At 37.8% G+C, this 70,220-nt stretch overlaps 6 protein-coding genes, 2 long non-coding RNA genes and 1 pseudogene across 9 annotated transcripts; 5 read left to right on the top strand and 4 right to left on the bottom strand.

The window, feature by feature from the left end:
* Nucleotides 1-3,617: 3,617 nt before the first annotated feature.
* LOC149380952 (ABC transporter B family member 19 pseudogene) lies at nucleotides 3,618-4,483 on the bottom strand (annotated as a pseudogene). The gene is made up of 2 exons (XR_016293820.1): nucleotides 4,084-4,483; nucleotides 3,618-3,978 (listed from the first exon to the last, which is right to left on the bottom strand). The product of XR_016293820.1 is annotated as an ABC transporter B family member 19 pseudogene (transcript).
* Nucleotides 4,484-14,101: 9,618 nt separating this feature from the next.
* Nucleotides 14,102-18,318, top strand: LOC149380951 (protein RAE1). Its single transcript, XM_089602061.1, has 12 exons — nucleotides 14,102-14,295; nucleotides 14,474-14,546; nucleotides 14,849-14,935; nucleotides 15,140-15,217; nucleotides 15,306-15,499; nucleotides 16,006-16,147; nucleotides 16,408-16,488; nucleotides 16,571-16,699; nucleotides 16,926-17,003; nucleotides 17,510-17,581; nucleotides 17,849-17,929; nucleotides 18,032-18,318. The coding sequence occupies exons 2-12, from the start codon at nucleotides 14,490-14,492 to the stop codon at nucleotides 18,083-18,085; spliced, it is 1,053 nt and encodes a 350-aa protein (XP_089458187.1). The 5' UTR covers nucleotides 14,102-14,295; nucleotides 14,474-14,489; the 3' UTR covers nucleotides 18,086-18,318.
* A 12,893-nt stretch (nucleotides 18,319-31,211) lies between these two features.
* LOC149380950 (protein RAE1-like) lies at nucleotides 31,212-34,672 on the top strand. Its single transcript, XM_089602060.1, has 11 exons — nucleotides 31,212-31,317; nucleotides 31,733-31,819; nucleotides 31,996-32,073; nucleotides 32,168-32,361; nucleotides 32,625-32,766; nucleotides 32,963-33,043; nucleotides 33,116-33,244; nucleotides 33,462-33,539; nucleotides 33,975-34,046; nucleotides 34,223-34,303; nucleotides 34,413-34,672. The coding sequence occupies exons 1-11, from the start codon at nucleotides 31,237-31,239 to the stop codon at nucleotides 34,464-34,466; spliced, it is 1,077 nt and encodes a 358-aa protein (XP_089458186.1). The 5' UTR covers nucleotides 31,212-31,236; the 3' UTR covers nucleotides 34,467-34,672.
* Nucleotides 34,673-36,855: 2,183 nt separating this feature from the next.
* On the top strand, nucleotides 36,856-37,530 carry LOC149380949 (uncharacterized). The gene is made up of 3 exons (XR_016293956.1): nucleotides 36,856-36,950; nucleotides 37,024-37,095; nucleotides 37,289-37,530. It is a non-coding gene; the product is annotated as an uncharacterized LOC149380949 (long non-coding RNA).
* Nucleotides 37,531-39,144: 1,614 nt separating this feature from the next.
* On the top strand, nucleotides 39,145-39,849 carry LOC149380948 (uncharacterized). The gene is made up of 3 exons (XR_016293955.1): nucleotides 39,145-39,225; nucleotides 39,391-39,528; nucleotides 39,768-39,849. It is a non-coding gene; the product is annotated as an uncharacterized LOC149380948 (long non-coding RNA).
* A 1,777-nt stretch (nucleotides 39,850-41,626) lies between these two features.
* Nucleotides 41,627-42,788, bottom strand: LOC149380947 (uncharacterized). Its single transcript, XM_089601252.1, has 2 exons — nucleotides 42,279-42,788; nucleotides 41,627-42,103 (listed from the first exon to the last, which is right to left on the bottom strand). Exons 1-2 carry the CDS (start codon nucleotides 42,786-42,788, stop codon nucleotides 41,627-41,629), a joined length of 987 nt encoding a protein of 328 aa, XP_089457378.1.
* Nucleotides 42,789-45,244: 2,456 nt separating this feature from the next.
* CPNIFS (chloroplastic NIFS-like cysteine desulfurase) lies at nucleotides 45,245-49,162 on the top strand. Its single transcript, XM_089602058.1, has 10 exons — nucleotides 45,245-45,521; nucleotides 45,937-46,070; nucleotides 46,278-46,437; nucleotides 47,011-47,197; nucleotides 47,406-47,551; nucleotides 47,626-47,698; nucleotides 47,790-47,853; nucleotides 47,942-48,041; nucleotides 48,444-48,602; nucleotides 48,709-49,162. The coding sequence occupies exons 1-10, from the start codon at nucleotides 45,342-45,344 to the stop codon at nucleotides 48,877-48,879; spliced, it is 1,374 nt and encodes a 457-aa protein (XP_089458184.1). The 5' UTR covers nucleotides 45,245-45,341; the 3' UTR covers nucleotides 48,880-49,162.
* Nucleotides 49,163-51,235: 2,073 nt separating this feature from the next.
* LOC149380945 (uncharacterized) lies at nucleotides 51,236-53,302 on the bottom strand. The gene has a single exon (XM_089602057.1). The coding sequence runs from the start codon at nucleotides 53,080-53,082 to the stop codon at nucleotides 51,310-51,312; it is 1,773 nt and encodes a 590-aa protein (XP_089458183.1). The 5' UTR covers nucleotides 53,083-53,302; the 3' UTR covers nucleotides 51,236-51,309.
* A 1,910-nt stretch (nucleotides 53,303-55,212) lies between these two features.
* LOC149380944 (uncharacterized) lies at nucleotides 55,213-62,532 on the bottom strand. The gene is made up of 2 exons (XM_089601251.1): nucleotides 60,514-62,532; nucleotides 55,213-57,150 (listed from the first exon to the last, which is right to left on the bottom strand). Exons 1-2 carry the CDS (start codon nucleotides 62,249-62,251, stop codon nucleotides 55,382-55,384), a joined length of 3,507 nt encoding a protein of 1,168 aa, XP_089457377.1. The 5' UTR covers nucleotides 62,252-62,532; the 3' UTR covers nucleotides 55,213-55,381.
* Nucleotides 62,533-70,220: the final 7,688 nt, after the last annotated feature.

Below are 70,220 nucleotides of genomic sequence, written 5' to 3'. Positions count from 1 at the left end.
TTAGGTATGTATTTATTTACTAGTATGAAATACCAAATGTTGTTATTTAGTCTTGGCTATTTTTGTTATGAAAAAACTGTTGTTTTCTATGATGTTGGAAACATCAGCCTACAACATGAGATGTCTGGTTTACACATCAATATTGTGACGTGGATTTCTGCAGACAGGTTTTTTGTCTGATATGCTTCCGCGCTTTTTTCGATCGTCCAATATGAGTGTTCTGCATTGGTCTCAATGGAGGTGATGTTTCTTAATTTCTTGTCCCGATTTGACAAGTTTGAGAATGGGTTTTTTTGTGGCTCTTCCTTTTTATGGCATGGACCTTTTCTTTTTTAGAGTTTTTTATTATTTTTTTATTTCTCAAGTTGAAGGACCTTTTTATTCTTTCCTTGTTTTTTTGATGATTTTTTTATTTCTCAGGCCGAAAGACCATTTTCTTTCATTGTTGATGATTGCATTGAGCCCAAGATTGATCTTATCCTAGCTTTGTAAGTTTTCTATTTGACTTTTGTATGTTTGTGGTACTTTTTCGGCTGGTGTAGTATATTTTTAAAGGGTTTTATAGTTAATTAGCCACATACAAATTTTAGTTTTAATAAATACTCAATATTTTGTTAACTTTGCAAAACAACTATAAACAAATATCATAAATATAACAAAAATTAACTTCGGCATGTTAGATTCCGTGGCTATATTTCAAAAATACTCTAAACGTTGGCTAAATAGCAATGTTAACGTTTCAAGTGGCCTAGTCTGTTATATTTTTATGTCCTTGTTGTTTTTTAGTAATTTTTTATTTCTTAAGCCAAATGACCATTTTCTTTCATTGTTGATGATTGCATTGAGCCCAAGATTGATTTCCTAGGTTTGTAAGTTTTCTATTTGATTTCTGTGTGTTTTGTGGTACTTTTTCGGCTAGTGGAGTATATTTTTAAATGGTTTTGTAGTTAATTAGCCACGTACAAATTTTAGTTTTAAAAAATACTCAATATTTTGTTAATTTTGAAAAAACAACTATTAACAAATATCGGAAATATAACAAAAATTAACTTCGGCATGTTAGATTTCATGGCTATATTTGAAAAATACTTTTAACGTTGATTAAATAGCAATGTTAACGTTTCTAGTGTCCTAGTTCGTTATATTTTTCTTTTTTTGTTGTTTTTTTATGATTTTTTATTTCTCAAGCCGAAAGACCATTTTCTTTCATTGTCGGTGGTTGCATTGAGCCCAAGGTTGATCTTTTCCTAGCTTTGTAAGTTTTCTATTTGATTTCTGTAAGTTTGTAGTACTTTTTTCGGCTAGGCTAGTGTAGTATATTTTTAAAGGGTTTTGTAGTTAATTAGCCACGTACAAATTTTAATTTTAATAAATACTCAATATTTTGTTAATTTTACAAAACAACTATTAACAAATACGGAAATATAACAAAAATTAACTTTTGCATGTTAGATTCAGTGGCTATATTTAAAAAATACCATAAACGTTGGCTAAATAGCAATATTAACGTTTTAAGGGGTCTAGTCCGTCATATTTTTCTTTTTTAAAAAATCTTTATTTTTTTTATTGTATGAGGGGGGATGCACGCAGAAGAGTCGAGTGAAAGTTTGTTCACAGTTTTTGCCTCGGATTTCATAGCTTCGCCATTACTTTCCGATGAACCAGTCTAATACCGTTGACGTACTTGACGGACATACCTGAACAAAACGGAACATACTGAACTTTCCAGCTAAATCTTTGTAAGTCTTCTCGAACCGAAAACAACTCATTTTGTTCAGTGACTTCAGTCCTCTGAATGTTGTACGACATGTCTAAGCGACACATTTAGAGTAAAAGCTTGAAAACCGTTTCAGAAACCCCAGTTTGGGGATTTGCGAGGTTCTTATGCTCCGACATTCCAACCACGATCCATATATTCAAACGGGCCGATTCACATAGGAGCTATCCTCGTCGATAAGCTCAGAAGGGCATCGGAGCTCAAAAACCCATCGACGGCTCGCCAGATATTTGGACTTTACGAGACATTGTCTGCAATCTCTGCAACGAGGCTGCGAAACTCCTCGATCGTATGTCTCTTAGAATTATACTTGTTTCTAATTTGGCTAAGGGTACATGATGGTTCAACCCAATTTGATTTTGTCACAATCTTATGCTTTTCCAATTTGTTTGTCACCTGGATTCAATCGTGACTCACGATCAGTTGCGGCTTTTCTCTTTGTTTTTATAAAGGATTAATATATGTGATCTAAAAGTTATTCTTATGTTTTCAGCAGCGATTCCGGGAAGTGGAAGCTAGGGGCTGATCTCGGGCTTAGTCTTCGGCAGGGCTAGGATATCCGTGACCCACCTTTTCTTCGCCGACGATAGCTTCATCTTCTTTAAGGCCAAGAGAGAGGATGGGGTTGAGATACGGAGATGCCTTGAGACCTACGAGCGGGCCTCGGGTCAAGTCATAAATTATGATAAGTTGGAGATTTGGTTTGGCAAGAACGTTAAGTTGGAGGTTGGAGAGGCTTTGGCTGGTCTCCTCGGCGTCAAATCCACGGAAGGCCACGAGAGATACCTAGGGCGCCAATTTTTTGCTGGGGAGTACCGAAGAGAAGAGGAAAACTCATTGGGGAAGTTGGGATAAATTTTGCTCCCGCAAAGAAGAAGGAGGAATGGGGTTCCGCAACCTAGAGAGCTTCAACCAAGCTTTGCTAGCTAAGGGAGTGTGGCGAGTGTTGAGATTTCCCACCTCCTTAGCGGCCCGGGTGCTCGAGGCGAGTTATTTCCCTAACTCGGATATCCTATCCACCACGAATATGAATTACGCTTCAAGCACTTGGAGAGGACTTATGTGGGGCCGGGCTCTCGTTATCAAAGGCTCGAGATGGAGGATTGGCTCGGGGGCCTCGGTGAATGCAAGGTATGGGCGTTGGATTCCAAGGACCACCGGCTTCTCGGTTCGAGACCCGGCACTCCTCCCGGTAGGAACGACGGTGGCGGCGCTGAAAGTTCCGGGGGGAAGTTGGAATATCCCGCGCCTCCGAGAGGTCCTTTGTGATGAGGACGTTGAGGAAGTCCTCAAAATTCCTTGTGTTTCCTCCTCGGTACCCGACGAGCTTTGTTGACACTACACAAAGGATGGCGAATATACCGTTAGGAGCGGCTATCGGGTGGCTCGGAAGGCTATGGGAAGAATTTGTTCGTCGGATCCTTGCGAGACGGAGAAATGGTGGGACGAGCTTTGGAAGCTTAAGCTCCCCCCGAAGATGCGGGTTTTCTTATGGAGGGCGGGGAAGGGCTGGCTTCCAACCGCGGGGAATTTGGTGAACCGAGGGATGGACGTGGACGACCCCTGGTGCTCAAGGTGTATGGCTGATCGGGAAACTGTCTTCCACGCGGTGTGGGGTTGCAAGGTAAGCTCGAAGATTTGGAAGCTTACCGGGTGGGGAGAATTGATCAAAGCAGCCTATTACGGAGATACCACCGCTTTCCTCATCCACATGAAAGCAGCCCTCTCGACTTTGGACTTTGAGATCTTCGACCGTAGCGTGGGCCTGCTGGAATGCCAGAAACGGCGAGCTGCACTCCGGAGGACGAGGGGCACAAGTCCATATGGGTCACTTGCTGGACTTGGGTCACTCCATCAAAGCAAAACAATAATGAAGCTCTTTTACGCAAATTATTAAGACTTGTTGTGTTGTTGTGTTAATAATTATGTTCTTTTTTTTTATCTTTTTTTTTCTGTTACCTGTGCAAAGTTGGCGAGGAAGAGAAGTGGGAAAGTTCCCAAGATGAGGAGAGACACTCTCCACTCGACGATGAAAGCGACGATGAATGACGTGAGGAGTGACGTCAAGTTCTGAAGTATGACCGAGATCAGCTCCGCGATCGCCGACTTCACATCCGCCGCGTCCGTCGCGAGCCTCGCCGCCACGAGACTCGAGTTGTGATCTTCTTCGTGGAACCACCCGACTTCGTTCCTCAGTATCGCTAATCAAGAACATAATAAAAAACGTAAAATTAAGACCACTGATGTTTATCAGTTCTCGTTCAAGAAAAACTGTTAGTTTCGAATGGCTATTTTGTATAATTTACCTGCTAACATCATTCTTCGGACTCGTGTGGTGAGATTCTCGCCCATGATGCTGAAGAAGTAATGTTGGATGAGATAAGCGACGACGGCGTAGAGGCCGGCCCCGATGTAGATGAAGACATACTCTTTCGTCTTCCTCTCCATCTCGGCCGGGTTCTTGTAGTAGAAGACTTCGATCATGTTGCTCATCACGATGGCGAAAGTGGGGCCGATGAACCCGGAGAGGACGGACCCCACGGCTCCCATGATGAACCCGGAAGGACGGATCATATTGCCCGCTGGCCTCGCCCACGTAATTTCTGTCTCCCGGGAGAGGGGTATCTGTGGAGCGGGAGTAATTTCGCCTCGCTTTTGTTGAACGTACACCTGGGTGGAGTCTGTTCCCCCAGAACTGATGGACATTTGCTTGGCCGAAGTGTCGTAATCTATTCTCCTGGACTTCCCAGGTTTATTTCAAAAAAAGAAAAAAAAGGAATGAAAATCTTGCCAAAGCCAGCAAAGAAAAACATCCCCAATAGTGAAGTAGGGATCACATCACTCAATCTTTCATACATCACAGTCCATTTAAGATACAGGCTCATAGATAAGAGACATCAAATAACCTTTTCGCATGAAAATCTGACATGTGGGCTTTGTATTTCAGAATTTATAATCTCGTTACCATTTACATGATTAAAGATTATTTACTGGGAATACATGTTATTAAACCAAATACAGTGTTATTGTTTTTTTTAGTAAACTAAACATTATTAACTAAGATTTGTATGCTGATACGTATATATTATCAAATTACGTCTTTTTATCGTAATTTTTATTTCCGGTTTAGCAGTCATTAAATAGTTTACCTATCAAGATTAGATGCCCCTACGTTACACATACCTGCCTCACGGTCCTTGAATTCGCCATGTAATTTTCTTCTCGGCTTTCTTTCTGCAACAGATTTACGTGATTGATATCGACGACGCTTACTTCTTCGAGTACGTCTATAATTTCTGCTGCGAAGCGGCAGACCGTGATGGAAAAATAATTGTCGTTTTGGGACTCGACGGTGACTATTTGAGGTACTTCTCTAGAGAAGACCAGTCAAGTTCATCAAACTGTGTGTAAACTTATGCGTGGTTCAACGATCAATTCAATTGCAGGAGGAGCTTCGGGTCGATGCTGGACATAAATCCTCTTGCGGATTTGGTGGAGCTGAATTCGAGGTGTGAGATTTGTGGGAAAAGTGCGTTCTTTACGCTGAGGAAATCGGACTGAGCTCATAGCCGGACCAAAGTTTATGCCCATGTGTCACCACAAGAGTTGTCTTCAAGTTCATTCAACTTCTTACGCTTGATTTCTGACTCAAGTTGTGGAATGTAGAGTGATAGACAAGTTATCCTTTTTATTGATAATTATTGCTTTGTATTATCAAATGCGACAAATTTTATCTCGGATTTCATAGCTTCGCCTTCCGAATCGCAAACCAATTTCAGGTTTTAAACAGACAAAGACCGACTCACATGTACACCATTGACAGACTTCAAAGGCATGCCTGAAAGAAACGAAACATATTGAACTTTCCAACCAAAGGACACCTTTGTGAAACAACTTGGAATTTGCTAGACAATCTCATCTTCATTCAGATAGAAAGCTAGCTCTTATGCTTACTCCCAGGTATGAACGTAGTCCCACATGTCGCCTAAACATTATGAAGTTATTCCCGTAACGATCTGATATGGCTTAGCATATGATTTGAATAAGGCCTCATGGCTCTTGAGTTTGCCATGTAATTTCCAGTCGGCTTTTCTTTCTGCAACAGATTTACGTGATCGCACCGACGAAGCTCAATTATTCGAGGAACTCTACGATTTCTGTCCAGGGGTCCATCTCGATCAATCGGAGCTCGATCGAGGGTCTTTGTGGGTCAACAGGGTCTTGGTCGTGTGTCATTCACGGGGCAAACATTACAGCTTCAACAAGGAAGGCTTTAGTTTTGTTGCACTTTGTAAATCATGTCACACCTACTTTGGATTGTATCAGGGCAAATAACACAAACTTTATTAATAAGTATCAATTGGAGATGAGACTTATTGAATTCCCATGTCTTACTTATAATCAAGCAAAGTTCTATATCAGTGAACTTTTATCAGAAGTTACATTATTCTTGTTGAACAAGCTGATACGTGCCATTTAGGATTTTTCCTTGGAGTACAAGGTATCTCATATAGGACAAATTATCATTGAATATGGCTATATCTCCAAGGTAACGAACCTTGGTTTTCCAAAAGAAACTTTTTATCTATTTAATCCCCGTCTTTTTTTTTTTTTTTTTTTTTTGTTCTTTTTAGTCTGACCATCAAGTACTCCACATAGGATCTACAATTTTCCGTCATCAATCTTTTTCTGTTTCAATTGGACAGCTCTCTGAAACCACACATCGTGGTGGCTCATTCGATTCATGTTTGTTGACACCTTTTTTTATTTAAGAAACGTACAATTCCCTACAATTCCCTGCGTTTAGGTAATGGGATTACAATGTTGTTTGTTGTTAATCACTTGCACAAGCTAAAACAGTTGCAAGTTTCCAATAAGACAAGAACAGAACATATAAAGCAAACAAGCAAGCCTTGCAGGAATAGGCAACATAATGCCGGGTTTTAGCCATAAGCTGTAACTGTTCAATATGTGCTACGTACGTAACATCTTCAAAACCTTGATCCAATCAGCAGCAGCTTCAGAAACCATCATGGTCTCGACATCGTTTCCACGCATTTTGAGTCTGAACAATGCTTGAGACCAAAGCAGCGTATTCATATATCGACTTTCTCTCTCTAGAACTGATATTCCCCCAGTGTTCTTTATGGGTCAATTGGGTCACAATCACAAGCCTTTCACGGGTCAATCTCTTTTGTGGGTCTTACGTGGCTCAATTGGGTCTCATATCTTAGCCTTTTGCAAGGTCAATCGGGTCTCTGGGTCAATTGAACCACAATTTTGGGTCTTTCGCTGGACAATCGAGTCACAATCGTGCGACTTTCGCGGGACAATCTGGTCATAATCGTGTGACTTTCGCAGGTCAAGGTCAGAATTGCGGGTCTTTCACTGCTCGTGAGTCTTAGAATATATCGCTGGTCATGGGTCGTATATCGACATTCTCTCTTTGGAACTGATATCCCCGAGTGTTCTTCATGGGACATTCTCGGTGTCACAATAAAACTCCGCGATCTTGTGTCAATCTCGGTGTGGGTCTTACGAGGGTCAAGCGGGTCTTACCGAGTTTTGCGTTAGCCTTTTTCACTGCTTCTTCTAACAGATTCCACCACGGGTTTGAACTATCGGCTGCCGTGAGGATTGGCTTCCCAGACTTATCAAGCACAGAGCCCTTCTGTTTGAACTGCCCAAATTAAACACAGTCAGAGCAGCTTCAGAGAAGATAAACCATTATCAAACGAAAACCTCTGCATTCAGGACTGACTATGAAGACTGTAACAGCTTCTCAAATCAGGTATTAAGTTGACCATTACTACTATTACACTGAGCTTCTAACACCTGGTTCAATGAGAGGAGGTCGAGTGAGGATTTGAACAATTTTTAGCTACTTCAGAAAATGAAGAATATACTAAATACCCCGGAATGACAATCAGTTACCAGGAATTACCCTTTGTTTTGTGCTCTGTTTTAAGGTAAGATGAACCTGATGCATAAGCCGACAAGCATATTTATAAGTCTCAAGTACATTATTAGAGTAATCATAAATGAGTTTCATAATTCAATAGTATCAGAAAACTGACTCCGTCTTTATTGTGTAGAAAAAAGAAACACAAGAATGAGAAATAATCACCAGCCTTTCTTGTGTCAATCTCGGTTCCGATCTTGTGGGTCTTACGAGGGTCAAGCGGGTCTCGATCTTGGTCATGGGTCTATCACGGGTCAATCGGGTCTCCCAGGTCACTTGAATCACAATTTTGGGTCTTTCGCTGGACAATCAGTCACAATCGTGGGACTTTCGCGGAACAATCAGTCACAATCGTGGGACTTTCACGGGACAATACGTCACAATCGCGGGACTTTCGCGGGACAAACGGGTCTCGATCTTGGTCATGGGTCTATCGCGGGTCAATCGGGTCTCCCAGGTCACTTGAATCACAACTGTGGGTCTTTCGCTGGACAATCAGTCACAATCGTGGGACTTTCGCGGGACAATCAGTCACAATCGTGGGACTTTCACGGGACAATCAGTCACAATCGTGGGACTTTCGCGGGACAATCAGTCACAATCGTGGGACTTTCGCGGGACAATCGTCACAATCGTGGGACTTTCGTGGGTCAGGGTCACAATCATGGGTCTTTAAATAATTCCCCGTCGGTTTTCGTCGAACTCTATATACAGATCTAGAAAACATGAGAATGAAAAGCAAAAAAAAAAATACAAAAACGAAGAAAGATGAAGTAGGAAATCGGGGATGAGTTAATCGATTCGCATAGACCCTAGCAATACTGGTTGGTCTAGGATGATGAACTGAGAACGTAGAACGTATTTATAGCCCCGAAAATTGTGGTTTTGAGAAGAAGAAAAAAACGACGAGCACAAAACAAAGATCTAAAAAAACATGAGAACAAAGACGAATGAAAAAAAAACAGCAACGATGAACACAAGATAAAGATCTGAAAAAAGCATCCGACGAAGAGGAAAAAATCCAAAAACGGAGAAAGACTAAGTAAGAAATTGGGGAAGAGGTTAATCGATTCGCATAAACCCTAGCGATACGGATGGTTAGGATGACAGACTCGAGTGCGTAATTTAAAGCCCCGAGCATTGTGGTCAAGAAAAGGGAAAAAAAAATGTGGATAACGACGAACACAAAACACAGATCTAAAAAAAACATGAGAACGAAAAGCAAAAAGAACAGCAACAGAGGACGAAGAACAGAAAGTAAAGATCTAAAAACGCATGAAACGAAAAGGAAAAAGGAAACAGCAACGAAGAACCGATCTAAAAAAGCATATGAGACGAAAAGGAAAAAGAAACAGCAACGAAGAACGACGAAGGTTGAAAATGGGGAAGAGACGACGAAGTTTGAAAATGGGGAGAAGATCGATTCGTAATGGATTTTTTTAAAATGGACTTGAGTACGAATATATATGTCGCAAGGATTGAAATAGATGCGGTCGTACTGCACTTCGAATTTTGGGTATCTCGTCGTCCCGTATGATGCTATTCCGCGGAAAGTTCGGTGTATCTCGTACCGCGTGGTAAACCGCATTTCATTGGGTATACCACAAAAAAGGTATTCCGCGGGATATTTGAACAATAAATAAATTTTAAAAAAAATACTTTTCAATTTTCATGTATACAAAGAAAATTTTAACATAGAATTTTTATACATAGACATATTTCTTAAATATAAATTTAAAATCTTAGATTATCGAACACATAAAACACAATTCAGTCACGAAATTACTAGTAAATAAAAGTGTTTCCATTTACACTATGTACTATTATAATACAAATCCAAAACTAAATTAATTACATAAAATAAAACATACATTTGCCTTTTTTTATTTTCTTAATAATTGATAAAAAAAAAAATTAAATGACAATTGTAGGAAAAAAAATATGCTAGATAAATATATATATATATATATATATGTTTTTAAAGTTTAATTGTATGAGGAAAAACATATAGTTTTTTGTACATAATGTAATTTTTTTTACTCATATTATTATATTTAGATAGTATGTGACTATGTGTTTGACAAAAAAAAAAAAACAAGTATATTCTATTTACAGGGTTCAAAAACGTGTATTAGAAATAGCAACACATATATGTCTACAAGGAATTGTGTGGCAGTCATCACATTGCAACCCATGTAACAGAATGTATTGTTTTTTTTTACTCAGTGTTTGACAAGTCAAAGAAAAAAAAAAGCAAGTAACTTGTATTAGAATTTAGAAATAGCAACGCATATGTGTGCAAGGTGGCAGTCTATCACATTGCAAAAGAATCCCACATCAGAAGTAAAATGTACATTTTAATAATGAAACAGCTATAAATAGCTTGAGTGTGTTGGGCATTCTTACTTCACAAATTTGGCTACATTTATTGTCATTTGGGCCTGTGACGGTGCGAATCGAATGGTTGATTGATCTGCTCACGATGTGATTTTCTAACGACGAAAAATCACCGAGGGATTTGCTTTTTTCCCCTTTTTTTGGAAAATAGAATTTAAAAGGAAAACGTAATATTAAATAACCAAATAAGCTATATGTAAACCTATCCTGATTAAAAATAAATAAACAAAACCAATCAAACATTCTTATTCCGAGCAAAAAAAAAATGTAACATCAACCGCTTACGGAGTCTTATCCATGAGCGGAAGCCGGACCTATTTTTTCTCTCTATCACAAAATTACGAGGGCTTATTGTCGAGGCAGAGGGTCTGAGTGACGGACTGTGTATGTTGTGGAAGAGTGAGGTTAGAGTTAATATTCAAAGTTTCAATAAAAAAAAACATATCGACATGGGTGTGGTGGGTCAGTTTGGCAAAAAGTGGAGATTTATTGGGTTTTATGGAGAACCGAACGAGAGTAAACGAGGGGTTGCGTGGGAGTTATTCAGGCGACTGAGTCTGTTGTCGGACGAACTGTGGCTATGTGCAAGTGACTACAATGAAGTATCTTCGAGTTTGAGTACTCGAGCGCCCGGCAGAGGAGTGTGTCCAATATGCAACAATTCGGGGCTGTGTTTGAAGAATGCGGTCTGATCGACTTGGACTTCCAAGGGAGTGTCATGACATGGGAGAACAAGTGTGACCAGGGAGCAAACGTACAATCGGCTGGACAGAGCATGTGCCACAAGGAAGTGGAAAGATCTTTTCCTGAATACGTCGGTGGAAGTACTTGAATTTTGGGGGTCGGATCATCGAGCCATTCAGATTACCACTTGGCCTAATACGGAGTGGAGGAGCGTTGCAGATGGTGTTCGGTGATAGGCTTTCGAGCCTAGCTGGTTGGTTAGTACGGAATGCAAGGAGGTTTCTTAATTTTCTTTCTAAATTGAGTATACATCATAGCTGATAATAATTGTTAATAATTTTCAGGCTTTTGAATTTATTGATTTTAGAGTATGTGCAATAACATGTGAGTTTCAAATTTTTTTTTTCTAAATTACATATAGTTAATAATTGTAGATGTTGATAATTCAACTACCTAAAAGGTCTCAATTTATACTTCTATTATATTATGTGCGCCTGAAATTTTAAGACATAAAGATCAAATCGCAAAATGATGATAGAATAATATATTGATATATAAGAAACGAAAGAACTTTACGATTATAATATAAGAAGATTGCATTAATTGAGAAGAGTACAAAATATCATAATATTGAATGTGTGTGTATGTTAAAAGCGAGGAAAAAGGTCCACCTCTTTATCTTTACATTAGACTATTTGTAATTAGAAAGGCCAAAATATGAGCTCTTGGAAGAAGAAACGTTATTTATGTGTAATTATATTAAAATTAAAAGTCTAATTTAATAACTATCACATATGGGCTTCATTAAACTCTTACCCGAAAAGCCTAAAAATTCATTAAAAACACTTTGACATGAAAAGTTTAGAAACTCATTAAAAATATTCTAATTTAATCCATTATATATAACTACAAAAATAACTTATAAATAGCTATGACATTCAAACTCAAAGTGGACTTGCTTCAACAATGACTTTGACAAATATGAGTTGGCTCTCCTTCTTGCTCCAAATTGTTCACATTCTTCTCTTCTTTGATTCCCTTTTTCCATTGCCCTCGTATTTGGTTCTCGCTTGCATTGCTTTCGGTTATAACTTTGTATTTCTTTCATTCATGTTGGATTAAACTGTGAAACTCTTCATTAAAGTCTTGAACCCTCAATTAGGAATTGACTCTATGAATCAACTTTAATTCCTCGCACCTGGATCGTATCACAAAGAGGCAGGATTAGCTCCCGAGCTCTGCCAGTAGGCCAGGTGAGCTCCCGGGCTCGATCATGAGGTAAGATGAGATGGCGCTAGATACTTGAGGAGGTCTTGGAGCCTCTAGGATTTGGCTACGCAACTGGAGACTTTGACGCCGAGACTTGCGTCGTTGAGCCTATGTCTTAATTTTGTGGGCCAATGAGCTATTTTGGGCCCGTATGGATTAGAGTGTCATTTTTTAAATGAGAAAATCACGGTATAACACTCATCGGCTCATCCTTGCTCATCAAAAATTGTCGAAGATAGTCATGATCAATATTTAAAATTTGGGGGTATTTCGGGGATATTGCGTGGAAATTTCGTTATTTTTGGGATTCCGACACAAAAATGACATTTTGTCGTTTCGCCACTTTATTTCGTCGACATTCCTCAAAATTTCGACCGTGCCCACATTATTTCCACGCCTTTTGTGCAAAATCAACAATATTTCCATCATTTCTTAAGAATGTCGCCGAAATTCCTGTGTTATTCACACTGTTTTGTGCCGACAGTTTGAGTTCGTGATGAAATCGAATCGTTTTGATTTTTTTGGAAAAATCTTGCTGAATGGAAGATGTGTATTTATGTTGTGTGGTTCACATATGTTTTTCTCAATTTTTTTTAATAGAATCCAAATTTATTTGATATTTGAAACTTAGATTTTAAAGTTAGAATTTATTATTTTTTTTTTATATAACCCGAATTTAATTCATGTTTGAGATTTAGATTTTAAAGTTAGAATTTCTTGTTGTTTTGATAGAATCCGAATTTATTTACTACTGTGATTTCAAAGCATGAACCGGGGGTTAATATCAACCCCACCGCCGCTCAACCTATTATTGAGTCTTTTTTATCTATGTTGAACTTAATATGTGTTTTGAATTTTTTTTTTGAACCTATTAAGTGTTTTGGACCTTTTCTTTATGTTTTTTTTTTATTATTATTTTATGATGTGTGAAATTATTACGTGTGTTAGAGACTTGAATTTGGAGTTTAAACTTATTATGTGTGTGTTTGAAACTAATTATTTGTTATATTAAGAATTATGTAACATTATTTCCGTCGGCATTTCCGTGTTTTATCGAAATTTTCGTCGGCACCGCAATTTCTGTCGGCATTTTTTAAGCAAACTTTCATATTTTTTCCGTCGTAATTTCCATCGGCCACCACAATTTTCGTTTTTTGAGGTCATCGATACGAAATCGATCGTCGGCATTTCAATCCTCGGTCATGACGAGGACGGAGAACTGAGAGAGAATGAGTATAATAAAAGAAAATTAACAAATTTTATAATAACAAGTTAAAACACATAAATTTATCTTTGTAAATCAATTAGTTTATAAGGACTATTATGTCTTTAGTTTTTTATTTAGGGAAAATAACACATTTATACCATGTGTTTTAGTGAAATGTCGAGTTTAACCCTCAGTTTTCAAAAATGTCGAGTTCATACCCTCTGTTTAACTAAAATGACGAAATTAATCCCTGAAATGAATAACAGCGTCACAAATCTCAATTTCATTGATATTAACTCTTATATAAGAAAAACCGAATCAAATCTAAATCAGTACCCTAATTTCCAAATTCTCAATTTTGAAATAAAAATAGCCTTAAATTGAAATTAAATAATAAAATTCATACCGCCTAAGAAATGACTTCATTCCGTGTTCGAATTGTAACTCTAAATCTTGGATTCTCTGTTCGAATATGCGATTTTGATGACTATCAACTATCGATGTTTACCCCTTGCCTCTTTTTGTGTTCTTCACGATTAAGAGACTGTTGTTTATTTTTTAGTTTTTAAATAAATTACAGAGGGTATAATCAACGTCAATGAAAAATCAATAAAAAGAATATTTGTGACACTGTTGTCTATTTCAGGGTATAATTTCGTCATTTTAGTTAACAGATGGTATAATTTTGTCATTTTAGTTAAACAGAGGGTATGAACTCGATATTTTTAAAAACCGAGGGTTAAACTCGACATTTCACTAAAACACACACAGGTATATAAATGTGTTATTTTCCCTTTTATTTATTGCGAAATAGCGTTTTGATTTCCTTAAACTGCGTGAAAAGAACGCCGAGAAACCTCCCTAGTCTCCGACAAGGCCACTATAAATACAAAACCCCTGAAACCAAAAGCCTGAACTCATCTCCGTTAACAGAATCCATTCTTGAGCGAGAGTCTCCACTTCCGCTACTCCGCTTCCATCTAAATTCTCTGCTACAAGGTCCAATTTCTTTCGGACTTCTTCTGTGGTTTTTTTTTTTCTTCCGTTTTACAGTTATTAGCATAATTATTTTTTATTTTCTCTCTCGTGACTGGTTCGAACAAATTCATCTTCTTGCTTCTTATGCACCATATTTGATTAATTTCGCTGTTTATTTCTGTGTCTTTTTGTTGCATAGAGCTTGGTACGCAAGGATGGCGACATTTGGAGCCAGTTCAGTTGGGAATCCTAATCCCAATAATTCATACGAGGTAGTTTAATTTGTTATACAATTTTAGCGATTTTAATGTGTGGGTGAACTGGGATATTATTTGTTGCCTCTTAATTACATTATTTGATTTCTAGGGCTTGTTAGACTGAGAATGAAGCTGAAGTTGGAGATTTTTCATGGTCTTGTACCTCTTTTAGTTTTATGATTTACTGTTGAACATGAATCGGTTCATGTTGTGGCAAATAGAGCTTAGAATAAATTAATGGCTTTCGGAGAGTTTATAGTAGCCTTTCAAGTCCAAACCGGAATATTGTTATTTTTCATTTTCTTCTTCTGGTTTAGGTGGGTCAACCTCCGAGTGATTCTATTTCAAGCCTTGCTTTTAGTCCAAAGGCAAATCACCTGGTCGCTACATCCTGGGATAATCAGGTTTGTTCTTATCTTATCTTATGTTATTCCGTGTTCTTCAGCACAATGGTGGTACTTATATGGATTACTTTAACTGTATCTGGTCCCAAAAAGTATTAAAAACATAAGGATATATTATGTTTTTCAAACTGAGTTTGGTGTATTCATGTTATTATTGTTGGAAGCCTTATTTTGTTCCACTTTGTATGACTCGTGCTGTTGTAGGTGAGATGTTGGGAGATTATGCGAAACGGTAGTGTCTTGGGAAGCACGCCCAAGGCTTCAATAACTCATGATCAGCCGGTAAAAGAAATAATTTCCATCACACGTTTTCTTCTTTTGTGTGGTTCTGGGATTTGAACGGTTTCGTTTTTGTTTTGCTTTGTTTCAGGTTTTGTGCTCGGCGTGGAAGGATGACGGAACAACTGTATTTTCTGGAGGGTGTGACAAGCAGGCAAAGATGTGGCCTTTGCTGTCTGGTGGTCAGGCAGTAACCGTTGCAATGCATGACGCTCCCATCAAAGAGCTTGCTTGGATTCCCGAGATGAATCTCTTGGCCACTGGAAGTTATGATAAGACTCTGAGGTACATATTTGATTTCCAATCGAAGATGTCATTTGTCATATATCTTTAGTTTTCAGTAGCAGAACTAAACTTCCCATGTTAAACTCATCGTATGCAGTGGTTCTTATTTGGGCATACTGTTCAAACCACAGCATGTTTTTTTTTTTTTTTTTGTGGAGAAACTATTACACCTTTTACTCTGAGGCAGGCAGTGAATTCGGTTTTGTACATTTAGTATAGGAAAATGACTGATGGCGATATTATTTTTTAATGGTGATCATAACTGATTTTGACTAAAAACAGAATCAAACCCCTGATAGGTTTAAGGTAACTTAGTGCCGACGATTCTCACCTGACAATATTGTAGTAATTGTTGAGAGACAAATATTCAGGCTTAGAACTTATAAGCATTGTCATTAGGTTCAACTTATGTGCATGTTCCCATTTCTGTCATCCCTTTCTGTTTCCGTGGGACTGTGGTTATAAAATTGTTTAAATCTAAGTGGATGATTCTTTTTGCTTCACAGGTATTGGGATACACGACAATCAAATCCAGTACACACCCAGCAGCTCCCGGATCGATGCTATTCACTATCAGTGAGATATCCGCTGATGGTTGTTGCAACTGCGGATAGGAATTTGGTAGTCTTTAACTTGCAGAACCCACAGGTATGCCTTCTCATTCATTTAATCATTGGACTTTCTAACTCAATTTTTCTTTCTAGTATCTGCGGGATACCAATTAAATGATGAGTAATCAATTATTGTTACTAAGCTTTTTCCCCGAATAAGTACAAATGTTGCCATACCATTTTTTCTATGGAAATAATTGATTAAGGATGATTATTTCACGATTACTTGGATTAATGTATAAAACATTGGTGTTATGTATGAAGTGGTTACAAAATTATTTTTGTTCATATTTTCAGGCTGAGTTTAAACGAATTACATCACCCTTGAAGTATCAGACAAGATGTGTTGCTGCCTTCCCAGATCAGCAGGGATTTTTGGTAAACATTGTTCCTTTACTATTTGTTTTTTCTTTTCCATTTTTAAGAACAAGCCTTCAAATGAAACTCTACTTTCGTTTAGGTTGGCTCCATTGAAGGAAGAGTGGGTGTGCATCACTTGGATGATGCGCAACAGAGTAAAAACTTTACATTCAAATGCCACAGAGATGGGAATGATATATTCTCTGTCAACTCTTTGAACTTTCATCCGGTATGATTCTTTCTTGGCATGATTTCAAGTTCTAAACTTTATTAAGACAAGTCATCATAGCCCTGTTCAAGTTTTACATAAAGTATAAAAGAAAATATAATGTTACAAGTTATACGTGAATTCGGAGATTATCTAATAATCTCTGCGGAAATATAGTTTGCATTGGTATATCTCATGCTTCACTGACGTGATTGTTTTCTTACGATGATTGGTTTCTTTATTCCAGGTGCATCACACCTTTGCAACTGCTGGCTCTGATGGTGCCTTTAATTTCTGGGACAAAGACAGCAAACAGAGACTCAAGGTATATCTTGATATCCTCTTTTGCCTAGTGTTGAAAGTTCTATTCTGTTCTGGTTCTCTTGGCCCTCAGGTTTTCTAAAATCAGTTCTGAAGGTTTATCGACTAATCAACCAAACATGATAGTTCTGTCTATAACTTTACTTCCATTTTATCTCTTCCCGCGAATCAGATTCCTTAGTGGATTTATTAACATTATTTCCGTTTTACGTTTTTCCTTGAACTTTTGTGCTGCGTATCAATTGGATGTAATGTAATCTACATTCTTTTATCATGGGTCTCACACCTTATACATATAGGGACGCGCGTGTGGGTATATGTATTGTATTGTTCCGTACTGTATTCTCCATGCCGAGAGCCTATTATCCGTTTTTCCCGGGTTTTGATTCTATCAAGACCCATTTATTCATTCATTTGCAAAATGTCCATTTAATGTGAAGCTAACTGTACCGGTGGGTTCGAGTTTATGAGAACTATATCTAACAACTATGATGTCTTTATTTTCTTCAGGCAATGTCAAGATGCAACCAACCCATTCCATGCAGTGCGTTCAACAACGATGGATCCATATACGCTTACGCGGTATGTCACTCCTTTTACTATATCTTTCAATATTTTCTGTGGCTTTGGGGAAGAAAAACTGTATCCTTTTTCTTTTCTATCCGTGTGTCATCTTAATTAAAAGTCACAACATGATGCTAGTTGCGACCTGTCAGGAATTGCATGTAAATTTGTTAATGTCGAGTTTTCCTGAGCTGAACTAGTATTTAGATTTCATTATGTTACAAGTACATGAGTCTAGAAGTGGGATAAACAGTAATTGGCAATGTGAATCTTTGTTTACGGCAGGTCTGCTACGACTGGAGCAAGGGTGCTGAGAATCACAATCCGGCTACCGCAAAGAACCATATTTTCCTGCACTTGCCACAGGTTTGTATACACTTTTACACTGGACTCACCAAATTATGTATTATATCAAAGTTTTGGGTGTAACTAGGATCGTTGACCTTTTTTCGTTTGTTTTGGATCCAGGATTCGGAGGTTAAAGGCAAGCCCCGAAACAATACAGGCACTGGAAGAAAATAACACTTATTAATTATTCCGTGGAGAAAGTTGTCAGCTTCAATAATGATTTATTTATTTATTTTTAGCTTTTGCTTTGCGTCCATTGTGAACCATGTTGTTTCGTGTGCAACCACCATAGATTTAGTTAATTTTCGTGTGCCAGTACTATAGTGTTAGTTACATATTCCTGGTGGATTCAATTAATATTAATTAGTTAACTTTTTTTCCCAAATTAATAGGAATGAGCTTATAGAGATTATGCACATTAATACGTTCACTTAATAAATTAATTAGAACTTCGAAGTGGCTGTAATCTGCAAAAGTCGATCTAGAGAGATAATAAATGTTGCTAAAAAACATGGAACGAGATAATAAAATTTTTACCAAATATTTGGTTTGATTCTCACGTCATCAAAATTAACTAACTTCAAAAATCTTATAACTTGGCAACTTTGTAATTGCAACATTTAATATGACTTAGTCACTGTAATTTCTCCAATAAAATTCACAATTAGGATGTGTCAATAATTCTCTATTTTATTCGCAACCTTGTTATTTTGCTGAAAAAAATTAAAAATCCGAAAAAAAATTACTAAGAAATTTTAAACCTTGTTCATTTATCTAATTAATTGGTTTCGAATTGCTAATTAGTATAATATATAAAGATAAATTTTATTTTGTGGACCTAAAAAATAGAGAAATATCGAGGTTGGACATCATAGTTACAAAATATCTAAAATTGGATTTTTGACTCAAAATCGAAAAAGATGTTCTTTCAGCCCATTTTTCCCTCTTTCACTATCTCCCTCATTTCCATTCAAAATAGTATTCTCTTTCTTTCGGATGTGAAATTCCGACGCTCAAATTGACCCAAAAAGTAAGATTTTCATCTTTATTTCGTATTTGAATTGCTGAAGGATAGTTTTAATAATGATTAGAGTGATTATTAGATGATTTGAATCGGTTTTGAAAAAATTAAGATTTTGAATTTGAGATTTTTTCTGATGAAATATGATGATTTACGATGAGATCCTATTAAATTCATAGCTATTTACGATGATTTAAGATGAAATTTGAAGATTTAAGATGATTTTCGATGAAATACGATGATTTAAGATGGAAAAATGGGCTGATAGAGTTTTTTTTTTCTTTTTTTTTTTCCAGAATTTTAATAAAAAATACAGTTTTAAATATTTTGCAACTATGAGATGTGCTCTTGATATTTCTTTATTTTTTAGGTTTACAAAATGAAATTTGTATGTGTTAATGCCTGAAAATGGATCAACACGAAAACCGGTCCGCGGTTCGGTCTAGGGCCGGACCCTATGACCGCGCGGTGGTCGAACGGAGAAGTTGTCCCAACACGTGTACCTCCGCCGTGCCGGAAAAGGATTTCCGACGACTCGTCACCTAAGAAAAGAGAGAAACGTGAGCTAAAGGACCGCGGAGGGGTTTCCTCCGGCGGGCACTCCGACGCTCAACATTAGTCTAGGTGTCGTGCTTCAAAGTTCTAGAGAGAGAAGCTCTGATGAGAAAGAAGCAGATGTTTTGTAAGTGTGAGAAAACTTACCTCCAAATGGGAAAAATGGAGGTATTTATAGAGATGTGATGATGGGTTGGGGTAAAACCGTCATCTACTCGGGCTCCCCCTTCAGACATGAGGTAGAGGTCGAGCCTGGCTGGAGGTCGAGCCTGACTGGAGGCCGAGCCTGGCTGGAGGTCGAGCCTGGCCTGGAGATCGAGTCTGCCTGGAGGTCGAGCCTGGCCCGGAGGTCGAGCCTTCCTGGAGGTCGAGCCTGCCCGGAGGTCGAGCCTGGCCCGGAGGTCGAGCCTTCCTGGAGGTCGAGCCTGCCCGGAGGTCGAGCCTGACTGGAGGTCGAGCCTGGCCTGGAGGTCAAGCCTGACTGGAAGTCGAGCCTGGACGCTAAGATAGGAGGTCCCCTCAGGGGTGAGCTCGACTTATCATAATCCCGGACTCTACTCTTTGGGTCGGGGTCGCCATGCATCCTTGCTTGAGTTGGGCCTTGATGTTTTTTGGATGGGGAAAAATCTCACACAACAGTATGTATATATATTACTTACTAAAAGTTCGAATGAAATATGAAGCGTAACTTTTATTAATCGGCCATAAGGCTTTATATACAATGAGTAAGTAGCCACTATCTAAAGAATAGGAGATAAAGTAGGAGTTACTAACTATTCCTAAAATAACTGATCTGTTGCTAACTATCAGATATTATCAGCTACACGTATTAATCTAGAACAGTACAATAAAATAAATTACATATTTTGACACTCCCCCTCAAGTTGGTGTATATATATTATACATGCCCAACTTGCTTACAAGAAAATCAAAGGTGGGTTTAAATAACCCTTTGGTTAGAATATCCGCGGTTTGATCCTTGGAGGGAACAAACGGAATACAGATTACTCCAGCCTCAATGTTTTCTTTGATGAAATGTCGATCCTCCTCGATGTGCTTAGTCCGGTCATGCTGTACCAGGTTGTGAGCGATGCTGATCGCAGCCTTGTTGTTGCAGAAGAGCTTCATTGGTGATCTATTTTCGACCTGTAATTCGCTGAGCACTCGTCTGATCCACAAGACCTCGCAGACACCATTCGCCATTGCTCTGTATTCAGCTTCGGCCGAGCTCCTCGATACCACACTTTGCTTTTTTTGCTGCGCCATGTCACAAGATTTCCCCACACGTATGTGCAGTACCCTGATGTGGACCTTCTATTTGTCCTTGATCCAGCCCAATCAGCATCAGTGAATACTTCAACAGATCGGTTTTCTCCTTTCCTGAACAGCAGGCCTTGTCCAGGGCAGCCCTTCAAGTAACGGAGTATTCTATGGGTAGCTTCAAGATGTACTTCAAATGGTTTGTGCATGAACTGACTCACCATGCTGAAGGCGAATGCGATATCGGGGCGAGTATGAGACAAATAAATTAAGCGACCAACAAGCCTTTAATACTGCTGCACATCAACCAGAGTACCTTCGGTGACATCGCCCAGCTTTTTGTTGGCATCAATTGGAGTATCCGCTGGTCGACAACCACTCATGCCGGAATCTGCGAGTAAATCTTGGACATATATTTCTGTTGAGAAACTACAATCCCTTTCTTCGACCGGGCTACTTCCATAGCAAGGAAGTATTTCATCTCTCCCAAGTCCTTGATCTCAAACTCACGAGATAACCTGTTCTTTAGCCGTGCTAATTCTTTTTTATCATCTCCAGTAATTAATATGTCATCCACATAGACAATTAAAACAGCTATCTTCCCATTTGAGAATCTAGTGAACAATCTATGATCAGCATGAGTTTGAGTATAACCTTGTTGCTTTACCACTTGAGTGAATCTGTCAAACCATGCTCGAGGAGACTGCTTCAGGCCGTACAACGCCTTCTCTAGTTTGCACACTTTCGACCCAAAGTTTTCTTCAAATCCAGGTGGTGGAAGCATGTAGACTTCCTCCTCCAAATTACCATTTAGGAAAGCGTTCTTCACGTCAAGTTGGTTGAGGGGCCAGTCAAGATTAGCTGCGATCGATATTAGGATACGCACGGTGTTGATTTTCGCAACTGGGGCAAACGTTTCAGTGTAGTCAATGCCATATGTTTGTGTGAACCCTTTGGCCACTAAACGAGCTTTATGCCGCGCAAGAGATCCATGGGCATTAAACTTTGGTGTAAATACCCATCGACATCCCACTGTTGGCTTTCCTTTTGGTAAGTCTTCAATCCTCCATGTCCGATTCTTCTCAAGGGCACTCATCTCCTCGAGGACAACTTTTCTCCACTCAGGAACACCTAGAGCTTCATGTATACTATTTGGGATTTGGACTTTGGTGACATTGGTGGTTAAGGCTGCAAATGAGCGTGAGAGATTTTCTAGAGACATAAAGTAGACATGGGATCACTGCCGGCCTTGGGCTAAGGCAGGCTAGGCCAAGGCCTAGGGCCCCATATGTGAATGGGCCAAAAAATTTACACTTTTTGCCTATTTTTAAGAAAATTTACATTTTTATCCTAAAAATTTACACTTTTGGCCCATTTTCTAAAAAATTTACATTTTTTTCCTTGAAAATTTAAATTTTAATTAGTATTATAGGGCACAAAAATATTGAATCGCCTAGAGCCCCCGGTGAGTTTGGGCCGGCCCTGCATGGGATATTTGACACAGTCGTTTTTCTTTTTTTTAAGTGCAATAAGAAGGTCAGAATCTGGAAGTTTGGGATCAGGGTGCTTACCAACAGGTTCTTCCGGACTCGGTTCGGTCTCTTGGCAGCCTGTCAAAGTGTTGATCTCTGCTTCTTGACGAGTGGTTTGCCTCTGATAATTCTTCCCAAAGTGTTTTGCGGATTGCAAACGTGTTGTGTCTTCAATAGTAACGATGAATTTTATTTTGTAAATCAACTTCAGAAGAAGCCTGACTATGCTCAAGATTTTTACTCTGACCACAAACTAATTCAATTTCTGGTTCAATTTCCATTTGATTTTGACCACTAGTCTGTCCAAGTTCTTTTTTATTTTCTTCTATTATATCTCATCCTATCATACCTTCTTCAGCTCCAAGGAAGTCACGTGTGGAAATCACAACAGAATTATCAAAATCATGAGCCAGATTTTCTAAGTTTTGGTGAGGATTCTGCAAATTCAGATTTGTTTCTCTCATTGAAGACTCACTCTGAACTTGTTTTTCGAAAAAAGGTTGATGCTCAAAAAATTGTGTGTCCATGGTTACGAAAAGCTTTTTTGTTGTTGGACATTTATATCCTTTTTGATTCGGTGCTATTCCTACATAGACACATTTTCTAGACTTCGGTTCTAGCTTTCTTGCATTCCTATCAGGATTTTGAATAAAAACCGTGCAAACAAATATTTTTGTAGACATGGAATTTATTATCCTAGATTTAGGAAATTCTTTTTGAAGAATCTGAATTGGTGTTGCAAATTTTAACACCTTGGAAGGCATCCTGTTTATCAGATAGGTTGCATGTAAAAGAGCATAGCCCCATAAATATTTTGGCACATTCGTTGAAAACATAAGAGCACAAGTCACTTCTAAAAGGTGCCTATTTTTTCTTTCGGCTCTACCGTTTTGTTGTGGGGTATCAGTACATGAGCTTTGTTGAACTATTCCTTTTTCTCTGAAAAACTGTCCTAGAATTTTAGAAAAATATTCCCTACCATTATCACTTCTTATGACTTGTATTTTAGTATCAAATTGTGTTTGGATCATGTGATAGAAATTTTTGAAAATTTGTTCAACTTCAGCTTTTTCTTTCATTAAATACACCCAACAGACTCTAGTGTGATCGTCAATTAAGGTAATAAACCACCTTTTACCATAGCAAGTTGTGACACGAGAAGGACCCCAAATATCGGTGTGAATTATTGCAAATGCTTTAGATGGTTGATATTGTCTAGGAGCATAAGTGGATCGATGATGTTTAGCAAGAGCACAAATTTCACATTTAAACAAAGAGGGATTTTTATTTTGAAATAACTTGGGAAAAAGTTTTGTCAAATAATGAAAACTTGGATGTCCTAGCCTAAAATGCCATAAATAAATTTAATCATTACTATTGAAGACAGAAGACGTTTGCATGCAGCAATCCCCTTGAGCTTCTTTATTGGATGCAAACCCCTCGTCGAAAAAGTAGAGACCATCACTTTCTTTAGCACTGCCAATCGTCCTCCCCGAGACCGGTTCCTGTAATTCACAATGAGAGGATGAAAATTTAGCTATACAGTCGAGGTCTTTGGTGATTTTACTAACTGACATCAGATTGCAAGATAATTTAGGAACATGAAGCACTTTGGACAGGGTTACTGAAGGAGAGATTTTGATATCACCAACACCAGCTATGGCTGAGTAGGATCCATCATCAACTCTAACCTTTTTATTTCATGCAGATGGCTTATAGGAGAAAAACGGGTTTGAACAATTTTTCATATGGTCAGATGCACCTGAATCTATTATCCAGGTAGGTTTAGTTTGGGAACAATTAAAGGAAGACGAAGACGCAGAACTAATGTTACCATTTTGGACGAAAGAGCAAGAAGGATTTTCACCGGGTTTTGATGTGTGAAGTAGCTTTAGGAGCTGCTCAATTTGTTCTTGAGTGATCGTGGCTGCCCCCGGGTTGATTTGTTTCTCTTGAGATGTCTCAGCAATGATATGGAGTGACCGTTCAGCCTTTGGTTTCCAGCCTGGTGGTTTTCCGTGGATCTTCCAGCAAGTATCCCGGGTATGCTAGAGCTTCTTACAAAAATCGCACCACGGCTTCTTCTTCTTGTCTCCACTCGAGTCGTGGTTGTGACTCATCAAAGCGCTGCTGTTGTGGTTGTTCTCAGCAGGATGGTTGTGCATGATCTTGCGCCGGCTTTCTTCAAGTCGAACTTCAGAGAAGACTTCACGCATAGATGCGAGAGGTCTGCGACCGAGAATTCGGCCTTTGACTTCATCGAGGCTCTGATTGACTCCGGCGAGGAACATGAAGACGCGATCATTCTCTTACGCTTTTGTTGGCGGCTGTAGTCATTCGTGCTTTCCCACACATCTTCGTGGCATTGGTCCAGCTCTTGCCATAAGGCCACCATCTCGTTATAGTAGGTGGTAACATCCCGCTGGCCTTGCTTCGACTGCCACAATTGGGTCTTTAGCTCGAATATCTGAGAAGCATTCTCGAGGTCGGAGTAGGTCTCACGAACAGAATCCCACACCTCCTTTGCAGTCTTCAAGAACATATGGGGTTTGGCGATTGAGGCCTCCATGGAATTCAGCAGCCACACTGTGACCAGGGAATTCTCTGAACGCCAACTTTTGTATGTAGCTTCATCTGATTTGGGTGTTTTGGTTTCACCAGTTAAAAAACCCAATTTGCCTCTTCCGTCGATGGCCAACTTCACAGATTGTGACCATTCCAAGTAATTACGACCATTCAAACGATGCACTGTAACTTGCATCGAAGAATGAGTCGCATCTGGGGTGACAGAAACAGGGACGAGAGATTTTTTGGAACTAATATCGGATTAAGAAGCCTTTTTTTTTTTTTTTTTTTAAAGAAAGGTAGACTCTGATTCCATGAAAGTTCGAATGAAATATGAAGCGTAACTTTTATTAATCGGCCATAAGGCTTTATATACAATAAGTAAATAACCACTATCTAAAGAATAGGAGATAAAGTAGGAGTTACTAACTATTCCTAAAATAACTGATCTGTTGCTAACTATCAGATATTATCAGCTACACGTAATAATCTAGAACTATACAATAAAATAAATTACATATTTTGACACTTACTATAAATGAGCGAAGGTTCTTTGATTTTGGAAATGAAAAATGGCATATTTATGAGGATTGTTTTACGGGAAATGATTTTTGATACAACTCACGATTACCCCCAACAAAAGCAATAAATACCAAAAACTGCTTAAAATTGTTCCACGTGTCACACATTGTGTGGATCATCCAAATTCGGGCCCTGTCAATAACAGTACTCTTGTTTTACCTTGTATCTATCCATTTCTGTTACTTACCTAAACGTGAGTTGAGAAATGTGGTATACTATATTGTGTGTGTGTGGTTTTTTTTTTTTTTTTTTTTTTTTTTTTTAATCACTCTCCCTTTACTGTGGGACCTAATAAAGGGACCATGTTTGATATTCATCTCAAAAACAGTTTTTGAGTGTGAAGACAAAGATGATGCATGCAGCAATGGCATACTCTGTGCAAAAATTTGAAGCAGAAATGGAAATAATTAAAGCTAAAGTCCCTGAAGCATATGATTGGTTAATGAGCAAAGGCACTTCTCACTCGGCTAGGAGTCATTTCAGGACCACTCCGAAGTGTGAAATTCTGTTGAACAACTTATGCGAGAGTTTCAACGGGGCAAAGGCAATACTGATGGCTAGGCAGAAACCCATCTTGTCAATGCTAGAGCGCATTCGAATGTACCTTCTGCAACGGTTCAGCAGGCATAGGCTTGCTGGTGACAAATGGACATCAGACATTGGTCCACGCATATTCCGAGTACTTGGAACTAACAAGGTACACAGTGCAGAAAACATCGCTTTTTGGGCCGGAGATTCTGAGTACCAAGTTTCAAACATGTATGGAACAATGTACAAAGTTGATGTAGCTGCTCACACGTGTTCATGCAGACGTTGGGATTTGTCAGGTATGAATCTACGTTGTAGGTATACACAATCCTTTCAATTATTATCGTGTAACATGTAAACTATGTTGTAGGTATACCATGATCGCATGCCATTAGATGTATTTGGCAAAGGCATGAAGATCCAATGAACTACGTCTCGCATTGGTACAAAAAGGAGACTTACCAAAACACGTACAAACACAAGATAAACCCAATTAATCCGACAGATCTGGAAAAAATTGAAAACAAGAAGTGAAAGTTATGTTTGGTTTAAGATTTTGGAAAAAAATTTCAAAATTTTTTGAAGTTGTTTTGTAAAAGAGTAAAGAAAACTGAAAACAAATAAAATGTGTTTTTGAAAAAAAAAATTCTTCTCTTCCCTCCTCCTTCTCCTCATCTTCTCTTTTCATTTTTTCAAAAACAACAATTGAAAACTGTACCAAACAGCTTTTTGAAAACAACTGCAAAATAATTTTTCAGTACAACTACAAAAATTAAAAAATAGAAAACAAAAACTTTTTGAGTTAACTACAAACATATATAGTGAGATTTTTTTGATGATTGAATGAGTTTGAATGATACATTTGAAACGATAAAGGGAAAAATAAAAATTGAGAGAGTTATGTGAATTTAATCATTTATAAGGGACACTTGATTTACCCTTAATTAAATAATATATATATATATATATATATATTTTAAAATTAGCATCGAGTCGTATTTAGAATTATACAAAAGTAAGTATAGCATAATGCGTAATTTGATTTAAGTCACATAAATGTTACTTGAAAGCATATGTACTTGAGAAACAATTTTTTTTTTCCTTCCATTTTGTTCATCACTAAAGGGAAAATTGAGAGAGTTATGTGAATTTATAAGGGACACTTGATTTACCCTTAATTAAATAATATATATACTTCAAAATTAGAATCGAGTCGTATTTAGAATTGTACAAAAGTAAAAATAGCATAATACGTAATTTGATTTAAGTCACATAAATGTTACTTGAAAGCATATGTGCTTGAGAAACAAATTTTTTTTCCTTCCATTTTGTTCATCAATAAAGGGAAAATTGAGAGAGTTATGTGAATTTATAAGGGACACTTGATTTACCCTTAATTAAATAATATATATACTTCAAAATTAGCATCGAGTCGTATTTAGAATTATACAAAAGTAAGTATAGCATAATACGTAATTTGATTTAAGTCACATAAATGTTACTTGAAAGCATATGTACTTGAGAAACAATGTTTTTTTTCTTCCTTTTGTTCATCAATAAAGGGAAAATTGAGAGAGTTATGTGAATTTATAAGGGACACTTGATTTATCCTTAATCAAATAATATATATACTTTAAAATTAGCATCGAGTGGTATTTAGAATTATACAAAGGTAAGTATAGCATAATACGTAATTTGATTTAAGTTGCATAAATGTTACTTGAAAGCATATGTACTTGAGAAACAAATTTTTTTTTTCTTCCATTTGTTCATCAATAAAGGGAAAATTTAGAGAGTTATGTCAATTTATAAGGGACATTTGATTTACCCTTAATTAAATAATATATATACTTTAAAATCAGCATCGAGTCGTATTTAGAATTATACAAAAGTAAGTATAGCATAATACGTAATTTGATTTAAGTCACATAAATGTTACTTGAAAGCATATGTACTTGAGAAACAATTTTTTTTTTTTTTTTTCATCAACATGCCGTGCTATATCTTGAGGCATATTTTTTTGGGCTATTTTGCTAACTAGCCAAATCAACTTACTAATATTAAGAGAACAGCCAAAGTTTCATTTAATTAAGAAAATAGCCCAACTAATCTAAACTACCTAAATTACTCTTTCACACAACTCGCTCTCTCTCTCTCTCTCTCTCTCTCTCTCTCTCTCTCTCTCTCTCTCTCTCTCTCTCCAGCATATTCTTCTGCGACGAGAACGCCGAGTCCTTCGGGATGAAGATCGTCACTCCCTCCTCCGTGTCGTTGGCCTGATTCTGTACCGTTTCGATGACATTCGTCGAGATCAGGTGGCCGAGGAACGTCTTGAACGCTCCGGCCACGCTGAGGAACTCCGTGAGGTTCACGAACTCCTGCGTCGGCGTCGGAGCCGACGTCGGAGTCAGTGACGGAGGCGACGACGTCTTCTGAGCTGAGCCGTTTCAGTTTTTCGTCGTCGTTAGAGATTTTCTGGCCATGGTTGACTTGGTCTGCGTTGAGATTGTCAGGAACGAACCCTAGAACCCATTAAATTCGCGATAAGTTAATTGAATTAACCTACTGGAGTGAGTTAGGTTAATAACATAACTTATTGGTTGAAAAAATTAGATTAGGTTCTGAATTTTTTTTGAGTAAATTTAGGCTCAGATTAACTCGAAAATCGGCGGGGGGAGAGGAATCGCCGGCGGAGAGGAAATCGGCGACGATGGAGGGGATTGAGGATAGACACTTTGTAAATTTGCGAATCGGTTAATTTAATTAACCAACTGGAGTGAGTTAGGTTAATTAATTAACTGATTCGTGAATGATTTGAAATTCACAAAAAATTTACAAAAATCATAACTTAAGTCAATTGATATTCAAAGCATTCAATTAATTAACCTAATTCCGAATTCAATCATTTAGAAAATTAACTTTACTCACAAAAAAATCAGAACCTAAACTAATATTCAACCAATAAGTTAATTAATTAACCTAACTCACTCCAGTAGGTTAATTAAATTAACCTATTCGCGAATTTACCAAAGACGTTATGGTCTGAGCCGAAAATATGAGTTATTTGCTTAATAAAATGAAACTTGGGATATTCTCTCAATAAGAATGACAAACTTGGCTAGTTACAACAAATTTCACTATTTTTTTTTTCAGAAATAATTTTTTTTAAAAGTTATTTCACCATGTTTATTATTAAAATATTTTTACGCTCCAATAAAAAAAAAAGGCAACATGAATGTAAATATGAATTTCAGATTTAAAGTAAGAGCTGCTAATTTATAAATTAGCTGGCATAGTGCAATGAAATTAGCTCCAACAATTAATTGAAATAAGAAAACTTATCATGAATATAGATACCAAAAGGTATTCATATAAAAGTTCCCAATAAAATCAAAATCATCAAACGGACTCAGGCAGTAAATAATACCATAAAATTATATATATATATATATATATATATATATATATATATATATATGCATATAAAAACTTAAAATGTAAAATAAAACTAAACTAGCTTCAATATTTATTATATATTTAAATTTTCATAGCTATAATACTATATTTCTTACATTATTTTTAACATTTTAAAATCCATGTATAAAATAATAATTTGTAAATTCTCTCACAAAATAAAATAATAGTAAATATAATACAAATTAAAAAAATGAGGAAAATAGCCAATTTAAACATTTGATATTGCTAAATAGCCAATGTTTGGTAAATCTTAAGTAAATAGTCATAAATGATGACGTGGCTTGGCAGTGGTTATTTACTTAAGATTTACGTTTGTAAATATATGAAATTGACTATTTATCTAATATTTACTAAATGTTGACTATTTAGGAATATCAAACGTTTAAATTGGCTATTTTTCTAATGAACCCAAGTAAAAATGTATACAATGCATGCAAGGGCATGGCTAGTATCATGGATTTAAATGTCACCGAAATTCTCCGATTTTCGCCGGCGATGTCGTTTTGGCCGGAAAAACAGCCGACGAACTCATACAAGTCGTTTTTCCATGTTATGTCATTCGATTTTCGCTGAAAACGACGCGCCGATTGTCCATATTATGTCGTTTTCGGATTGAAGCTATACACTCAAATTTTGTAAAAAAAATGGTGGTGAAGAAACATGAGAAAAGAAGAAGAAGAAGAAGAAGAAGAAGAAGAAGAAGAAGATGAAAGAAGAGAGAGGATAGAGACGAAGAGAGAGACAAGGGAGAGAGGAGAGAGAGAGAGTCTTTTACTTTATTTTATTCTTTTTTATGTTTAAAACTCATAATTAAATAATAGAATAAAGCCAATGATTAAATATTCACAGCTATTAGCCTATTTGAGCCTTTCAAGATATTTCTTTCCTTCCGCAGAACACATCTCTTTCCTTTGGATATATAGAATAAATTAACCAATATGTTTAAAAAGAATACATGTTCTTTTATTTTATTTTATTCTTTTTTAATTTATTTTTGTGTGAATATTCAATATTGTGAGAGGGTAACATTGAAAATTGGTGCCATGACATTGAAAATTGTCATGACTCATATCAATAGAAGATTATATACACATATACATCCATACAATATTATATAAAATAATTTAAATGAAAATTTCAATATGAAAATGTATATATATATACTAGAAAAAGAAACATAAATACCATTACATATAAGTCTATATATTAGATATTATTATAGTTTATAATTTAAATATCATGTAAATTACAAAGCTAAAAATTAAAAGATGTATATATGTATGTATTTATATATTTTATTATATTGTGTAACATTATTTTCGTTCGGTTTTTCATCGGTGTGTCGATTTTCCATGGAAAACGGCATTTAAAAACGGCATATATCAGTTGCCATTTTCCACATTTTTTTCGTTCGATTTTCCGTCGGCATAACGATTTTCCATAAATTAATAGGCTCGAAACGGCGTTGAAAACTGCATTTCAAATCTTTGCTAGCAAATATAAAACTAAAAGCAGCAAAATCGTGTAAAATACAAGTAAAATAAATATTTTAGGAATTTCGGAAGTTTGGAATTTCGAAATCATTTCTTACTAGTTATAGCTATTGAGCAAGCGTGAAAAGTACGCGGGCAAACCTCCGACTGAGCGTGAGTTCTACGCAACACGATCACTATAAATATACAGCGCTGCATTTGTATTTTCCGTTTCCTTCTACTTCCATCAAGCCTTTGCCTCGATTCTGTTGCACTCCATTTTTTTCATTCTTTCAACTGTTAATATCTGTGTCAGCTCGTTGAGACGCAAGAATGGGGTTATTTGGGACCACTAATTCGGCTGGGAAATCTAATCACAATCCCTCTCAATCTAATCCCAATTCCTCCTATGAGGTATGTGTGGGCGAACTAATATTTTCTTGTTCCCTTTTTATATTTTGGGTCCTATGAAGCTTAAGCTTTTGCTAGGGAATAAGTTTTTTGGTTTTTTTTTTTTGCTCTTGTACCTCTTTTTGTTTTTGGAACTATTCGTTCATTTATTGGCAATTAGAGCGTAAATAATATTAATGGCTTTCAAACGTTTAATCGGAATTCTTTGATTTTAATGCGTTGTTGTTCCAACTCTCAAACTCGAATCTTGCATTCAAGGCTGTCGCTTCTTGGTTTTGTGTTTTTCATGAAACCAGTTCTTCTGTTATTTTTTTCATTTTCGAGTTGAGTGTTTACCTTGACGTACAAGGTTCTTTATCTTGATTTTGTGTTTTAAAAGGTTCTAATCCGATTCAATTAAATACTTTTTCTTTTTCAGGTGGGTAAACCTCCGAGCGAGTCTATTTCGAGCCTTGCTTTTAGTCCAAATGCAAAGTACCTGGTCGCTACGTCATGGGATACTAAGGTTTGTTCTGCTAGTATTAATGTTTTTCCATGTTCTTCAGGATAAAACAGGTATTCGTGATTCGGATTACTTACAACTGTATCTGGTGCTGGTCCCAAAAAATAAAAAGAAAAAGAAAAAGATATCATGTTTTCCACACTGAATCTGTATCGTTGTTGATGCCTTATGTTCTGCAGGTGAGATGCTGGGAAATAACAAGAAACGGGAAGACCTTGAGAAGCACGTCCAAGGCTTCTATATCTCACGATCAGCCGGTAAAAAAAAATGACTTTTTATCATACATGTCATTTATTTCTTTATTATGGTTCTGGGATTTGAACGGTTTTGTTTTGTTTTGCTTTGCTTCAGGTTTTGTGCTCGGCGTGGAAGGACGATGGGACAGCTGTCTTTTCCGGAGGGTGTGACAAGCAGGCAAAGATGTGGCCTTTGCTGTATGGTGGTCAGGCAGTGACTATTGCGAAGCACGACGCTCCCATCAAAGAGCTTGCTTGGATTCCCGAGATGAATCTTCTAGCCACTGGAAGCTATGATAAGACTTTGAGGTACATATTCTCTTTCCTTTGTCGTACTGCAACTTCTTCAGGTGGTGTATTTCGTTAGTTACATTGAAAATGGCTTATGGCGATACTAATTTGCGATGGTCACCATAGCTTTTGACTAATGACAGAGTTAAACCCCGGATAGGTTTATGGTGACTTAATGTGGGCGATTCTTATTTGACAATAGTGTAGTAATTGTTGAGACATATATATTCAAGTTACAAATTTGTTTTCGTTGAAGTGGATGATTCTTTTTTGCTTCTCAGGTATTGGGATATAAGACAATCAAATCCAGTGCATATTCAGCAGCTCCCGGATCGATGCTATTCACTATCAGTGAGATATCCGCTGATGGTTGTTGCAACTGCAGATAGGAATTTGGTTGTCTTTGACTTGAAGAACCCACAGGTATATTTTTTTTTATATCGGTAGGCGATAACACTTAAATGGTGTGTCATCAGTTTATGGAGTATTGTTACAAGTACAAATATTGCATTACAAATTTTCCTCTGGTAACATTATACTAGGAATAATTAATTATATCACGATTACTTAGTGTTTATGTTTGAAATGGTTACAAAATGGTTTTCGATCATATTTTCAGGCTGTGCTCAAGCAAATTACATCACCCTTGAAGTATCAGACAAGATGTGTTGCTGCCTTCCCAGATCAGAAGGGGTTCTTGGTAAACATTGTTACTATTTTTCTTTTTCATTTTTTAGATAAAGTCTTCAAATGAAACTATACTTTTCTTTAGGTTGGCTCCATTGAAGGAAGAGTGGGTGTTCATCACTTGGAAGATGCGCAGCTGAGTAAAAACTTTACATTCAAATGCCACAGAAATGGGAATGATATATTCTCTGTCAACTCTTTGAACTTTCACCCGGTATGGTTCTTCATTGCCCTGATTTCATGCTGTGTACTTTGTCGTGGAACATCTTAACCATGCTCAACTTTTAAATGAAATGGAGGATTATCTAACAATATCTGGAAATTTTCCGTTGGGTATAGCTCATGAAGTCTATACTTCAAGAAAGAAAATCCCCACCTGTCGCTTCGCCTTGAAAATTGTTTCTTATGATGATTGGCTCTTTTTATTTCAGGTTCATCACACCTTTGCTACAGCTGGCTCTGATGGTGTCATCAATTTCTGGGACAAGAACAGCAAACAAAAACTCAAGGTATTTCTTAGTATAAATCACTTTCAGGTTTTGCATAGTGTTGAAATTATCTCGTCTGTTCTGGTTCGACCCTCAGTTTTTCTAAAATCAGTTTCGAAGGTTTATCAATGAATCAAATTAAAATGATCAATCTGTCTGAAACTATACCTCCTTCCTGTAAATCGAATTCCTGATGTTTTTTCATGGGTCTCACAAGGTACACATACAGACTTGCGTGCGTACCTAGACATATATTTTACACCTCGCATTAATCCGTACTGATACGTATCTCTCCGTGCTGAGAGCCTATTATCCTTTTTCCCGGGTTTTGATTCTATCAACACCCATTTATTCATTCGTTTGCAAAATATCCATTTAATGTGAAGCTGACTGTACCGGTGGGTTCGAGTTTATGAGTACTATATCTAACAACTATGATGTCTTTCTTTTCTTCAGGCAATGTCAAAATGCAACCAACCCATTCCATGCAGTGCGTTCAACAATGATGGCTCCATATACGCTTACGCGGTATGTCACTCCATTTACTATACCTTCCCATTCATTCATTTGGGACAAACCAGTCAGAAGAATTGCATACAAAAGTTATCATTTGTCAAGTTTTCCTGAAATGAAACTATACGAGTCTTGAAGTGGAATAACCAAAGTTGAAAGAGGATGGTAACGAGAATCTTTGTTTATCGCAGGTCTGCTACGACTGGAGCAAGGGTGCGGAGAATCACAGCCCGGCCAACGCAAAGAATCATATTTTCCTGCACTTGCCACAGGTTTGTATACACTTTACACTGGCCTCACTAAATTCTGTATTATATCAGAGTTTTGGTACAAGTAAAACAAGGATTATTGACCCTTTTTTTTTGTTTATTGTGGATCCAGGATTCAGAGGTTAAACCCAAGACCCAAAACAAAGTAGTTTCTGGAAGACAATGAAAATTTTGAGGACTTGCTTAGTGAGGAAAGTTGTTTTTAGGCTCTCTATTTTTTTCCTTTCGGTTTTCGCTTGTGAATTTCGTTGTTCCGTGTTAGTTTGATAGGTGGTCTTGGTTTTTGTTACTCGTCTACATTCATTGAGATTCTTTTATTGAGTACATATATTTCTTCTTTTATTACAGTCATGGTTGTGATTTATTATGTTTGCACAAACAAACTGAAATTGTAAACAGACTGGGCATCCGGTTTAAATTGAAATTAATTACCTTATGTAACGTAAATCATATAAACCAAATAAACGAAAATTAATTGAAATTAACTAAAAAAACTTGATATCGCAACTAATTAGACTACAAAAAATAAAAGAAAATATTACGGAATAAATCAAGTTAACATGTATTAAAAATGCATTATTTAGCTGCGATCAAAACGTTAACTACATGTGTTTAGTCGATTTTAATAAAAGTCAATATAGTAATTTGTTAAATAAAAAGTCACGTCATCATTTGTGGTTATGCTTGAAATTTAAATGAACGTTGGTTAGATTGCAATACTAACGTTTTAAGTGATTTAGTCCGTGTAATTTTTTATTTTTTTTTTATTATAAAAATTAAGGATTTTTGTTATAATAAGAGGTTTAATTTTTTTTTTGGTATAATAGTAAACAAATATTTATGTTATTAAAGGTATTTTGAGGAGTTAATTTTTTTTTTTTAAATAAATGAAAATGTGATATTTGTATTATAACATATTAAAATAAGAGAAAGTATTTATCATGGAGATATATGGATATTTTTGAAAATTGAGGAAATGAATTGTGCATTTTGATTAAGGGAATTTGACGTTAATAATACCATCTTGTTGTCACTTACCATATTTAGCCCAAAACTCAAAATTTGACACATGTAATACCTAGACCAATAGGTAAAGACTATTATACCCTCAAAACTAATTTAAACGAAATAAACCATCCCAACCCAATTTTCTCCATTTTCCCTCGCACACCTACACGACGGTTTATCTCCCTCCCTCTCTCTCTCACGATTTTCAAACCTCCAACCCCTCCCACATTTTCGCTCTCACGATTTCACTATCTCTTCCTCTTCCCTCCCACGATTTCGCTCTCTAATCATCTTCCTCTGTGTCTCTCTTTCTCTCCCTGTCCTTCTCTTTCTCTTTCTCGCTCAAAAATCGCGACGACCCATCTCGGGGACCCACGACCCAGCTCTCGGCGACCCAGGTCTCGGCGGCGAAGGCGCAACCCACCTCTGCTCGACCCAGCTCTCGGCGACCCAGCATTCGGTGACCCAGCTCTCGGCGACCCACTCCTCGGCGACCCAGCTCTCGGCGGCGAAGGCGCAACCCACCTCTGCATGACCCAGCTCTCGGCGGCGACGAAGGCACCTCTGCTCGACCCAGCTCTCGGTCTCCATCACATTCTTGACGTTAATAGGTGAAGAAGAAGAAAAGATTGTGTTCATCTTCATATCAAGGTAAATCGGCCGATCTCTATTAAAGCCTCAAATTGATTGAAAACTCTATTTAACCTCAAATTATTTGATTTAGGGTTTTTGGCTCAAATTTTTTTTGGGTGTTTTAGTGTATTTGGTGTTTGGGCGAGTTTTTGTTGTGTTTGGCCGAGAATGTGTTGTATTTGGGCGTTTGATTGTATTTGGGTTTGGGTGTTTGAGTGTATTTGTGTTTGGGTGTTTGAGTGTATTTGTGTTTGGCCGAGAATGTGTTGTCTTTGAGTGTTTGTGTGTATTTGTGTTTGGGCGAGTGTGTCACGAAATGACCCGAGTCCGTGACACTTGTGTCACAAAGTGGATTCACTCCGTGACACATATTTCATTTATTTCGGTCTCTTAAAACCCTAGAAATACTGGTGAGTGTTTGTTAAAACCCTATTTCATTTACTCAAAAAGGTATGGGTATCTCTATTTCATTTATTTCGGCCGAGTGTTTGTTGTTTTAGGGTTTTTGGCTCAAATTTTTTTTGGGTGTTTTAGTGTATTTGGTGTTTGGGCGAGTGTTTGTTGTGTTTGGCCGAGAATGTGTTGTATTTGGGTGTTTGATTGTATTTGGGTTTAGGTGTTTGAGTGTATTTGTGTTCGGGTGTTTGAGTGTATTTGTGTTTGGCCGAGAATGTGTTGTCTTTGAGTGTTTGTGTGTATTGTGTTTGGCCGAGAATGTGTGTGTTTGTGTGTGTTTCGTGCTCGTGTATATATTTGATTGAACAATGTTAGGGTTTGGCGAGTGTGTGTGTGTGTGCGTGTATTTGGTCTTGAAGTTGTTGAAAATTGGTGACTTGATTTGTTTTAGGTTTTAGATTCAATGACGAAGTCTAAAGGAAGCAAGGTCGAGAAGGCCTCAAAAAGTGTCCGAAGAAGTCCTAGGACGGCTTCGAAAAGGAAAATAATTTCGCCGTCCAAGCGTTCCAACGATGACGACGCGTTCGTCGTCGCACCAACAAAGATAAAGAAGGTATAGAATAAAAATGAAGTGACTTAATTAGATGTATGTGCAGCTATTTGATTTTGTTTTGTGTTTGATATAGCCAAAAAACAAGGCTGAGTCATCGGGCGTTGCGACCGCCTTGGAGAGTCCTACAACTGCTATTCCCCGAAAGGTGAGTGTCAGAAACTCATTTTGATCCTGGTTCGTGACAGATGTGTCACGGACTCGATGACTTCGTGACAGATGTGTCACGAAGTCAGCGAGTCTGTGACACATCCGTCACGAAGTGGGTGACTCCGTGACACATCTGTCACGAACTCAAGCATAATGGTTTCACTAATTATGTCATTGACTCATATGTGTAGGAGTGGAGACGGTTTATACCGGAGTCCAACGTTGAAGGATTTTCCTTTAACTTCCACGGGGGATTGGAAAATTTCCTCGCTCTCTTACTCGGCCGCAGCGCCGAGACTCAAGCTGGATTCGCCCAATCATGTTTTGGGCAGTTCGTGGGGCAACCCAAAATAGTCCGGTCGTCGGCGATTATAAGCCACTTGGTGTTGAGGACCGGGAGCTTCGAGGGCGAAACCACTGACGGGCTTCTGATTGAGATTGGAGGCCAAGTCCGGGAGTTCACGAAGAGAGACTTCCAGGAGATCACATTCCTCAAAGTCGTCGATGACTACGAGAAATTCAAGTTCGAGGGGGTTGTTTCTAATGACATCCTCTTCAAAAAAATTCTTCCCGGGGAAGTATTTGAGTCGGAACTTGGTCAACCAATTCTTGGAGGCGAGCGTAGATTGGCCGACAGAAGTTAAGGTAAATTACCTGAAAATTTACTTCGTCTTGAATGTCCTCCTGGCGGACGATGCGAAGAACAGGACACCGTGCGTAGAGCTCATTAAGGCGGTGGAGGACACGGACACATTCGGTCGCCATCCATGGGGCAATGTGGTGTGGAACTACCTTCTCGGCGAAGTCCGGAAGTTTGTGGAGAAGGGTGGCGAGCCAATGGAGCAAGGTAAAAAAAAAAAAGGAAGCTCCATCTCCCCGGATTCGTCGAGCCGCTTCAGGTTTGGGGGTACGAGTGTCTTCCTTTCCTGACGAACATGGGGGTTTGTGAGAAAGTCTCCACCACAGCTCGGCCAATAATGCGTCGGTGGAAGTCTATCGGACTTGTTCAGGATGCCGCCATGAGAGGAATCAACTTCAATGAGGTAATAAATTTGTAGGTTAATTCATACTTAATATTGATCACACTCATTTGTTAACTTGTCCCACGTATAGGTTGAATTTCACGGAATCGGCGACACTTCTTCAAGCGTTGCAACCCCTTCTACGACGGCAGCGGGGGTGGACAAACGCTCGGAGAAGAAACCCAAAAAAGACTCCCCACAACCAGAAACACCACCACCACAACCACCACAACAACCGTCCCATTCACAAGCACAGACAGTTGAGGTAACACAATTTTGGGTTTCTATTTTAATTTAAATGAATCCACTCCGTGACAGATGTGTCACGGAGTGGATTCACTCCGTGACAGATGTGTCACGGAGTGGATTCACTCCGTGACACATCTGTCACACACTGGATTTACTCGTCAGCCAGCTTACTTTGTTATTTTGGTCATGGACAGTCCCGGCTCGACTCTCTCGAAAACTCAGTTGGAAATCTCGACGAGCGTTTCCGCTATATGCAAGACGACTACAGGAAGTTCAAAAAAGAAATTTTGGACGCGGTGAAGAGCTACAGAGTGGCTCTTGATGAACTAGATCAGTACTACGATTGGAGAAACGAGTTACAGTTAGAAAAGAAGCGCCGGGAGAAGAAAGCGGCCAAATTGAAGAAGTGGGAAGAAGAGATGGCGAAGAAGAGAGCGGAAAAAGAAAAGAAAAAAAAAGAGGAAGAAGAATATGTTGAGAAGCTGAAGAAAATGCAGGAAGAAGAGAAGAAAATGCGGGAAGAAGAAGAGAAGAAGCAGAGAGAAGAAGAAGAGGATAAGAAGAAAGAAGAAGAGGAGAAGAAGAAGAAAGAGGAAGACGAGGAGAAGAAGAAGAAAGACGAAGAAGAGAAGAAGAAGAAAGACGACGAAGACGAGAAGAAGAAGAAAGACGACGAGGACAAGAAGAAAAAGGACGATGACGGGGACAAGAAAAATAAGCAGGACAAAGACGACAAGAATAAGAAGGACGATGGCGCCAAGAAGAGCAAGAAACATGAGGAGAAGAAGGATGGCAACCAAAAGAAGAAGAAAAACGAAGTCGAGAAAGGGAAAAAGAAGCAAACCAGTCAACAAGAGGTACAAGATATGCAATAGACATATTATTTTTTTCTTTAAGAGTGGATTCACTCCGTGACAGATGTGTCACGGAGTGTACTTAGTGCGTGACACAGTGTCACGGAGTCGCTGAATTTCGTTATTTTGATTACACTCATGTTGAACTAAATGATTTTGAATGGTCAGGAGGACGAAAGTGACGTCGAAAACACACAAGGTCAACAATCTTGGGGTGATGAAGATTCGCCTCTCAGTCTAGAAGCCCAAATGAATGCAGAGGCTATGGAAGAGTATGAGTTGTTAGGGACACAGGGGGTTCAAGAGGTACCTCCATTAATTTGATGGTTGAACTTAATTCTTGACTTGTTTAGAAGCATATAATTGTTATGGTTGAACTCAACAATAAACTTGAACTCAAATAAGCATATAATTGTTATGAAATATTATTTTATGGTTGAACTCAACAATAAACTTGAACTCAAATAAGCATATAATTGTTATGAAATATTATTTTATGGTTGAACTCAACAATAAACTTGAACTCTATATCTCTTGTTGGATAGATATATGACTTGAAGACACCGAATCCCCATATCCTTATTGAAGACTCACCTATCAAGAAACATTTGACCCGGCAACGACGCAGCCCCGATAGGTTTACTCCTTCCAAAAAGGTGTTGCCTTTTCTGAGGTTCACCAATGCTCCGGACGTGCTTCCTGATGAACTGCCGCTGTCGGAGGTAACCAAACAACCGGACCAGGATGACGTTGACGTCATGAAGTTGTGGTTCCAAGTCGGCTTGAAGAGGGGCCACAAGAACATATCTCAGGGCAAACCAAAATATAAGCCAGAGGAAGAAACCATAGCGCCTTCTATGGAACTTGGACAGATGGCTATCAACCAGAAGACCTTCTTCTACAACATGTGGCACGAGGATGGTTGGTTGTCTGATCAGGTATTAATGTGTGTCAGTAATTTTTAAAATATGTCTTGTTTTGCAGCTCACTTCGTGACAGATGTGTCACAGAGTCAATTCACTTCGTGACAGATGTGTCACGGAGTCAATTCACTTCGTGACAGATGTGTCACGGAGTCAATTCACTTCGTGACAGATGTGTCACGGAGTGAATTGACTCCGTGACACATGTGTCACATAGTGTACTCAGTCCGTGACACATCTGTCACGGAGTGAATACACTCCGTGACACATCTGTCACGGAGTGAATCCACTCCGTGACACATCTGTCACGAACTAAAGTCACTCCGTGACACTTGTGTCACGGACTGAGGTATTTAGTGCTTATGTTTATCTTTTGTCGTGCAGCATGTGGACGTCGCGATGTACTACCTCCGGAAGAAGAAAAAGGTGGGTTTGTTACGTCACTCCTTCACCATCATGTCCACGGTCTTCTTTAAGTATCTCCGAGATAGTTACACTCAGTTCAATGCTAGTCAAGATCCCGGTGTATTCTTAAAGAAGAAACTGAAAAAATGTGTCGTCGACCACATTACCGGAGAGTCTGGAGCGGAGCAACTGGTGGACCCATGGGACGGGGTCGATGATGTCTTCATCCCTGTAATAGATGGCGGACACTGGTATCTTCTTGTTGTCAACGTGCGTTCAAGGTGTATAACGGTGTACGACTCCATGAGTTCCACCGGTGGACACCAAACGCTCGTGGACACTGAAGTCAGAAACTTGGCCACCTTTTTGCCATATGTTCTACATGTCGCCGGCGTTCTACTCTCCAATGAAGAAATATTCAAGGTCGTCCACTACGATCAAATGCCACAACAAGACAATGGGTAAATATTTTAATTCTTAATTTTACATTCTTAATGACACATATCAATTAAAGCATGCGTTTTTTGTTCCTTCAGAAATGATTGTGGCATGTTTATGATCAAGACTGCCGAGTTTTTGGCGCACGACCTTCCATTGTCTGATTTGAAACAGGAGGACATGATCATGTATCGACAGAAAATGACCACCGAATTATACCGACACGGAGCGCTAAAACTACACACGCGTGGAAATGTCAACGTTGAGGCAACTTGAAATTATGTGTTTATGATTGTACGCATGTGTTTATAACTTTATATATGTATTCTTAGAACTTCAATTTCGTAGTTTAAAAGTGTATGTATGTGTTTATAACTTTATATATGTATTCTTAGAACTTCAATTTCTTAGTTTAAAAGTGTATGTATTGTTTATAACTTTATATATGTATTCTTAGAACTTCAATTTCTTAGTTTAAAAGTGTATGTATTGTTTATAACTTTATATATGTATTCTTAGAACTTCAATTTCTTAACAATAACATTGTTTCAATACCAATAAAGTTCAAAACATTCAAAATGTAATACATAGCAAAACACCAAGGAAGTTCTAGATATTCAATGATAAAACGTGTCGAATTACAAACCAAACCAATGTCCCATCCCCGGAGCCCTCATTTCCGGTGGAATTGGGTTGCGACACGTAGCTCTATTGTGACCTACACCTCCACAACGGGAACATTTACGAAGCGGGGCATCAGATTCCCCAAGAGAGGGAATCCTTCTCTTCTTAGGTCTACCCGCCGGACGACCTAAGAAGTTAGGCGGATTTACTTTGATCTGCTTGATTTCGTCGGGAAAAGTCCATGACGATTCACTTCCTTGAGGATGAATAACCCCTGCATACGCCAATTTCCAATACTCGGTCGTGTAGTACTCTGCACAATAGCTCTCAACTGGTAGGTTGCGTAAGCGACAAGCCGCAATGGCATGGACACATACAAATAGATCAGTTTGAAACTCTCGACACGAGCACGTCTTATCAATCAAGTTCACTGCCCATGGTGTTCCTTCTGTGTCTAAAACCTCGAATTCGTATACTGCAGAAGGCCGGACCTAAAACATAAGCAAAAAAAAGTTTAAACATAACCACTCAGTCCGTGACACATGTGTCACGAAATGACCCGAGTCCGTGACACTTGTGTCACGAAGTGGATTCATTCCGTGACACAAGTGTCACGGACTCGGGTCATTTCGTGACAGAATTTAAAAATTAAAAACACACTATAACCTGCATATTTTCCGAGACAGCAAGTTTTTTTAACATTTCGGTATGATATTCCATTGACAACACACTTTGAGTTGATGCCGCCTTTTCTCGTCGTTGGTAGAACCAAACTTGCATTCTCTCCCTCAACCAATCAAGGCACTTCACTATTGGAAATGATCTTGCTTTAACAGTTAACGCATTCAAAGACTCTGCGTTGTTTGAAGTTATGATCGTATACCTTGATGTCTTGAAAAAACAACGTGCCCACTTCTCATTTCCTACTTCGTTGACAAGGTACGGACGTATCAACGGGTCTTCCTTGTCCAACATGCGCATAAACTTTTGATATTCAAATATAGTATACGCTTTTGCTGCACCGTAGAACTTCCAATTGAATTCCTTGCCAAGTTTTTTGAATTTTGCCTTGACGTTATTCTTCACGTGGTATGCGCAAAAATCATGTTCTGCTCTTGGAAAAACTTTCTTCGCGGCGTTAATGATTCCGGTGTTTCGGTCGGATACGATGACCATGTTATCCCTCTCCCCCAATGCTTCCTTAAGTTTGTTGAAGAAATAAAACCAGGACTTGGAAGTTTCGGACTCACCAATACCATAGGCAAGCGGGAATATTTGCTCATTTGCGTCCATCGCGGAAGCCGTAAACATGCTGCCCTTGTGATAGTTTGTCAAGAAGGTTGCATCAACAATTACAACAGGCCGACAATACTTCCATCCCTCTCTGAACGGAGCCAAAGAAACGAAAAAGTACATGAAATATTTATGACGGTCAGTTTTTAGGTCGATGAGAGAACCTGGATTCTTTTGCGCTAACATGTACTTGTATTTTGCAAGAGAGGCATATGACTCATCATCAGTCCCATACAAGGATTGTATTGCACATTCTTTTGCCCTCCATGCTTTTCTGTATGAAATATTGACTCCAACCTCTGTTCGCATGTAACTCTGAATCTCCTTTGGGGTACAACTATGTACAGTTGGATCAATAAATTTGTGTTTCACCCTCTCTCCAACGAACTCTGCAGTAGCTTGCGGTTGCCCTTTTTGTCTTTCCTCCACAGAACAAGTGTGCTTTGGATCATATCTTGAACCATAAACACATACACACGATCAAAAACAATTTAAAATTAAAAGGGCATACATTTCCTGACATATCTGTCACGAAGTACATCCACTCGTGTCAGGAGTGGATTCACGTCGTGATAGATCTGTCACGGACTGATTCATCTACGAAGAGAAATGAAATTTCAAATAAAATCAGTTTTTAGGTCGTGAAATTTTACCTTCTAATTTCAAAACAATCCGTGTTCTTTAGCTTCACTGCCCGGACCGCCCAATCACAATTTTTACCCGCACAAATGACATGAAGTTTGAGCGGAGATGAGTTCTTCGTTTTGAACCGATAATGATTATTGATTGCATCCATCCGCAAATGCTTCAACAACGCCGCTTTGTTTGCATATAATTTTTTTTTTTAATCTTACCGGAGATAAAATATCCAACACCTCAATATCGTTACTCTCGACACATGCATTTGATTCGGGAGCCGTAACCGAACACCCCCCATTCTCTTGGCTCGATACATTCTCTTTTCTTTGTGATCGAGTTGGCAGCTGTGGTGGAAGAGGAGGCTCTTCCTGGTGTTGAGTCTGTGGTGGAGCCTCTATTGACAAAATAACTGGTGGTGGAGACCTTCTGGGTTGGGGTGTTGCCTGGCTAACAGTATTCATGTCATCCAACCCAACAATATCATTGTCGAAAGCCTCCGGACTTGGTACGTCCCATTCACGTGCCTCGGATATAGGACTCGGCATGTTTGGAATGATCCTGCTTCGATTGCAACCAAATCCACTCTCGCTTGTGTTTGCTGTTGGAGTGGATCCAACCCGTGGAGAAGACGCGCCATCCGCTTTTTTATCCTGAAATGCCTCCGGACTAATCTCAAGTACAAGATTCAACTTCGTCCGGTTCGGTTCGTTCTTCCTCAAGTACAAATAACATCGCAAACTTTCGTCGTCGTCTATGGTTGGCGGTACGAGCCCGTCAGCTTCATGTTTGACGTTGATTGAATGCGTTGCAGGGGTCACGTTCAACCGAGCATACAATGTTTGCATCAAACTTTGGTAATTCAATTTGGTAGGAAGTAAAAGCGTAAGAGTACCACCCTCTTGATATACGCCCGGTTTTACCCATTTCCCGCTATGCTTAGCATATAAACATATTTCCGCCATACCTGTATACGTTCACTCAGTATTAGAAATGAGTATTAAAAGACGGTTATTAACATGGAAAAACATCCAGTTCGTGACACTAGTGTCACGAAGTGAATCCAGTTCGTGACACTAGTGTCACGAAGTTCAACACGCCTGGTTGTACCCACTTCGTGACACCTGGAAAATTTCAACACTGAAATTCCAAACACCATTTTTGGCGAAGTAAAAACTCAAAAAACCTTTGGAACACGTTCAAACTGAACGGAATCACTAAAAATAGCTCTTAGTTGTTAGAAGAACAAGCTTCTTACCCAGATTTGACGCCAAGATTTGACGGTCACCGGAGAAGACACTCGACCCATATCTGACGACGGTGGCCGGAGAAGATTTGGACCCACGCTGAAGAGGGTGAGCGATTGAAGAGTGAGCGTGAATGAGAGAGATGCTTGGAGGGAAATGAAGATCTGAGTCAGCGTGAATGAGAGAGCTGCTTTGGAGCGTGAATGAGTGTTTTTTTTTTTCAGAGAGCGTGAAAGAGAGAGTGAAGATGAGAGAGAGAGCACAAGAAGGAAGATCTGAGGGGAGGGTAATTGAGGAAATTTTTATTTCTCTTTCCTAGTCAAAGTAACATATGTGTCAAAATATTGATTTTGGGCTAAATATGATAAGTGACAACAAGATGGTATTATTGCTGTCAAAACCCCTTTGATTAAACCGGAGATACTGTCAATATTTCCCCTAGAAATTATCGGATATCTAAATTTTCAGACGTTTTAACATTAGACCACTTTTAATTACCGAATTGCCACTCTCACGCCCGAGAGAGAGAGAGAGAGAGCGCTTTGGTTAGTTAATGGCTATGGCGTTTGAAGGTGTGGCTACAGCGGTGACAGTGAAGTTTCCTTCCTTCAGACTCGTACGGACTTCGCGTTCATCTCCGCCTTTCCGAACCTTCTTCGCCTCCGCCTCCGCTCCGCCCTCTCTCACTTCGCTCGGCCACTCAACCCGACCCGATTTCCCCATCCTCCACCAGGTTTCCATTTCCTCCTTTATATATACATGTATCTGTATATATATATATATATGCATATATCTACTTTGTATGTAAACGTTGTTTCAAGCCGCTGTTCTATCTTGACTGCTGATAAATTTGGGTATAGCACTTTTAGGGGAATAAGAAACTAAAGTCTCAGTGCCTTAATTATACCGTTCTCAGCCCTCATTCTTCCTTCAATGCATTTTATCCCAATTTTAATATCATAGAACAAATATACGGTTGCCAATGGTCTTCTTGAAGTTCCTATCTGATGTGCTTTCTTAGTTGTTTCTGAAAGTCTTGTTTCTTGCTTTTATAAATTTAACTTGATATTTTCTTAGACTATCTGCAAATAGAGATGTAATATATCACTGGATCTTTTAATGGTCAACTTTTGTTTGTTTTGTTTTAGGAAGTAAATGGCTCAAAACTTGTATACTTGGACAGTGCCGCGACTTCCCAAAAGCCTGCAGCGGTGTTGAGAGCTGTGCAGACATACTACGAAACTTATAATTCAAATGTTCATCGCGGAATTCATTTCCTAAGGTAATGGAATCATTGCTTAGTTTGAGGCAAGAACTATGTGGCTGGCAAATATTTATATTATTAAGTCGTGATCCAGTACATAGATTCTCATGATTCTCTCTGATGTACTGAACATATCGTTAACTATGACTATACAAAGCGGATTTTGAGTTTAATCGGCAACCCATATCATGTTATTGGGTTCTCATTTTTTTTTAATGAATGTAGCGCAAAGGCGACAGAGGAATACGAGTTGGCCAGAAAGAAGATTGCATCTTTTATTAATGCATCGGACTCTAGTGAGATTATTTTCACGAAGAATGCTACTGAAGCCATAAATCTAGTAGCTTATTCGTGGGGCCTTCAAAATTTAAAATCAGGAGATGAGGTTTATTTCCCTCTTGCATATATTATAAGTCAATTTTCACCTCAAGTATGAAAAACCATGCAATTTATGTTATAATCACTAGAATCATTATCTTTCTCCCATTGATTTTTATGTACTTGAAAACGTTTGCATGTTTAAGTTAATGGATGAGAGACAGGATTCAGTAGAAGTCAAGTTTTTTTTTTTTTTTTTTTTTTTTTTTTTTTTTTTTTTTTTGTCTACTTTTTTGGGTATTAAGTTCCTGGATGGCTATGCAGGGATGTGAATTCTACAGGGTCTAGTAGTAAAATTCCACTCAAACGCCATTTAAAATGATAAAGTTTTATTCTAAATGTGAGTTTTGTGTTACTTTAAAAAATAAGAAAGACTTCTGGAGCATAGAGTAAGTAAAAGTCCGTAAACGTTTACGCTATTTGTGCTCCGTAAAGTATCATCAAGTAAACCATAATTTTATAAACCTAATTATCTCATTATTTTATGATGTGGGATTCATAACATGTTTCATTTCTACTTTGCTTGTGCTACTTTAGCTTAACACTTTGTTCTATTTTTTATTGTTTTCCTTTTCTGCAGATCATACTTACAGTCGCTGAACATCACAGTGCCATTGTACCTTGGCAACTAGTAGCACAGAAGACTGGTGCTCTTCTGAAATTTGTGAGCTTAAATAAAGATGAAGTTCCAGACATGAACATGTTCAAAGAAACACTCTCCTCCAAAACGAAACTTGTAGTAGTGCATCATATATCCAACGTCCTTGGTATTTGATTTTGTGCCTTGAAGCTCTTTGTTTCTTTGGTTCTTTTATCAAATGTTTTTAACAAACAACCCATTTTTTATGTCTTGGTATTTGTTTTGATTTTATTTCAAGACGTGTAGATTTACCTGAGTTTTTCCCAAAAAAAAAAAAATATATTGCATGCCATGACAGTAATCATATCACGTTCCTTTTCCTTTTTTGGTCATAGGTTCTGTTCTTCCCGTCGAAGATATTGCAAGCTGGGCTCATAAAGTTGGAGCAAAAGTGCTGATTGATGCTTGTCAGAGCGTTCCACACATGGCGGTCGATGTTCAGAACCTCGGTGCCGATTTCCTTGTTGCATCTTCTCACAAGGTTAGGACAATGCCCAACTGGAATTGAATTTTTAGGCTTATAGGATGGTATATCAAGTTAAGGAAATGCTTCAGATGTGTGGGCCTACAGGGGTAGGATTCTTGTATGGAAAGAGTTCTCTGTTGTCTTCGATGCCACCGTTTTTAGGTAAGACCTCTCTTAGGCGATATAACTTGTGAATTTTAGAAATTTTCTATGTATCTGTTTTGTTGAACAAAACATTGCCCATTCAATTTAGGTGGTGGAGAGATGATATCCGACGTATTTCTAGATCACTCCACTTATGCCGATCCACCTTCCAGGTTGGTTCTCCCTTTTAAAATTTGTCTACTTCTTGATAAGTGCATTCTTGTATTCGTTGTCATATCTTGAGAGAGAAAAAAAAATCAGATTTGAAGCTGGAACACCAGCGATCGGCGAGGCAATAGGACTTGGGGCGGCGATTGATTATTTGACAGCGATCGGCATGCAAAAGATCCACGAATATGAGGTTAGTCAGCGTTTTATGTGCTTTCCGTAATCCCACTTGTTAAAATTAGTAAAATAGCCAACTTAAACATTTGGGTTTAACAAAATAGCCAACGTTTCGTAAATCTTAGGTATTTAGCCACTGCATTTTATTTACCAAGTGTATTTTTACAAAAATACCCATAAATTAGTTCAATTTTTTTGGGGTATTTATGGGTATTTTTGTAAATATACGCTTGTAAATAAGCGTAAATAAAATGAAATGGCTATTTACCTCAGATATACGAAACGTTTGCTTTGCAAACGTTTAAATTGGCTATATACCTTATGGACCCTTAAATATACTGATTTGATATATACTCAATCAATATCTCAAGAAACAAGTGTATTCTTATATATTTGTATGATTTTTTGCTTTGTACAGATTGAGCTGGCAGATTATCTCTACGAAAACCTCCGATCGGTCCCTAATGTACGGATTTACGGCCCCGAACCCAAACAAAATGTTCACCGAGCCGCACTCTGCTCGTTCAATGTTGAGAACATTCACCCAACTGATATCGCTACTTTCCTCGATCAACAGGTACTGAACTCTCTCTTGTTAATCCCCTCGGAAGAAATGCGTTAATTAATGAAAGGAATGTTGAAAACGGGTTGTGTTGTGTGTGGTGTAAATAATAATATTACAGCACGGCGTGGCGATCAGGTCAGGTCACCACTGTGCCCAGCCACTTCATCGCAGTTTAGGGATCAACGCAAGTGCACGAGCAAGTCTTCACTTTTACAACGTTAAAGACGACGTTGATTACTTCATTCAGGCCCTTTCTGATACAGTCAACTTTTTCAACTCCTTCAAGTAGGCCCAGTGGTATTTCTTGACCCGAAACTTCTGTATATTACGGATTTATACGAATAATCAATGATTATAATTGGTGCTTGTTTTTGGATGGCGTGCATTTTGGTTATTATAAGATGAAATTATAATTATGCTTCTCTAAGTTTGGTTATCAGCCAAGTCTTTGTTCTCATAAAGGGACCGCCATCTTGATTTTTTGACACAGAGAGTAACACAATACAGTTGGGACTGATATCACTCTCTCACCTGTAAAATAAGACCTAAAATCTAGTGTAAAATTGAGTTGATTAGCAGTGTGAACTTGAAATGTAACCGTTCATTTTTTTTTTTCGTTCCACCCTATCAAACACATAAATATGAACAAACAATCTTACTTTTACTTTACATCCATCTCACGATTCTTATAACAAAAAACTTATGCTTCTTATATGTCAACTTCATCTCTATATTCAAAAGTCCCCCGAGCTCCATGAAACATTTACTCTTTATTTATTTATCATTACAAATATTTATAAATTTATTGTTAAAAACAAACCTTACGTAAATTTTATAGTTTAGAACTACAAACTTGATCCTTTCAAAAAAAAAAAAAAAGAACTACAAACTTGATAATAAATCACAATAATATGAAAACTAATGATTAATTTTTATAAACAAAAAAAAAAAAAAAAATTACTTGGAGAAATATGTCTATGAAGTTGCCATGAACTGACTCGCCTTCAAATTAATTTAGCAAAATAAAATGAAAAAATCGAAATAAATACATACCAAGCTAAACTTGGTTTACATTATTTAGAAAGTTTGCTTCCGTTTATATATATCAAGGAAAAAAATGTCGTTTTCGATGCCGTTTCGAGCCTCTTGATTTATGAAAAATCGACATGCCGACGGAAAAATGTGGAAAATGGCAAATAAAATGTCGTTTTTAAATGCCCTTTTTGATGGAAAACCGACGTGCCGATGGAAAACCGAATGGAAATAATGTTTCCTAATATATTAAAAAGATAATACATAATTATATATATATATATATATATATAATAATGTTTTGGGTTTAATACCTATAATAATTTTTATGGGTTTAATTGTAAATGTGACGGTTTCATTGGTCGTTCAATTATTTGGTTTATGCTTTCATGGTGGTTTAATATTAAAAATAAATCAATTACTTTTATTTAGTTATTTATATTTGCTCTTATTTATTAGGCTAAAGTTCATGTTTTGGTATTGTTGTAAGTTATTTTGCACAATATCTTATGATCTTTAATAGTATTAATATTTTTATATTATTTTTTTTTCTTAAATACGGTAATTAAAGTGCAATCGGCAATATTTGGCACAAATTTTTTTTTTTTTTTTTTTTCTGAGTTGGCACAATTTCAAATGGTAATATTTGATATGTCATTCATTAAGTAATTGGCAAGTTTTCATTAAATGCAATGTGTCAGTTTTGAATAAGAGGTTTACACTTTACATTAAAAAAAAAAAAAAAAAAAAAAAAAAAAAAAAAGAGAGTAAAGAAAACTCCAAATTTTCTCTTTCTTCTTCGGTCATCTTCGTACACCACGCCACCACCACCATCTTCATTTCTTCTTCTTCTTCTTCTTCTTCAATACTCAGCCAATTTTAAAAATGGAAGTCGCCGAAATTCCTCGCCCCGTCGTCGAAACCTGGTCGTCTTCTTCACTACTACAACACACCAGACTTTCGTTTTTTTTTTTTCCTTTTTCTCCGACTTTCGGAAATATTCGGCGACAAAACATGGTTTTTACACTGAAAATGAAACGAAAACTACCGGTCGTTTTTTGGGCGAAACGACACGCTGTTTCCCGGAAATTCGCTCGGCATAAAACGACGAAACGACACCTTAGCCTATCGTCGGCCGTTGACCCACCGGAAACGAATTTTCCGGCGAAGGGTATTATGGGGAGTTCAAATTATTTTTTTGTAAAAAATAAACGAAAAATGTGATATTTGTAATATAACATTTTTTAGGGGAGGTATATGTCATTTATATTAAACTGAAAGAATATGTCTGATATTTCTAAAAATCGAAAGGATAAATCTCGCATTTCAATTAAAGACAAGGGATGCTGTTGATATTTCCCCCTTTTTTTTTGTTCGGATTCAGGAAGATTTGGGGGAAATAAAATTTGAGAAAAATTTATAACTAAAGGTGAAATTCTGTTTTCTTTGTTCAAATCCGATGCCAAAATTCATGCACGTAGGCCATTTCCCACATTTACATCCGATGGCTTTATCTTATGCATTACACCGTCGCTCAATCACTCTATTTAGTGTCGCAAATGACTCGGTCAATGTCAATTCCCGATTAGCTGAACCATGATATAAGTAGCGGATGAAATGTCAATAGTTTCACTCAACGATTTCATAAAAGAAATACAACTACAAAGAAAACAGGAACGCTTCTAACTCATTTATGCTTTGAACTCAGCAGCAATTGAAGAGCAGAAGAATCTAACTTACCATAAGAAATATATTCTGTAAAAAGTTTAAAAGTGGTATCATCTGCTGAGATGCCCTTACCAACCATTTCTTTAGTAATTTCAAGAGCTCTTGGCAAGTGACCATTGACGACACATCCTCGGATCATAACGTTGTACGTGATACGGTCCGGGAGATATCCATTCTCTTCCATTTCTCCGAACCAATGAAAAGCTTCATCGACAAGTCCGACCTTATGAAATCCACCGATCATCATATTATGCGTATGCACATCGGGACTGAAGCCATCCAAAACTAGTCTCCGATGGAGATCCTTTGCACCGTCCAAATCCCCAACTCTGCACAGAGCTCCGATGAGTGTGCCATAAGTCACGACATCGACCGGTAAATTCTTCTCTTTCATATCGAGAAAGAGCTCCATCGCCTCTCCAAGCTGCTCGTTTTTGCTCAGACCGTCGAGCAAAATAGCGTACGTTTGAGCATTGGGATTTCGCCCACTAGCTTGCATCGAACGAAGGACACTTTGGGCATCTGGGATTCTTCCTATTTTGCAAAGGCAATGGATTAGATTGGTGCAAGTCACAACGTCCGGGTTGAAACCCTTGGCCGACATTTCGTCGAACAGCGTAAGAGCGTCTTCAACGTCCATACTTTTGCAGTACCCTCTCACCAAAATGCTGTAGCTATACAGATTATAAGCGCGGCCTTTACCGACCAACACATCGAACACTTTCCGCGCCTCGCTCATATCTCCCATCAAGCAATGAGCCTCCATCAACGAATTATACGTCGCGTTGTTAGGTTCGTAACCTTGCTGAACCATGGTGTCGATCCACTTCTGCGCCCCGGAGATAGTGCCTTTCTTGCAATGACCCTCGACCAAGAACATGAAGGTCAGCACCGTCGGGGTGATCTTCCGAACCAGCATTTCATCGAACAGCTTCTCTGCTTCGTCCAGTTGGCCCAAAGCGCACACGGCGTGGATCAAGATGTTGTAAGAGACCACATCGGGAGCGACGACGCCTCTGCTCGTCATCTTCGCAAAGAGATCTCTGGCATCGGAAACCAACCCGTCTTCGCAGAGGCCTTTTATAACGATGCTGTACGCTATTATATCGAGCTTCCACTCTGCAGTCTGTTCCATCTTACTCAGCAACTCGACAGCTCTGCGAGTGTTGCCAGTCTTACAAAACCCTCTCAGCAACATGTTGGAAGTGAAATCGTCGGGTTTACAACCTCCTTCAACCATTTTAACGAAGAACTCATTTGCCTCGGTGACCTTGTTCTCAAGCCAGAGTCCCCTAACCAGAGTGTTCATGGTCACCGAGGTGGGTTCGAAGCCGAGCTTGAAGAATTTGCCAAACACAGACAGACCGAGTCGCATCAGCCTCAAATGGCTGAAACAGTTGATCAAGATGCTGAGGCTGTACTCGTTGGGCTTCACTCCGACCAGACCCATCTTCTTGTCCAGAGAGATCGCAATGTCGTAACGCTTCATTCTGACGATTCGACTCAGCAACTGAGTGAAGCTGACGAGAGACGGCAGGGGATTTATGTGGAGCATTCGATCAAACGACTCCAAAACATGTTCCAAATTGTGGGATTCATCTTTGACATCGTGACGATGATGATTGTTGTTCGGAGAAGACAGAGAATAGTTGCGAGGGATGATCAAAGCTCTGAAGAACGTACCTCCTGAGGCATTGAAGAGCCCAGAAGGACTTCTATACGATCTCAGCATATCTCTCGCCGCTTAAAACAAGAAAGTGAAGCAATTGTTTTTTGGCGTTCGGAAATCCAAAGACTTTCTTATTCTCCCGAAAAATTATTCTAGCCTGGCCGTGAAGTGAAAAATAGGTTTTCTTTTCTCCAAAGAAAATGGACTGAATAAAATAAATAAACACTTGAACATGAAATTCGTATACAATTTTGAAATTTGTTTCTCTCGAAATTTTGAAAAGAATCAGTCACAAAACCTCGTTCTTGCTGTAAGCGGGCTAATTCGGCCCGGTGCAACATTACAGTCATGGGCCCACACAGAGTAGACCAAAGGAAGAGGCTTCGGACAGGGTTATGGGCTTCGCCGACCCCACAGGTCTCGGCCCAAAAAGATCTCGGCCGATGAGGTCCCGGCCGCCTGTCTATGCCTCGGCCGACGCGCACCAAACAAGAAAATGAGGCCCCTTGCCTCGTTTACACGAAGCCCAAAGTTTATAAATAGGACGCTAGGCACACAAATCAAGGTAACGAATTTTTTAGTACCAAAACGTTTCCAAAAATGTCTAATGAACTACTTTTCACTCGAATTCCACTCTAAACATCCTAAAGTCTCACAATTGATTCTATCTCAATACGACTAATATTGAGCCCAAGTCCCTTTGAGTTCACATATGTTTCATCTTATCTAAGAGATATGTGACAAAGATGTTTTTCGACCAATGCAAAGAGGAACTCGAGACCTCGCATTCAAAAAAAAAAAAAAAAACCCTAGGTCCGAACGCAATAACTTGATCCGACGTTGAATCAAACAGATCGTGTCTCCTTTCATATCCCAAGCTCTAGTTTTGCGTACAAGTTCTTTATTTGAAAGGGGAATGAGAAAAAAAAATAGAGTGTAAACCCTTTTAATATAGCTCATATTAAAAATAAGTACAATTTCCTACTCTCCGAATTGTAGAGCACTTATAGTGCTCATTCCTTACGTTGAGTTTGTTTGAGTTTTATTCAAAACATTGGTTGAGAAACTAATGATGATTGTTTGTCTATATTTGAGTGTTTATTGGATTTTCATTATGATCGTGTATGGTTCACCTTAAGAAATTAGATTGTTGATCTTATCATTTATGTTGCTTGAAAATTAATTGTATCTGTTGCAAAAGTTATGTAGTCTTAGTATAATTAATAGGCAAATCTGGTTTTTTTTTTGTTACATTAGTGTCTCCGCAGTCAAAATAAGTCATGTCATCATTTTATATAATTATTAATTTATATTTATTTTAAAATACATAAAAATGGTTAAATTGACTTATTTTGATTGGGGGATACCAACAGAAGAGAGTAGATTTGGATTCTGTAATGCTTACTTAAGTAAAAAAAAAAAAAAAAAATAATAATTTATGCATTAGGGAGAAATTTTAGGTACCTACTTCGACTGGTAAGCATAATCCACTAAACGCTTCCCATTTGAAATCGTTCCTCAAATACCTCAAGAGTTAAATATCCTGCAGAAAAAAAAATCCTTTGAAATTACAACTAAACCCTACATAAACCCCGCTTCATTTTTTGCGAATAGTCTATTTCTTCTATCGTGACCTAGAATTAACAATGAGGTATGGAAATAAGGTATACTTGAAATCGGCAAAGTCGAAGGCTTGAAATACATGCATAAAATGAAACATTCTCATAAATAAAAATAAGAAGGTTGTATCTTAAGAAATTTTTTTCAAAACAATGCAACTCCACTAGGTGCATTAGGGGTCCTAAGCCACTTCTTTAATAAATAAAATAGTGGAAATTGCATGTGATAACACTTCTTTTTAAACTAATTCTTCTTATCTAAACAAAAATGATTTCTGAATTCTTATTATTCATTTCTTTTGCGATAAAAACTGAGACGCTATTTATTTTTTCACAACCCTAATAATACGTTATTATTATACTCGGTTTTTTTTTTTAATGGAAATGAATCGATTGGTTCTTGATTGAAGGCAAGAATTTCTAACGGTTTGTACGCAGAGTTTGCAATAAAAAAAAATGTAGATAAAGAAAAAGTAACCATTTATGAGCATAATTTAATTATCATGTATAAATCATAGCAAAAAAAAAAAAAAGACAATAAAACACAATATTCTCAAGATGTCTCTAAAAATTATATGTTTTTGTATTGTAAATTTGGACTATCGGCCAAACACTGTCGACTGAAAATGTTTTGGTACAGCCTAACTGAAGTATGTTACAAGTAACAAATAAGATGTCAAAAGTTACACTTCACGGTTTCACAAAAGAAATACAATTACAAAGAAAACATGCCTACTTCTAACTCATGAATGTTTTGAACCCAGCAGCAGTGGAAGAGAGGAAGAATCTAACTTTCCATCAGAAATAAGTTGCACAAAAATTTTATAGGTCGAATCATCTGCCGAGAAGCCCTTACCAACCATTTCCTTTGCAAGATCAAGAGCTCTCGCCAAGTGACCATTGACGACGCACCCTCGGATCATAATGTTGTAAGTAACACTGTCCGGTGGATATCCATTTTCTTTCATTTCCCCGAACAATTGCAGAGCTTCGACGGCGAGCCCGACCCTATGAAGCCCATCAAGCATCGTATTATGTATATGCACATCGGGACTCAAACCATCTAATACCAATCTCCTATGGAGATCCTTTGCAGCTTCCAAATCCCCGACTTTACACAGAGCTGCGATGAGTGTGCCGTAAGTCGCGACATCGACCGGTAAATTCTTCTCTTTCATGCCCAGAAAAAGCTTCATCGCCTCTCCAAGTCGGTCATTCTTGCAGAGGCCGTCGAGCAAAATGGCGTAAGTTTGGGCATTAGGATGTTGCATCTCACGGAGGAACCTTTGTGCCTCGAGAGTTCTTCCTGATTTACAAAGGCAATCGATGAGACTATTGCAAATGACGACGCTAGGTTTCAAACCCTTGGCCAACATTTCATTGAATAGTGTAAGGGCGTGCGTTATCTCCGCGCTTTCGCAGTACTGTCTGATTAAAATACCGTAACTAAGCATATTAACAGCACGGCCTTTGCTAATTAAGCCGTCGAACACTTTCCTCGCCTCGTCCGTTTCTCCTCTCGCGCAATAACCCTCCATTAGCGAGCTATACGTGAAGTCGTTGGGCTCGATGCCTCGTCGAGCCATAGTCTCCACCAACTTCCGTGCTTCGGCGATACTTCCTCTCTTGCTATGCCCGTCGACCAAGAAAGCGAAGGTCAGGACACTAGGAGCGATATTTCGATGAGGCATTTCGTCGAACAGCTTCGTAGCTTCGTTCAGTTCGCCTAAACCGCACAAGCCGCGGATCAAGGTGTTGTAAGTGACGACATTCGGGGCGATCCCTTTGCTCATCATTTCCGCGAGGAGATCTCGAGCTTCGGAAACAAACCCGGCTTTGCAAAGGCCGTCCATGACGGTGCTATACGATACGATATCGAGCTCGCAATCTCGACTCTGTTCCATCTTCCTCAGCAGCTCAACAGCTTCGCTGGTATTGCCCGTTTTACAAAACCCGTTCAGCAATGTATTGCAAGTGAAAACGTTGGGTGTACAACCTCCTTCAACCATTTTAGTAAATAGCTCTTTGGCCTCAGTGACCTTGTTCTCGAGCAAGAATCCCTTCACCAGAGTGTTCATGGTCACCGTGGTGGGTTCAAAGCCCATTTTCACGAATTTTCCGAGAACTGACAAGCTGAGTCGCATCAGTCTCAAATTGCAGAAACAGTTGATCAAGATGCTGAGGCTGTATTCGTTGGGCTTGATTCCGAGCAGACCCATTTTCTTGTCAAGAGAAATCACAACATCGTAACGCTTCATTCTGGCGATTCGACTCAGCAACTGAGTGAAACTGATTACGGACGGAGGAGGAATCACTTCGAGCATTCGGCTAAAGGAATCCAAGGCATGTTCCAAACTCCCGAAATCGTCTCTGCGGTGATGACTGTTCGGAGAAGACGGAGAATGGTAGCGAGAAATTAAAATGTTGAAGAGCCCGGAAGGACTTCTATGCCCTCTCAGCATATCTCCCAGAAAACAAGAAAGTAGAGCACTTTTTAAATGGCGTTTGGAAATGGAAGGGTTTTTTTTTCAGTTTTCTGTTCCTTTCTTCTTCCACAATGATTCTCTCGACTAAACTCTAACTCAGTGTCATTCTTACCCGGCACTGCAAGTGAAATATATAGGTTTTCTTCGAGGAAAAATATTTATAAAAATATTGGAACACGAAAATTAGAAAAAATAGAAAGGAAATTGACAGCAATAATACTATTTGGTTGTTCGTTTTGTTAAAAATCAACAAAAACTCAAATATTGACATATCTAATATCAAATCGATGTAGTTTGTGATCAATGTGTTACGAAATCAATCCAGTTCGTGACTTATTTGATACTAAATGTGTCAATATTTAAGTTTTGATTGATTTTTGGTAAGTGACAAACAATTAGTATTATTGATATCAATTTTCCAAATTAGAATATAATAATGAATAAATCATTTAAGTCATTTTTTAAGACCGGAAGGCTCATTACTTCAACTAGTCCCCGTGTTCCTCGAAATGATCTCTTAGTTGTTGGGAGGGTTGCCCAAAAGCAATATATAAGGCGTACCCAGTAAAACTTACAAGTAAACCAGATAGAAAGATGACAACATGATCATCCAATAAGAAGGGTTTCCATTTTTTCAAATGAACGATTTGAAGACCTATTGATTCTAGCAACTGATTGCAGAGTTGATCATTCGGATCTTTATGTTTCAATTCATAGATGTGGTTAAATTTTAAATGTGTCAAATTTCTTTTATAAAGACGAATTCCTAGACAAATTAATTTATGAAGATGTCAATAACTTCTCTCATGTAAACTTTGAAGAAATCTCTAGACGCACAATATTTTTTCTGTGCTCGTAAGAATATTGGGAATTTTTTTTATTCTATTTTATTTTTAATTTTCTTTCATAAGGAAATCCCTTGCCCCACTGCTAAGTAACAGATTATGTTTAAATGTTAGAGTAAATAATTAGTAATAATTTTACATGGAAATAATTAATGAAAGCAACAAATTTATCGATTATAATTATATTTTTCTATAAATGAAAAATGAATAGGGTATAAAAAAAAGGGTAAAAATGCGCTACGATGAAAAAAAAAAAGAAATTTTTTTTGTTAACATAGTTTATGAATAGGCTGAAAGTCATTACTAATAAAATACGATAACTTTTTGAAAATATAATTTATAGCTATAGTTATTGTATGATGTATTGTAAATCGGTATATTTATAATTTTCATATTAAAAAAATATAATAAAAATATGGACGATAAAGGGAAATTCGAATGATTGAGATAAAAAGAAAATGCAAACAAAATATAAAGAAAAACCATATTTTTTTTTTAGAATGTCACATAATTCCATACAAAACCCGAGAAAATGTATGTAAAAAAGTAAACTATGAAAATATAACATGAAAATCTTTGAATAAACGTGTAAGAAAAAGAAAATAAAAAATAAATACTATGAGTAACTATGCACGCGTAGAAGATTTAAGAAATAACACAATAACTACAAGTGTAAATGGTAATCGAAATATATATCTTTAACATAAGACTAATGATATCCTATCCTTCTATTTAAATTAATAATTTTTTAATTTGGCTTAATAATTTTTATTCTTAGTTGTATTAAACTTTAATTGCAAAATTTGTTCATTGTAATATAAAATTTTAATGTTGTATTTTTTTTTAATAACAAGCCTCGTGAAAACCTCTCCAAACATTCAAGGAGGAAAGTTCGATAGAGGAAAGAGTAGCCCTTGCTTCTCATAATGCTTCCGCCACAATAAAGTTCCGCACAAGGAGCGAACATCCTAAAAAACACAAAATCCAAAGCAATTTTGTCCGTTGGAAAAATTCACGAGCAAGACAATTGTTTTCTCTAGCAGTCCATGTTAAGGAACAATTAGAAGAACAAATAAAACTTAACAAGATCCAATATGCTATCAAGAGAGGCAACAAATATGCACCACCGCCTCGATGCCCTGTGAATGCCTTTCAAAGCGCAGTGTCGGGATTCACTTCCGTACCAGCCCCCTGAGAATCTCCCGCCACCGACTTGGAGAGATAGAGCAGTGTTCTTTGATTCTTCTCTATAAGCCCTTTAACAGAACTTCCTCGCTATCTGACTCCCCTGAAAATGACTCCATAATTTGCCAGGCTCTGATTCTCAATTCATTAGGCGTGCGTATCAATCTGGCGATTCAGCTCCTCAGCGCTCTGGCAATCTCTTTCACATTGAATCCCATCTGCCATTTATAAGTGTTATATATTATTCGTTAGTACATGTAGCCCGCTAACTTATTATACAGTAAACTGTAATAATTTGTTACCCAAGTAACGAAGATAGGTTTTGCTACGGAGACCCCAAAAAATATTTAAATGATGAATTGAAAATATTATTACAACTAAGCAGCGTAAGTTACATTGTTTACGTTAGCATTTCTGAAATGCATACCTCAATTTATTTCCCATCGATTAATTATTTTTTCTTTGTTTGCATCGGATTAGCAGATCGCCACAGAAGAAACATTGTCCAAGTATATTATTAAGACCTTATGCATGGATTGCAAGGTATCCAATATCAACGTGTGTTATATGTATTAAGTTTTGTCTTAATAAGCTTTTTAGTTAAAGCGAGAGAGGGAGCGAATGAAGGACCGCATGTTAATTTTACAGAATTTTGTGATCCGTTCTTCTACGGTATGTAAAGGATAAAAAGCTCGAGGAGTCTAGTTGGAACATACCTAAGCTCAAGGAGTCTTAGTGAAAGCAAATAAAACCGCAACGCAATTGGACAGTACAATATCCGCCGCAGAGCTCTGATTGGACAGCTATGAATTCTTGGCTCGGATAGCGGGACCAGAAGAGGCTGTTTCCTGATATAACTATTCCAAATCAACTTCACAGCTGCGACCTTAAGAGCCTACTCACCTGCAAAACCGCTGCCTCACTGCCCTCCACTCTGCACATGGCTTGACGAGACATAAAAATTGTACAAAAGGGTACACGTGGAATTATAAATAAGACCGGCATTAACGTTTTAAAATTAAATTTTTTTTTTCTTCATCGGGCTGCAGAAGACATTTTTTCGGGTACAAATATAACTCCTCTTTAAAAAAGTTGAGAACTTTTCTTCAAAAAGATTATCTAATTTCGTAACATGGCTTAAAATATCAATGCTATCAAGGAACCCTTTAATTTCGACACTCGAAACTTTTTGAGGGTCGAAAATGACACTGTCCAACTTTGTGGAAATTAGTAGCAGAAGTATGTTACACCAGTTACATATAAGAGCTTAAAAATTCAACATTTTTACTCCACAATTTCACAAAAGAAATACAATTTAAAAAAAAAAAAAGTTGCTCGTGACTCATGAATCCTTTAAACTCAGCAGTTGAAGAAAAGAATCCAACTCATTATCAGAAATCAACTCAACTAAAACTTTGTAAGTTAAATCATCTGCTAAGAAACCCTTACCAACCATTTCTTTAGTAAGTTGAAGAGCTCTTGTCAAGTCACGATTAACGACACACCCTCGGATCATAATGTTATAAGCGATACGGTCGGGTGCACATCCTTTTTCTTCCATTTCTTGAAACAAACGTGCAGCTTCGTCCACAAGTCCTCCTCTAAGAAGTCCATCGATCATCATAGTATACGTTTTAACATCGGGAGTCAAGCCATCTAAAGCTAATCTCCTAAACAGATTCTTAGCACCATCCAAATCCCCAAATTTACACAGAGCTCCGATGAGCGTGCTGTATGTCACGACATCAACCGGTAATTTTTTCTCCGTGATATCTAGAAATAACCGCATTGCCTCTCCAAGTTGCTCGTTTTTGCAGAGGCCATCGAGTAAAATAGCGTAAGTTAGAGCACTGGGGTTTTTCCCACGAAGTTGCATCGCATGAAACAGATTTTGAGCTTGCTCGGTTTTCCCTGCCTCGCAAAGGCCCTTGATGATAGTGTTATAAGTGACGACATCCGGATTCAAACCCTTGGCCGGCATTTCGTCAAACAAGGCAAGGGCATTTTCAATCTCTTTACTTTTGCAATACCCGTTGACTAAAATGCTGTAGCTATGCAGATTACAAGAACACCCTTCACTGACCAAGATATCAAACACTTTCTTGGCCTCACTCATTTCCCCTATCAGACAATAACCTTCCATCAGCAAATTATAAACCACCACGTTAGGTTTGACACCTTGTAGAGCCATGGTCTTCATCAACCTCTCTGCCTCTACAACCATGCCCTTTTTGCAATGCCCATCCACCAATACGCTGAAAGTCTGCTCATTGGGAGCGATGTTTCGACTCAGCATCTCATCGAACAACCCCGCGGCCTCTTTCAACTCGCCTAGCCCGCACAGTCCGTGGATCAACGTGGTGTAAGAGACGACATTTGGCGCGATGCCATTGGTCGTCATTTTTGAGAAGAGGCTCCGAGCCTCGAGAATCGATCCGTGTTTGCAAAGGCCATCTAGAACCGTGCTGTAAGCCACAATGTCGGGCTTGCAATCTTCGGTTCGTTCCATCTTTCCCAGCAACTCAACGGCCTCGCTGGTGTTGCCAGTCTTACAAAACCCATTCAGCAAAGTGGTGTAAGTTATGACATTTGGCTCGCAACCTTGCGACGAGACCATTTTATTGAAGATTTCCTTTGCCTCTGCGACCTTGTTCTCGAGCAAGAACCCTCTCACGAGAGTGGTCATCATCACCGTGGAGGTTTCGCAGCCGAGCTTGACGATTTTCCCGAAAACAGACAGGCTATAGCGCGTGTGTTTCAGATGACAAAAGCAATTGATCAAAATGCTGAGACTGTACTCATTGGGCTTGATTCCAACGAGACCCATTTTCTGGTCCAGAGAAATCACGAGGTGATAACGCTTCGCTTTGACTAGTCGGCTTAGCAGCTGAGTGAAGGAGACGATAGAAGGCAGAGGACGCGTCTCGAGCATGCGATTGAGCGATTCCAAAGCAGCTTCCGAATCGTCTTTGGCTTTGCAATAAGGATTCTTCGGAGAGTGTTGGCGAGATATCAGAGTGTTGAAGAAGTTAAGACTACGCAACGTACCAGCGGAGGAAGAGAACAAGCAACGAGGACTTCTTTGGGGCCTCAGCATAACTCTCGAGGCTCGATGGAAGAAAGTAGAGCACTTGTCGTTGTGTGGCGTCTGGGAATGAAAGTGCTTTCTTCCTTCTTTCTCCGCAACCAAGCTCTCAACTAGTTCTCCTCTCTCCTGAAGTGGAAATTAGGCGGTTTACTAAATGATGTGTTTGGTTGGCATTCTTAAAAACAAACTTAAATTTCGTTGCCATCTCTCTTTCAATTCCATTTTACGGGCAGCTGAATTTTCATTCTCTTGAAACAATTATCGGAAATCAATATTTGTTTTGATTTGTCTGTTATAAAATAATTTGTAGTTTGAAATCTATTTTTGTTAGAGCGGTGCAAAAAAACCGTAAAAACCGTAAACCGGACCGGATCGGTGATTTTTAAACCGCCGGTCCGGTTTAAAACGGTTTTTTTTCCTCGGTCCGGCCCGGTCCGGTTTACTCAATGCAAACGGTCCGGTCCGGTTTTTTTTTTAAAAAATCGTTAAACCGGACCGGACCGGTTTATTTATAAAAAAAAAAAAAAAAAAAAAAAAAAATTAATTAATGTCCAATTAGCTAAATTAGGCATTTGTGCATGTATTTAACTCCCATATATGACTATATGTTTGTGTTTTGGTGGAAAATTAATGGTTTTTTTTTTTTAAAAATTATGTAAAACGGTTCAAAACGGTCCAATGGTCCAAAACGGTCCGGTTCGGTCCGGTCTAAACGGTTCAAAACGGTCCAAACGGTTCAAAACGGTCCGGTCCGGTTTAGATAATTTAAAACGGTCCGGTCCGGTCCGGTTTTTACAGATTTTTGGTCCGGTCCGGTTTGGATTTTTTTGAACCGTTTTGAACGGTCCGGTCCGGTTTTTTGGCCGGTTTTGGACCGGACCGGACCGTGCACAGGCCTAATTTTTGTACATGTAAGTTATTCCGTTGAATATGTTTGTCACTTTATAGAATTTTGTAAGGCTATATCATACATCACGGACATAATTAACATTTTAAAACTTTTAAACAAATGGTTACATTTAAATTTTATAGCTTACTGCCCTTAAAAGTTGAGAGTTTTTACTCCGTACCCTTAAAAGTTTCATTTTTATGTGAGTACCCTCTATACCTCTCTCAATATACCCTTTTTATTATTTTTTTTTTAAACAAAACAGCAAATGAACGCATATAGAAAAGAAAAAAAAAACAGCGTACGTGCTTGGTACAGGGTTCTCGCTTGCACACCACACCAATCATCGAGTCAAGCTTCATTCGGGTGGTAGACATTCCGGTGGCGAAGTCGAGTTCCGACGACGGCGACGATATTGACGGTGCAAAAACTCAACCCCTAAACAAATTAGGGCTTTGTGTTTAGGTAGTTTCATCAATGAAATTTTTATATTTCGAGTTTGATACTTCTTTTTGTTGTGTTAGATTGAAAACTTTGTTAGTTTTGAACCAGAAAAATATGTATCAAACTCGATGAAACTTTTATTGGAAATTATTTTAGAATGTTGAAGATGATCGTCGAACTCTACCGATACTGGTAATTTCCAGTAGATCAGTAGAGTTCCGGAGGTAGAGCAGTAGAGCAGTAGATCAGTAGAGCAGTAGAATTCCAGAGGTAGATCAGTAGAGCAGTAGAGTTCCAGAGGTAGATCAGTAGAGCAGTAGAGTTTGATTTAAGCATTAGAGTTCGAGAGTTAGATCAGTAGAGCAGTAGAGTGACATAGTTATATCTCATGAACAAAGTAGATTTATATAGTAAATTTATTATTAGTGTTCTACTTTTTAATTTTCATATTGTATATTAAATTTATCATTAGTATTCTAATTTTTAATTATCATTTTGTAGATAATGACGGAGACTACGATAACGGTTTATTACAATGGAAAATGGAAAAAAGAAGATGGCTCGCATCATTGGGTTAGTGAAAAGAATGATAAGCCTGTTATCATCGTCATAAATATCGAGATCAAGTTAGCCGACTTAATTGAAAAATTGTATGTGAAACTCAAAGTGGATAAAAGTAAGCTAGACTTGAAGCTAAGTTTTATGTCAACTTCATGGGATGCATACGATCCTATCTACATAGAAAATGACGATGATGTATACGGTTTCTTGATGGATCGTGATGAAAAAAACCGTAGAAGTTCACTCCGTGTAGAATTCATAGAGAAACTTGCAGTTAATCATGAAACTCAAGTTGAGGAAGGTGACGCAAATGGTAATGATTTAGAAGGAAATCATAACAACACTTTGAAAACAGGTAATAATTTGACCATTCAACAATCTTAATGCTTATTATTTTTATTGTATACTAACACATAATAATAATGTAGTTGCAGCTACAATGGAAGACATTGAAGATGAAACCACCAAAGTAGTAGGAGGATCAAGTCTCCCACAACATGAGTTAGACACGTCTACTTTACTACCGACGTCACCATCAGAAATGTTCCGAGAGTCGGAATTTCTTGTTGAATCCGACGTTGAATCAATCGATATAAGATCTAATAAGCCATATAGCTTCACAGATGGTACAAACTTTGAAATAGGCCAACACTTCAAAAGTAAGGATGAATTGAAAAATATGTTGTTGGACGCGGCGATTAAAAATTGTTTTGAAATGAAGATAGTAAAGTCGTGTAAGAAAGTGTTTGTGGTTGATTGTGTTAAAAATCCTACAAGCATCGAAATGAAGCGTTATCGTGTAACACTACTTTCACACCAGAGGTTGAAACTATTCTTCGTAGGAGATTCATTAAGGCCCAAACAATGACGGCAAAACCCATTGACATGTATGAGTTCTCGGTCATTGGTGGGACGTATGATGCGGTTGTAGATTTGGGTCGAAAAAGTTGTACTTGTCGTGTATTCGATCTCGGTAGAGTAGAACCACTAGTAATATTGATCTACTGATCAGTAGAGTAGCTCTAATGCTTGGTAGAACCACTAGTTATATTGATCTACTGATCAGTAGAGTAGCTCTAATGCTCGGTAGAACCACAAGTAATATTGATCTACTGACCAGTAGAGTAGCTCTAATGGTCAGTAGAGTCACTAGTAATTGTGATCTACTGACCAGTAGAGTAGCTCTACTGCTCAGTAGAGTCATTTAATACTTAAAAATATTATACATGATCCTAACTATATGACTTTAAATTAATTTTAAATTATTCATATGACTTTGTTATTATACATGAAACTACCTTATATTAATAAATTTGTCACTAATGTTATAGATGAATCTAATTCTAATTAATTGTTCACTAATTTTAATCAAATATATCATAGGACACATATTATAGATGAAGCTCATTAATTTTAAATTATTCATATGACTTTGTTATTATACATGAAACTATCTAATATTAATAAATTTGTCACTAATGTTATAGATGAATCTAATTCTAATTAATTGTTCACTAATTTTAATCAAATATATCATAGGACACATATTATAGATAAAGCTCATTAATTTTAAATTATTCATATGACTTTGTTATTATACATGAAACTATCTAATATTAATAAATTTGTCACTAATGTTATAGATGAATCTAATTCTAATTTATTGTTCACTAATTTTAATCAAATATATCATAGGACACATAATTTAATCAAATTTGTCACTAATGTTATAGATGAATCTTATTATAATTAATTGATCTACTGACCAGTAGAGTAGCTCTAATGCTCGGTAGAGTGACTAGTAATATTGATCTACTGACCAGTAGAGTAGCTCTAATGCTCAGTAGAGTGGCTAGTAATATTGATCTACTGACCAGTAGAGTAGCTCTAATGCTCGGTAGAAGTAGAACCACTAGTAATATTGATCTACTGACCAGTAGAGTAGCTCTAATGCTCAGTAGAACCACTAAAACTACTGACCAGTAGAGTAGCTCTACCGTTCGGTAGAACCTTGCATTTCTATAAAAACGTTCTCAAGGACTTGTTCATCATATTAATTTCTAAAAACAATAAGTATCAAGACACATAATATACTTAACTAGTACATATATTGAATATAAGTCAAGGTTCCCAATTGCCTTCAAAAATATCAACGACCATCTTCTTCTTAAAGAGTGGAACGTTAACATCGTTTATATCTTCAAAGCCTACTCCGGCGGAATCAAACTCGATATATTTGATTGCATATATTCCACAATCCGTTTCCCTGTTTACCAAAAAAAACAAAAGTTAAAAAAATAACACAAAGTTGATTACCTAACAAATAGACATTGTAAATAGCATCTACACACTTACTTCTTATTTTGCAATAGTGTTGGAAATATCGCTCAACTTAGGAGAGTTTCGTTTATTCCACATCTTAGTTTTCCATCGTAAAATGCGTGGATACGTACTTTCACTAATCATTTCAGCGTATTCTTTTGCTATTGCAGGTACCATCTCATATATCCATATCTACAAAAAAAAAGTGTATTTCAATACAACATTCAAAATAATTCATATTACTCTACTGACCAGTAGATCAGCTCTAATGGTCAGTAGAGCCATGATTAATTGATCTACTGACCAGTAGATCAGCTCTACTGGTCAGTAGATCAACTAATTATGGCCATTAGAGCTGATTACCAGTAGATCAATTAAATGCGGCTCTACTGGCCATTAGACCACTATTAATATTGATAGAACATGAAAATATACCTGAAAAGCATGCACGAATCCTAAAAACGTATATGTCTTCTCCTTATTTTTTGAGTGTTCTTCTAGTTTTGCTTTTACGTCCTTCCTAAGAGCCGCCAATGTGCACTTGTACGATTCAACACCCCAATCGAATCGATCGAATACTTCAATATCATCAACTAGCCCAACGATCCAATCTTCAATCGGAGTCTTTTTCTCATACCCGAATAAGACACCTGTCAAAAATAAAAGAAGAGCGGTCTTAACCTTGTCGTAGTTAATTTTCTTGGTTCTCGCGGGTTTTTTCTCGAGTTCACACACCAAATTATCAATGTTGATTTTTTTTCTACCAAAAAACTAGGCCGCGAGGCGTACATTCTGAGATGCTTCATCTTTGATTTTCTCTCTATCTGAAACATGAGTGAAGTTGAGCCCCGTAATCATTTGGTAGTCTTCCATTGAAAATCTCATTAGTGTTGAATTAACCATCATCCACATTTCCTTTTTCTTCTTTGTTGAATCTGACGAAGAACAAAGTACCACATCATTTGACTCGAGTGTTGGTATTGTTTAGGAAAAGTGAGAAGATGGCCGAATTGCGTCTTCTTGAGAATCTCAAACTCATTCCTGATCAAACATTTCTTGATAAGTTCGCAATACTCTTCAAAATTACTTCTTATGGTGATCTTCATCGGGAAATAATCGTCCTCTTTAAGAACTGGCTTCAATGGTTCTAAATCTTTGATCTGAAAAAACGTAAGAACAGTAGTAAACAAGTTATAATTATTATTTTTCTTAATTTTGCTTTAGTCAGATAGAATAAAAACTATAATTCTATTAATATTGTTTACTCTACAGTTCAGTAGAGTACTCTACTGAGCTGTAGACTGGAGCAGAATCTGCTCTACTAAGCAGTAGAGTAGCATTTTATTGCAATAAATTAAGTGTTTTTACCTGAATGATCCGATCATTTGACGACTCTTCATCGTCATCACTTTCATGTTCTTCTTCATCTGATGCATTCGAACCATCATCATTTCCGTTATCTTCTTCGTACGTGTACTCTACACTCTCTTCACAAAACTAGGATTTCTGAGCTCTCAACATGCAATGCATTTGAGTAAGCTTCCGATCAGCCGTCTAGCACCTTCTTAAGGGAAGGCATGCGTCCGTAGACTCTTCGTGATTATCTTCATTTTCTTCTTGTTGTTTTTCCGCTTCTATAATGGATTGGCGAAAACTCGAACTCATTGGGTACCTAAATATAAAACCAATACACCACCACTTAAAACTCACCGGTGACTTCATTCAAAATTCTTCAAAATATGTACTATTATCATTCAACAGCTTAACCACAGAGTTCAGAAACAAACACCCAACAAACATACAACACCGAGGTCAAAAGTTTTCTTTCAATTTCAAAATAAAATCCATCTATATGACTTCCAAAAATATTTAGCCACAATGTTGATGTTTGCTTTCTTCTATCATTGACAGCAAAAATCATTTGAGTGAAAAGGCTTTACAATATTTGATATTGCTTATTTGACTAATGTAACTGGCAATTTGTTAATCCTCAAACAAAATCATCATCAATTGGGGACGCAAAGAAAGAAAGAGAGAAAATCAAGAATCAAATCAGCCAAACACCAATGCTCACACCCATAGTTTCAATACCAAAATCCAAGCAAAAGAAAAATCAGAATCCTAAGAAATCTGGAAGCTCAAAGAACTATGTACCTTAGCAACTCCAACGAAATTCACCTTCTTCCACTCTTCAACTCCGACGAGTTTTAAACCCCAAAATTCAAGACAAAATTAACCTTCGAATCTTCAAATCAAAGCACAAAGAAAACCAACAATTAATGCTCTAAATTCGAACAAGAATTAAACATTTCGAGTGACTGTACCTCGCCGCCCTCGTCCTCCGTGCCGCTGGTGTCTCTCTCTCTCTGCTCACTCTCGCTCTGCCTCTCACTCAGCCCACGCCTCTCTTTCTCTCTCTCTTGGCCGAAAGTTTTTTTCTCTCCCGCTGGTCGGGTGGTCTCTCTTCTCTCTTGTTCCTTTGTTGTGCTAGGTCGGATTCTCTGGGGTTCTCGATTCTCTGCTGGCTGCTGGAGTGGCTGCTGCTAGGTCTCTTGGGTGAGAGAACAGACGCGGGAAGAAGAATGGGTTCTCAGATTTCAAGTTAATTAAAAAAAATAAGGTTAGGATATATAAGTAATTTTGATGGTTTGGGCTGAAAAAATAAATGAAAAAGAAAATAAAAAAGAGAAGAGGGTATAGAATTAAAACTGACTTTGTATAAATGCATTTAGCTACTTTTCTCTATAAAATGCCATAGATAACCTTCAATATTATTAATTAATATATGCATATTATATAATTGTATTATCTCTCTCTCTCTCTCTCTCTCTCTCTCTCTCTCTCTCTCTCTCTCTCTCTCTCTCTCTCTCTTATGTTGGTGCTAGCAAATACCACTGTTTTTGGTTTTGGATCCGCCAAATCATTCCCGCAGGAGGCCCGGACCCATTTTTTTTCTGATCCTTCGATAAAAAGATGCATTTTCTTCATAAAAAATAAGAGGTAGAACCAATAAAGATTTCTTTTTCGATTCTCATTCATTGTACCTTCACATTTTCTCTCCCCTCTCTTTCTCCATTTTCGTTTTTCCTTCAAAATTTAAAAAAATCATATCTTCTTTCTATGAACTTAAAATTGAGTGATTTTAAGTCTTATGGATTCGTGGCGAAAAGATCTTCAAAAATATGCAGTTGGATGAAAGTTGTTGTTTACTGTTGCGGAATTTCGTCAAAGATGAAATCCGTCCATCGGTACGTTTTTCGATCACCGTCGATCTAAAAATGAAGTTTACAATTTGGGTAAGTAAATGCATCAACTAATTTCTCTCTTCTATTTCTTCTTCGACAGCTTTTGTATGGGTTCATTTTTTGTCTTTGAATCGTCTGAAAATATTTGTTAATTATCATTAATTAATGATGTTCTTTGTCCTTCAAGCTCAGGAAGAACTCTCTCTGAAGAATTGAAAATTCTGTATATTTTTTGTGAAAATAACTGGAAATTTCCGGAAATTTATAGAAATAAATGGAGATTTTCCATGCGCGAACATTGGAACACAAAAACCGAAAATTGGATATTATCTTTAACACATGAAGATCGGACCAATGGAAACACACGCACATTTCTTTTAACAAAAATCGTTTTCCTCTGATCTATTAGAAAAAAAAATTGCACTTTCCTTTGGTAGTCAAGATATAAAAACAAAATTTCTTATGACGTGACTTACTTTTTTTTAGAGAGAGAGAGAGAGAAGAATAAGCAAAAAAA

Source organism: Urtica dioica, chromosome 11, assembly GCF_054948205.1.
Source record: "Urtica dioica subsp. dioica isolate 48M chromosome 11, U.dioica_male_clone48M_v1_H2, whole genome shotgun sequence".
Lineage (NCBI taxonomy): Eukaryota > Viridiplantae > Streptophyta > Magnoliopsida > Rosales > Urticaceae > Urtica > Urtica dioica.
The sequence above is the reverse complement of the archived record's forward strand: the minus strand, read 5'-3'. Positions and strand labels throughout refer to the sequence as shown.

What these genes read in the sequence shown, in the direction of transcription:
- LOC149380944 (XM_089601251.1), bottom strand. Translation starts at nt 62,251, where the DNA reads ATGCTGAGGCCCCAAAGAAGTCCTCGTTGCTTGTTCTCTTCCTCCGCT. An exon ending in TTCTTTTCTTCAACTGCTGA is followed by an intron (nt 57,151 to 60,513) that starts GTTTAAAGGATT and finishes AAAACCCTTCCA; the next exon opens with TTTCCAAACGCCATTTAAAA.
- LOC149380950 (XM_089602060.1), top strand. Translation starts at nt 31,237, where the DNA reads ATGGGGTTATTTGGGACCACTAATTCGGCTGGGAAATCTAATCACAAT. An exon ending in TTGACTTGAAGAACCCACAG is followed by an intron (nt 32,767 to 32,962) that starts GTATATTTTTTT and finishes TCATATTTTCAG; the next exon opens with GCTGTGCTCAAGCAAATTAC. An exon ending in GCTCCATATACGCTTACGCG is followed by an intron (nt 34,047 to 34,222) that starts GTATGTCACTCC and finishes TGTTTATCGCAG; the next exon opens with GTCTGCTACGACTGGAGCAA.
- LOC149380947 (XM_089601252.1), bottom strand. Translation starts at nt 42,788, where the DNA reads ATGGTCATCGTATCCGACCGAAACACCGGAATCATTAACGCCGCGAAG. An exon ending in CTGTCTCGGAAAATATGCAG is followed by an intron (nt 42,104 to 42,278) that starts GTTATAGTGTGT and finishes CTTATGTTTTAG; the next exon opens with GTCCGGCCTTCTGCAGTATA.
- LOC149380945 (XM_089602057.1), bottom strand. Translation starts at nt 53,082, where the DNA reads ATGCTGAGATCGTATAGAAGTCCTTCTGGGCTCTTCAATGCCTCAGGA.
- CPNIFS (XM_089602058.1), top strand. Translation starts at nt 45,342, where the DNA reads ATGGCTATGGCGTTTGAAGGTGTGGCTACAGCGGTGACAGTGAAGTTT. An exon ending in ATTTAAAATCAGGAGATGAG is followed by an intron (nt 46,438 to 47,010) that starts GTTTATTTCCCT and finishes CCTTTTCTGCAG; the next exon opens with ATCATACTTACAGTCGCTGA. An exon ending in TTGTTGCATCTTCTCACAAG is followed by an intron (nt 47,552 to 47,625) that starts GTTAGGACAATG and finishes GAAATGCTTCAG; the next exon opens with ATGTGTGGGCCTACAGGGGT.
- LOC149380951 (XM_089602061.1), top strand. Translation starts at nt 14,490, where the DNA reads ATGGCGACATTTGGAGCCAGTTCAGTTGGGAATCCTAATCCCAATAAT. An exon ending in ACTCTTTGAACTTTCATCCG is followed by an intron (nt 16,700 to 16,925) that starts GTATGATTCTTT and finishes TCTTTATTCCAG; the next exon opens with GTGCATCACACCTTTGCAAC. An exon ending in TTTTCCTGCACTTGCCACAG is followed by an intron (nt 17,930 to 18,031) that starts GTTTGTATACAC and finishes TTTTGGATCCAG; the next exon opens with GATTCGGAGGTTAAAGGCAA.